General features: G+C 36.4%; 3 protein-coding genes and 1 long non-coding RNA gene across 4 annotated transcripts; 3 read left to right on the forward strand and 1 right to left on the reverse strand.

Annotated features, from left to right (window-relative positions):
- Positions 1-10,704: 10,704 nt before the first annotated feature.
- On the forward strand, positions 10,705-12,990 carry LOC113328567 (L-type lectin-domain containing receptor kinase IX.1-like). The gene has a single exon (XM_026575647.1). It carries the CDS (start codon positions 10,725-10,727, stop codon positions 12,840-12,842), a length of 2,118 nt encoding a protein of 705 aa, XP_026431432.1. The 5' UTR covers positions 10,705-10,724; the 3' UTR covers positions 12,843-12,990.
- A 9,795-nt stretch (positions 12,991-22,785) lies between these two features.
- Positions 22,786-24,033, forward strand: LOC113328526 (protein FAR1-RELATED SEQUENCE 5-like). Its single transcript, XM_026575608.1, has one exon. The coding sequence runs from the start codon at positions 22,786-22,788 to the stop codon at positions 24,031-24,033; it is 1,248 nt and encodes a 415-aa protein (XP_026431393.1).
- An 18,937-nt stretch (positions 24,034-42,970) lies between these two features.
- Positions 42,971-43,813, forward strand: LOC113328527 (mannose/glucose-specific lectin-like). Its single transcript, XM_026575609.1, has one exon. It carries the CDS (start codon positions 42,971-42,973, stop codon positions 43,811-43,813), a length of 843 nt encoding a protein of 280 aa, XP_026431394.1.
- Positions 43,814-46,022: 2,209 nt separating this feature from the next.
- LOC113328498 lies at positions 46,023-48,361 on the reverse strand. The gene is made up of 4 exons (XR_003349445.1): positions 48,212-48,361; positions 47,071-47,480; positions 46,925-46,969; positions 46,023-46,784 (listed from the first exon to the last, which is right to left on the reverse strand). It is a non-coding gene; the product is annotated as an uncharacterized LOC113328498 (long non-coding RNA).
- Between the last annotated feature and the right edge of the window lie 7,750 nt (positions 48,362-56,111).

The raw sequence follows: 56,111 nt of genomic DNA on the forward strand, positions 1-56,111 counted from the left end.
GAATTAATCTGAAGCCAAAAGCAGATGATGATGAAGAGGATGAAACAAACACTTGGGGAATAAATAGAATCTTAATAGATCCCGGATGTTCTGTTGACATTCTATTTTATCCTACATAAAAAACCATGGGTGGCATGGATGATGAATTGATTCCGTCAACATATAAAATTTATGTCTTTAATGGAACTGCGAACAAACCAAAAGGTGAAGTGACTATGAGGATTCTTCTTCAAAATATGCCAACAGAAATTGTATTCTGTGTTGTGGATGTTGAATCTCCCTATAACGCTCTAATTGGAAGACCATGGCTGCACAATATCTTGGGTGTGGCCTCAACATTTCATCAGTGCATAAAGTTTCCTTTACCCTAGAGTGTTGGTATTATAAGAGGAGATACAATTGAAAGTAGAAACTGTCAAGAAATTGACATAGACAAGTGTGAAGAAAGAGAGAATAAGCGAAGAAATTGGAAAAAGAATGCTGCAGAAAGTCAAAGAGTTGAGAGGTTAATGGTGGACGCAATATATAATGTTGGACAAACAAATGAACAAAATGTTGAAGCAGGATTTTACATGGATAATGATACTAAGCAAACCAGAAATACTATTTCTAAAGAAGTAGAAATAATACAAAGGCATAAATTGTGTTTCCAAGATAGCAAAGAAGTGTGCGATAGTCATCGCACAGAGGAGGCTGAAAGGGTTATGAGAAATAATATTCTGAGAAGCATCTGCGAGATTAAGGAGATACAAAAACTGAAGGGGATGAATGAATAATATGAGGAATGGATATGTCTAAGCTTTGGGTAGTGTGAATTTTATCCGACATCATCAACTCTACTTAACCCTCTACTAATGATCCTTGCAAACTTTGTATTTGCTATACTATAAGCAAACTTTGGTGTGAATTGTATAAATTCAAAAAATTGAAAATTGAATGATGAATTCTAGTTTCCTAAAATGATACCATATCAAGAAGAGAAAAATTAGAATCTTTATAATAAGACCTTAACAAAAGGCGACAGAAGTGATAATCTTTATCTAGATAGACTAGGAATCCGGATGTGGCGTGCAACCTAGTTCTCATACATGCAAGAGGCAAAAAAGTAAGACCTATCGCACGTCATAGTCGGATAAACCTAGAATGCATGACTCAAGGGAAAGCAACACCAACCTTGGAGATTTGGGGTGAGAACAAACGAAAATGCCCATCCGGGAGAGGTACCTTAAATTTTCAGTCTAAGATAGTAATCTTAGATTGAGAGACTAAGGTGAGAAAGTCTCTCCTAAGGAGTGCAAAAACTCGATCAGGGCGCCGGGGTACACGGTTGAGTCAAGAGTGCCCGGGGCGTCTGGAGCGTACTTTTCCACTCTTGACAAGTCTTGACTATGATGCACTCGGTACGAAGATACCCCGCTTAGGGTGAAGTCTCGCAACCGTAAACCTCATCGGTGTTGGGACGTGAGACTGCAAAATCAACTTATTACTGAATTAACCAGGTGGGAAGAGCCATATCCTTAACCCGGTAGAGGTAAGCTTCCTTGAAGGGGCTATCAGGGGGAAGATAAGGACGGAACCCTCCATTAGGGAGCTGAATTGTGTCAAAAGACGTAAATGTCATGAGACTTTTTGCTCAATGGAGTATTAAGACTTATCATATTTATGCGAAAAATCTGAAGAGGAAGTAGTACAAGATAAAGATAAGATGAGATCAATGGGTCGATACACTAAAATGTAAAGACATCCTGCGATCTCATCGCACAGAATTGAGGCAAGATAAGACCTTTACATAGGAAGGAAAAATAAGACCTTATGAAAAATATAAAATTTTACACTAATTTTGTTTTGCGGGAATTTACAGGGAAAAAGAATACTGCGAAAGTATTCGCACCAAATAAATGAAGAACAATAAAATAGACTTAATCATGCTAAGTCTATCAAGATGTAACAATTAATAGAGGCAAGAATGGGAATGCAAAGGGAATGTTATTTGCCCCAGTTGATAGACTTATATACATGTGAAAGAATGATATTTTGGATGCGAATGAAAACAAAGGGAATATATATTAAAGAAGTGAAAGATAAGGCTCAAAGAGTGCATATTTTTAAGGTTACATGAAAATATTCAGGAGGCAAAGAATTTACAAGTGAAAATGATCAATTTTCATTTTTCTTCATCTCGCTCAACCTCAGAACCACTTATTTCTTCTTCAGATTCTTCATCTTCTCCCTCACTGTCTGAAATATCAGAAATATGTTCATTATCAGGGATATCTGGAAATCTATACTTTGAAAGAGGGATGTTATTCTCAACGCAGACTTTCTTTACAGCAGCTTCGCGAGCACGATTAGCATCATTGTTATTGTTTGAAACCATGATGATGAAATTCTTCTTCAATTGCTGATACTTAGAGTTGCGAGCAGATAAATCTTTTCTTCAGAAGCTAAGCGAGTTTCTAATTCTTCGATCTTCAGAGGATAATTCTTCTCTTCTTCAGAAGCTAAGCGAGTTTCTAATTCTTCAATCTTCTGAAGATAATTCTTCTCCTTATCTGCGACACATGAATAAGCAGGTTAGGATATATATATATATATAAAGGATTATATGCAGAAGTAGGCCTGGTCTGGACCCTCACTTTCATTTCTAGGCCACTTTTTTTATTTCTTGCAAAACTAGGAAAGTTAAACGGATTCCATCCACTTTAACCATCTCGGTCAATTTATCGCGTTGAGTTGTCAATATCTCGCCAAAATATCATATAGGGAGATCTCATACATGTGGTAAGATTATTGAAATGTACTTCACACGTGTGTGTCAGTCACACTAGATAAGATGTCCACGTGTTGCTATCTGAGAGCCTAATCTACAAATCTCGGTAATTTCGAACGACTATGATTTCCGATATCTAACCTTCTCCGAATCGAGACTGAAGCAGCTCACCAGACAAAAATCAATAGAGTTAGAGATGAAAGGCATCACTGAAACTCCAAGAAGATCAAAATCAGCAAATTCTGTACCAACCACAAAAACAAACTGAAAATAATCCAAAACCTTACTATCAAAATCCACTTTGAGAGCAAAAATTCCAGTTAGTGTATAAGGGTTTCCATTTCTATCGATAATCACAGCAGGAAATCCATCAGATTTTCATTTGGTATTCGTACTAATTCAATCAAGGATGGGAGTGAGGTTGCAATGGAGCGATTTGAGGAGAAGGGTGAAGTGAATTCTCAGAATAAGATTAATTAGGATGGGAATGTGGTTGTTGGTAATGAAATAATTAGAAGTTGGCAAGAACAATTTGTTGTTGAGGTTGATAATGGGGACTAAATGGTACAGAGTATGAGTGTTTAAAGGTGTAGGAAATATGGGTTTGTTTTGAATTCGTGAGTAATTACAGACAAGGAGATGAGACAGGGGTTAGAAGAACACACTCAATTCATCTTTGCATACGGCAAGTCGTGCACTCAACATGGTTGAGGAAATGTCTGGGTGCTAGTTGAAGTTATTATTACTGTAAATAAGGGATTAAAAGTGGATGTAATGTAATGATCTTGCTGCAAGATTTTGTAGGGGTATATGAATTGCAGTGGAGGAACTGGTGATTGATATTTGCTAGAAATGGGGAAGATGCAAGCGCAATTGTTTTGATCAATAAAAGATGCAACCGCAATGGCTATGAATTCATAGTAATTCAAATAGTCTGGTCACTTCTCCCTGCCTTTTCTTTTGTAAGTTTTGATCAAATAATAGTCATTCTACCACATTTCTCTTGCCCAATTTTGGATTTGATTAAATGGTGGGCATACGGCTAATCTGCAGATGTGACCGAAGACGAGAATTGGTTGGTCTAGACATAGACGGTGGATAGGAAGTGTTGATGACAGTGGTCTCTCTACTATCAGTTTGGTGTTGGTTGTGGCCATCATAAGCTTAGTCGTTAATGCATGGAGACGAAAGCAAGCTTTGGTCCTAACTGTTAGTAGTCAAGAAGTGAAATTGCAGGTGTTGGCTCGAGCAGAAAGTATTGTTGGGAAATATATGGACTAAATGGAAAGTGAAGTTGGTCATGCTGTTGGCTGGTTTGATTTTGCTGCGAGAAGGTACTTGGTTGATGTTGAGAAGAATCAGGTCTTTCCGTAACTGATTGAATTGCAGTGGTGATGTATGTGTGGCTGAGATGGAGAATGACTTGGCAGCAAACATTTACTTTAGATGCTGGTTCTGTTTGGAGGAGGGATTGTATACAGATTGAACTGTGAGAAGAGACATGGGGTTCCTGTGTATGCGATATTTGGGTCTCATGGTGTTTGAAACTGGTTGTTGATGCTATTTGGTGTGAACATGGAATATTGGTTATTTGGTTGAGATGTAACAACTGGTGGAGATGGTTCTCAAAGGTACGGTAAGGTGGTGTTGTTACTGCTTCATGGGTTCAAGGATTTGTATTGTAGGCTTAAAAGATGGTTGCAGTGGAACTATGGGATTTTTATTTGGCAGAAAAGGGTGAAACTGGTGTTGATGAAGGAATATAGGCTTGCAGTTTCTTTGTTGCACAAGTATGGCTGGAAGAAGATCTGTTTCCATTTGAAACAAAGATGGTTGAAATGGTTTGGTTAGATGTATGTCTAGGATACAGGGCTGGTACAGCAGGTGTTTTTGTTGAAGCTGGTTTGCAGTGGAGATTATGTTATTGTTGAAGCTGGTTTGCAGGTGTTTTTGTGGCTGTGGCAGAGTGCAGTTGGCAATGGCTGTGAAAGAAGTACAGTTAATAGCATGACAAGGAGTTGGTGCTGCTAAAGTTGGCAGCTTTGTGCGATTAACTGGTGGTAATGAGAGGGCTCTCAACAATCAGGTGGAGAGCAGGAGCAGTTGGTGGCAGCTGAGCTGCAAATGGTTTATGGATATCTAAAATGGCAGCTCAGCTTAGTTGAATTTCTGGTGTAAATCTGAAATTGAGTTTTACATGGATTGATTTTGAATTGAAGGAGATTGCGCCAACTAATGGAACTGTGAATGGTGATATGTACAAATTTTTCCCGTGACATGATTCCCACGTAATCAGTCCACATGGCATATCCGAGCCCACGTAAGCAATCCACATGGCATATCCGAGCCCACGTGTACAGTTTTCATGTTGATTTAACTGAGTTAAATCAATTATATAACATTAAATCAGTGATACAAAGGACTTTTAGGTCTTTTTAGTTACACCTAACGGTGCTAACTTTCCATCCATCACTTTTGGTCAAAACTTGCCTAGTCTAGCAATAAATAAAAAAAGTGGCCTAGATTTGAAAAGCACCAAAAACACAGGCCTATTTTTGTAAAAAGCCCAAAAAAAATGTGTATATATTATCCCAAAGAAAAGACAAGTATTAAAAGAGCAATATTTGACCTTCATAATTGGAAACAATGTCTTTAACCAATGCGGAATGTTCATCTTGAAGACTCACATTAATAACTAAATTCTCTCTAGCATCATTCAGAACCCTAACATCCCAACTAAATTCGGCTTCGCTTTCTATGAGAAGCTGGGAGCGGATTAAATTTCTTTCTTCGACAAGGATGTTCTTTTCGCTCAAAGCTAAGTCACGTTCTTTTTGAACCTCAACAATGGATTTTTGGAATTTTTCTAGTGCTTTCGCACCCTTAAGAGCAATCTCATCTTTCTCATCAATAATCTTATTTTTCTTTGTTTCAAAAACTTGAATTTGTTCTTGGCTCTCATGAAAACGACGTTTAAAATTATTAAATGTAGTCAATAAAGATCTATGGCTTTTTCTAAGAGAAGCATATTTCAATCCTTGGTTGGGATAATTATTTAAAGAAGAATTAAGGTGTTCTAAAAGGCTTTCACCATCAGGAAGATTGGCAGCCTCATCCGAAAGGTTATACAGGTCTGCGAATATAACAAAATAAGAAATGTGAATTATCGCGTAAGAAGAACAAGGGAAATAAAGGCTACATACCAATGAGTTCATCATTTCTTTGTCGGGCTCTGCGAATCAAGTGGGAATTGGTTAAATTCTCAGCTTTAAGTTTAGTATTTTCTTTCTCAAGTTTAGTAAGTCTCATTTGATAGTCTGAGGAGATTACATAAGATAAACGGGATCCCTGCGAGAATGAAATAAAGTGTTACGATTAGGAATAAAGCAAGGTTAAAGAAAAGGCAAAAAGGCGAAGTTGCAAATATTACCAAAGAACTGATTGTGTATTGGAGGTTCGGATTTATCGCAGAGGCAGATCCACGAAGAGATAAATCATCTAAAGTAGGAGCATCGCATACTTTAGAAACCATTCTAAAAGCTCGATTTAATTCTTCATTATCAACAACAGTCAGAAGATCTCCCGCGAACAGATTGGACAGCTCTTTCAAAGAAGAAGGAATTGATGAATTATCAGAAACAAGAGTATCATCCTCATTAGATTCCGAACTTGAGGAAGAATCATATCTTTTACGCTTCCTAGAAACTTCATCCATTGAAGACATCCTTTTTGATGAAAATTTAGACGTAGGCATTTTATAAATATTCTTGCCTTTAATTGAGGTCTTATCACCTAAAAACTTCACCTACACGAATAACAAAATAAGAAACAGAGGCAACAGTATTATTAAAATCAAAAAGGGTGTTTCTTACTTCCTTATTCTGCGAGGCTGATACGTTATGTGAAATCTTATTCCTCTTAGCAGCCTGCAAAAAATGGGATTATTATGCGAGATTGAGAACATTAGAAGTAAATTGGAAGGAAATTATGAGAGACAGAAAAGATTTATGCGAAGCCCCATACCACTTTCTTTGACTCAGCTTCGGAAAGAACAAACTTCCAAGGTTCGTAAGAAGAAAACTTCTCAGGAAGGGGAATATTAGAGCCATCTTCAGCTATACCAGAAACATAAGGACCTTCTAAAATGGCAGGGCAATTAAGCCATCTTGAGTCATTAGATCTGCAAGCAGAACTGTTAGATTTGTCATTCCAATCAACATCTCGCATGATCTTACTATCTTCAGCAATACCGTCTTTTCTTCTTAACCGAACGACCCATTTAGTAAAATTACTCTTCATAATTACAACATAATAATTGTTGAAGAAGTTATCAAGAGTGTATTCGGTAGGATCGATAACCTTATCACGATGCGATTCTTTTCTCACTTCATAAGTGTAAGAAGTCCCTAAACCAGCTGCGCGACGAGAATATTCATATGTTATTCTGATCGCATCACCACTTAGTTGGAATATTCCCCGTGCGAATCGAGCATCAACAAGAATTTCATAGAATAGGGGTATTTCTGGGTTAAAAATAGGAATTGGAAGAATGGAAAGTTGTCCCAATGAAATAATAACTCTTTGATTGTTCCATTGATCGGAATTGATCAAATCAAGATTAATCTTGGATGAAAAATCATACGATGGAGGAAGAGAAGGTGAGTAACCTCTCGAATGAAAAATCATACGATGGGAATGGAGATGGGTAAAAAGAAAATGGTTTGATGAAATAAAATTAGCTTTGATAAGAGAAAACAGTAGCAAAGAAGATGAAGCAAAAAAAAAAAAAAAAAAAAGAAGGAAGGAAGAAGAAGACGAATGAAGATATATAAAGAACGAGTAGTCCCATTTTTCGAGATTTCATTAATGCGAGGAATAAATGGATAAAAAAAGGAGGTTAAAAAAACGTGTCAAATAAGAAGTGGTTAATGTTGCACGCATAATTAAGGAAAACTGGAATTCCGGAGGAATGTCGGCAAGGTAGAATACGAAAAGATATACACATGCGATATAATATGATGGAAATTTCTTATATCGCTCACTTCACAATGCAAGCGAAATGAGAATAAGAAAAATGTAGGAGTGGAATATTGCATATATCAATAAGTATGCGAAGTAAGGATTATCTAATGTAAGCGAGGATTATCGCACATGGCAAGATTGAAGTGACGTATTAGATGATGTCAGCAAAATCACGGGTAAAGTGTGATGTTCTATGCGAGGTATCGTTTGTGCGAGAGTGAGTGATTGTAAATGAGCGATTGAATCACACAATGATTCCGAAAATAGTGGGTCTCTTAACTGTCATCCACTATGAGGAATCACTATATAAAGGAAGGAAGTCATCACGAAAAGAGAAAGATCTTTTAGTGAGTGTTAGACAAGAAACTAGGAGAGAGAAAGTTATTTGGAGAGCAAGTAAAGTCATTGTAAGATCATTGTAAAATCAATATATCCAATTATAATCTTTGAAAGTTAATACAAGATTCATTATGATTACTTGATTTGTGGTTTAGATAAATTGGGGTGTGGTAGTAGGTTTTCCTGCAACTACAACTACCACCAAATCAATCTCTTTTAACTACCCAAATTTCACAACAAATGATAAACACATAAATTTCCAAGGAGATGCAACCAGGAACAGTAGCTTCATCGAACTCACCAGCGATTTAGCCAGTATAAGAAAACGCCAATAAGCTGGCCGTGTCACTTATTCAGAAGCTATACAACTTTGGGATAAAACCACAAATAAAGTTTATAAGAAATTGACTGAATGTTTGGCCACCAGCTGGGCAACGATCCCTTTTGAAAGACTAATCCAAGTCTATGGAAAAGGAAATTGCCTATTTTTGCATTCTTGTCATGGCTGGCTCTGTAGTATATCAATTTATTGAAAAAGTCTATATGTCATCTCCAAGTTCACCCATAGTCGAGAAATCTATGGGTGGCGAAGCCATATCCATGAGTTGTGCATTTATTAATATATATTTTTTATTTTTTCGAGTTACCGCAGTTGACACAACATGACCTGGAGTTAAAGTATGTACCCACCAACAAAAAAAAAAGAAACCATATTAACGTCAAGCACATATGACGACCATTATCCCAATTGTATACTAGAATATCTGCTTGAATGAGTTCCCTACCTTCATGAGAAAGGAAACCCACTGCGACCACATTCTCACGAGAATTCCTGCTCAGAAACACATATCTGCAAGTGCATTACGGACAAGGTCATGACGAAAATTAAGACTGAAATCATGTGTACAGCGTAAGGTGTGATCTCCACCGATGTCCATCTCTTCATGGCAACTACCGTAGAAGCTACCTTCTTCCGATAGAAGATACCAAGCCTGTAGCAAAGAACCGAGCGGAAATATCGAGCCCCATTCTTTTGGCTAAGCCCATCTAGGGGGACAACTTGCAAATAGTTTTGAGGGTGTTGAATTTTATTGTTATTGTTATTTAAATATTATAATTTTTCTCTTTTATTATTACTATTGGATAAGGAGTATTTTTATAAGAAACTAGTTGGAAGCCTAGCAATAAGCTAAGCTCGACCAGCTTACTATTACATTAGTTGAATAGGTTGTTGTGTTACTTTACCAGCAAGTTACATGTAACTAAGGGAGCTTAAGCGGATAAGCGGAAAAATTATGTCGCAAGAGGGGCAAGCTAACTCTGCCTTCTATTTTAAATTCTGCAATATTGCGTCATCGGGGACTCAAACTTGAAACCTCATGAACTGTATCAAACCTTTAAGAAACGGAGATAACAAGCTGGACTAGTTACCCATTTTTATTCCTCAAAAAAACAAAACAAAACAAAGAGTCTCAACTCAAGACGATAACAAGCTGGACTAGTTACCCATTTTTATTCCTCAAAAAAAGCAAAACAAAACAAAGAGTCTCGACTCAAGACGATATTTTTCAGAATTATGCTATGAGTATTAATTGTTCAAATAAAAGGAAGGTATTCAGTGGCGGATCCAATGTGCAACAATGGTGCGCAGTTGCGACCCCTCTTTATTGGGCTTCCAAGCCCAAACTTTTCTACAAGGCTAATTTTGCTTCCTTGCTACCCATTGAAATTTTGCTTCTCCATAGCTTAGTTTCTAGCTTTGCCGCTGAAAGTATTACCAAGTAACTTTTAGTTTTTGGTCAGTATTGAGGGTCAATGCATTCTTCTGAAAGCATTTGTACTCCCTTTTCTCCTTTTCATACACCATAACTTTACTATGGGATCCCCTGTCTGTGTAGATCTTAGTGGTAGTAGCAAATATTAAAAAAAAAAAAAAAAAAAAAAAAAAAAAAAGAATTTAAAGACTATGGGCGGAACACATAATTAATTACGGACTCTCATCTATTTTTTGGTAGTTGACAAGGACGCCAGTGATTAGCTGGAACAGCTTATTGGCTATATACTTTGACTTATAGCACAACCTTCCAAATTTCATCCACTAAAGTCAAGTCTCGCGCATATAGTTTCCTTTTTAAACTCTTTAATCTTTTACTTCTTCAAGACTTAAAAGCAATTCACATCATTTTTTCTGATCTTTCCAGAAAGCAAACGTACTAAATTTCCACAATATTGCCCGTCTGCGATAAATCATGGGGCCCTTCATGAGTCTTAATGCTCATATAGGACCTGACGTGAACTAAAATAATGGGAGTAGCTGAGCTCGAGTCACTTAATGCTATTAGTCGCACTGTATTGCATAACTACGCAAATGAATATGTATTTCCAAACCATCAAATTTGACATTCATTTATGTGTATCTTCATAAGATACGACTTTACGGTGAAAAACTCATTCATTTTTTATTTGATTTATTTTTCTTAGAACAAACCGAACACGTTTTTTGTTCACTGGAGCTCAACTTACTCATAGTCTCCCCCCGTACTATAAATCTTTTACATACTAAAACAGTCAAAGACATTTATTCATAACCAAAATGGGTTTCCACTCCAAATCATCAACAAATTTTCATCTTCATTCTTCAATCTTCATATTTCAAATCATCACAGTAATATTACTTCTTCCTACTCCTACAAATTCAATCTCCTTTAACTATCCGGATTTCGCAACAAATGATCCTCGCATAAATTTCCAAGGAGATGCAACTAGGAACAGTAGCTTCATCGAACTCACCAGCGATTCAGCCGGCGCAAGAAAACGCCAATGGGCTGGCCGTGCCACTTACTCAGAAGCTATACAACTTTGGGATAAAACCACAGGAAGGCAGACAGACTTTGATACGCACTTCTCATTCATCATGGATGATGGGAAAAATGAGACTGAAGCTGGTGATGGTTTAACTTTTTTTCTTGCACCTTTCGGGTCTGTACTTCCTCCGGTTTCTTGGGGTGGCGCTCTTGGCTTGTTGACTCGGAACATATCTCAAAAGAATTTGGCAACCAATCAAATTGTTGCTGTTGAGTTTGATAGTTATGAAGACGAGTGGGATCCAAGTTCGGATCATGTTGGTATTAATGTTAACTCGGTAGTATCTGAAGCTACGGCGTTGTTAGCAAAGGGTACTATAAAGAATGGAAGAAAAGCTAATGCTTGGGTAAGTTATAAATCTGCTACCAAAAACTTGAGTGTGCATCTAACTTACGCTGACAATCCTGTTTTCAGCGGACGCTCTACTTTGTATCATGTTGTTGATCTAAGCAAGGTTCTACCGGAGCGGATTACTGTTGGATTTTCAGCAGCCGTAAACTGGTATTCTGAACTTCATCGAGTCCTTTCCTGGCAGTTCAATTCTACTTTGGAATTGACAGAGGTTAGAAAAGATAATAAAACTGGTGAACGAGAAACTGATATTATTAAAGGGAAAGGTAATAATATAACTGCATTGGTGGTCGGTCTTGGTGTTGCTGGCCTGGGTGTTTTAGGATGTGGGTTCGGTTTTTCTTTGTTTATTTGGTGTAAGAAGAGGCGCAGCTCAAGGAAATTTTCAGATGATGCAGCAAATTCCGATGTGTCAATGGACGATGCATTTGAGAAAGGAACAGGACCGAAGAGGTTCTCATATAGCGAACTGGCTAATGCAACAAATAACTTCGACGAAGGAGGAAAACTTGGACAGGGAGGATTTGGTGGAGTTTACAAAGGTTTCTTGAGTGATAAAAGCTTGGATTTCGCCGTCAAGAGGATCTCTAGCGAGTCAAAACAAGGTAAAAAGGAATACCAATCGGAAGTAAAGATCATTAGCCAGTTACGGCATAGAAATCTGGTTCAGCTAATAGGCTGGTGCCATGAAAGAAATGAATTACTTCTTGTATACGAGTTCATGCCATACAGGAGCCTCGATAAGCATTTATTCAAAGGGGAAAATGTTCTCACTTGGGAAGTCAGGTACAATATTGCTCTTGGTTTAGCTTCTGCATTATTATATCTACACGAAGCATGGGAACAATGTGTAGTTCATAGAGATATCAAATCAAGTAATATAATGCTGGATTCAAAATTTAATGCTAAACTCGGCGATTTTGGTTTAGCAAGGTTTGTTGATCATGAGGTAGGTTCTCAAACAACGGTCTTAGCAGGTACCATGGGGTACTTAGCGCCTGAGAGTGTTGCTACGGGTAAATCAAGTAAAGAATCAGATGTTTATGCTTTCGGAATCGTTGCACTTGAGCTTGCTTGTGGGAGAAAGCCGATCGATGCATCCAAGGAACTCTTGCTAGAGTGGGTTTGGAAACTTTATGGCTGCGGAAAGGTCATTGAAGCAGCCGATGATAGATTATGCAAGAATTTCGATGAACAACAAATGGAACAATTGTTGGTTTTGGGGTTATGCTGTGCTCATCCTAATCATACTAATAGACCTTCCATTAGGAAAGCGTTTAGTATTCTTAATTTCGAATCTCATTTACCGGTTCTTCCATCGAAGTTGCCTACTCCAGAGTTTTATGCATCCCCAGTTCATATGTGTAGGATTGATTCGCAAACAGATGGTAGCCAGGGTACTTGCAGTTGCTGCTCCAACACCAATTTGTCTCAGATCACAATGTCTTCTTCTGGTTCAGCTTCAAAATCTCTCCTAAATTCCGGTGAAATCTGATTCGTGATAAGCTCATTTGGTCCTGGATTTAGTGTGTTTGATTGATACTACATTTTTACTTTTTTCTTTCTTTGTTTTTGTATTTTTAAGAAAGTTATTTTGTGTTAATGAGCTGATTACTTATATGTAAGAGTTCTGTGCTTTTTTACTTTCCAGTCTTTCAGTAAACGTATTTCCAGCTCGATTGACACAAAACAAGTGTTCTATTGAACAGTTACAAAAAACAGGACCCTTCTGTTAATACCACTTTGTATTTACAAATGCACTATGCGAAAGAATCAAAGAACACTACTTTTCTTAGCCTCAGGTACACTACTGCACAAAGTCACTACTAGTCGCTTTCTTGCAATCCTCAACGCGTGGACTTGATGGATTTCTTCTCTCACCGAATAACGTCTATGCACTTAGGCCATGAACAGGGTTCTTTGTTGCATGTATACTGACATATTGGCTACTGTACCTGCACCTACACCTATAATAAGGGAAGTTGTTTGGCTGTAATAAGCTTTGTCATATTTGGCATGTGTGTTACATACTTGGGGAGGTCCAATTCATGCCGAATAGTGTATACGGCATAAGTAAATGGCCGATTGCAGATGACAACCGTACTGCACTAAATATGAACGGGTGAAGCAATAATTAATTTCTGAGTTGGGATCTACGACTTGGAGGACCGAATCTGCTTTTACTTAGGTCTTCGAGAGTGGTTGCAACTACTCTTGGAAATAAAAGCAAGATTAATGCTATTTTTCATCTGGTTCTTATTTAAAAACATTACTAGGCCTTGAATCTCCGAGTGAGATTTTCGGTTTCTGTCGATATCCGAGAGAGTCTCTTAATCTTGGCAAGGTAAGATTGTACCGAGAAACTTACTAGGATGGTCGAGGTTTTACTTAGATGCCGTCAAGATCTGGCTTAGATAAGATTTTAAAATTAAGATTTGGTAATAAAGTGTGTATAGTGTATGTTAAACTTACATATGTAAACTGTGGATGTGTATGGTATTAAGTTTATCAGACTATTGATAAACTTGAACATGTACATACACGTACATATTGTCGTAACTAGGTTTCCTAGTCTTCTGTTGTAACTATTATACCTATTCTTTAGCTAGTTACGTTTTCCTTTCTCTATTCTTTAGCTGTAGCTATTTATTTGCTATGTATCTCTATCTGTATTTCACTGTAACCGTATAAATATCACTTAATGAAAACAGACTCAACACAGTTGTGTGAGCAATCCATATACTTCTGTCATTAAAACCTTTATGGTATAGAGCTAGGTTATTTTTTCTCTGCAACCTAACCGTCAACATGACTCTCGAAGATGATCAAACAAACTCTTCCAGTGTTGAAAAAGACACTGTCTTATCTCCTAATAGCCCATACTATGTGCATCTATCCAATAATCCCACTTCTGTTATTTATTCTCCTCTTCTCACAAGTGAAAACTATTGCACCTGGGGTCGAGGGATGATGAAGGCTCTAAGTGCGAAAGGAAAATTGGGTTATATCGATGGAACTATAGAGAAGCCCAAAAACAAAATTAATTTACCTCACTGGATCCGCTGCGATGATCTGGTGGGTAGTTGGGTTTCAAATTCAGTGGATCCAGAGATCCGACCAAGTACCCAGAATTTTCCTTCTGCACGAGAACAATGGCTTGAAATCAAGTCAAGGTTTTCTCATCAAAATGCTTCCAAACTGTATGCAATCAAACAGTCCATTGCAACCCTGAAACAAGATCACTTGAGCGTTGCAATGTATTTTACCAAACTCAAATCACTATGGGATCAGATGGATGCCTTCCGACCTATTGAGCCTTGCATCTGTGGCGCAGGGAAGAATTATGTGGACCGTCACAATCAAGACTGATCGATGGAGTTCTTACAAGGATTGCACGATCGTTTTTCTGCTCTGCGTAGCCAAATACTTCTCATGGAGCCAATGTCGTCCCCTGCTAAGATCTATAATCATGTCAGGCAGGAAGAATCACATGAAGGTATTAACTCCTCTTCTATTACTCATGTTGAATCTGCAACTCTTAAGGTTTCTCGTAATGATCCACGAAACAATACTGGTAACAACAAACGGCAGAGACCCTTTTGTGATCATTGTAATAAACATGGTCATACTAAGACGACCTGTTGGAAGCTGAATGGATATCCTAAGGATTTGTCCAAACCGAGAGATTCAGCACACTTTCCTGTTGCTGCAATGACTGCTCCTGCTGCATCTGCTTCATCTACTCCTGCTGCACCAACTATCAGTGCTGCACAATATGCACGCCTGCTCTCCCTCCTTGATCCAAATCATGTTGGTTCTGCTGCCATTCCATCAGCCAACTTTGCAGGTATTTCTCTATCTGTCTCTCATCATGTATGGATCGTAGACAGTGGTGCTACACACCACATCTGCTCTTCCCTTCCTTATTTTACTTCTTACTCTTTGGTTTCAACACCAATTAGTGTGCAATTACCAGATGGAACTCATACCTCTGTGACTCATATTAGACATGTTAATCTTTCTCATAACCTTAAATTACTCGATGTCTTGTATATACCGAGTTTTAAGTTCAATTTGATCTCTGTCAGTCAACTGACCTCTACAACAAATTGTTGTATCAAATTCTCACAAAACTCATGTGTGTTCCAGGACCTTCACACGAACAAGGTGATTGGATGAGTAAGCAAGTTTCTGGTCTCTACCACTTTACTTTTCATCCAGTTGCTTTATCATTAACTGCGAATAAACCGGTGGATACATGGCACCGTCGTCTAGGCCATCCAAGTGTGGATTGTTTTCGTTTTCTGGCAAGCAAGTTTTCTTTTATTAGTTCTCAGTCAAGTCAGGCATGTGATGTATATCCTAGGGCGAAACAAACTCGTCTTTAGTTTAATAAAAGTGTTTCTTTTACATCTCGTCATTTTCAATTAATTCATGCTGACATTTGGGGACCTTTTGCAACTGAATCTTTCACTGGCGCTAGATATTTTCTTACAATTGTAGATGATTATACTAGATGCACCTGAGTATATCTCATGAAAGTAAAATCTGAAACTTTGAAATTTATCAAATATTTTTTTTAATTTTGTTATTACTCAATTTGGTCTTCCATATCCAGCATTTCTTCTGGTAATCACACATTTCTTATTCCCCAATTACAGACTTTTCGTTCTGATAATGGGTCCGAATTCAAGTCTAAAGAACTACAATTGGTGTTCCAAGAAAATGGTATCTTGCACCAAACTAGTTGTGTTTATACCCCACAACAAAATGGTGTTGTGGAAAGAAAACATCGCCATCTTTTAAATGTTGCTAGATCTCTTAGATTTCAATCTAATCTACTTCTCCGGTTTTGGGGAGAGTGTGTTCTCACTGCAGCTTATTTGATCAACAAGCTCCCAACTCTAGTTCTTTATCATAAAACGCCATATGAGAAATTACTCAATGCTCCACCAGATTATACACATCCGCGTGTCTTCGGATGTTTATGTTTTGCAAGAAATGTAAAGGTCTCACATAAGTTCGACCAACGTGCCAAGCCTGGTATATTTGTTGGCTATCCTCATGGTCAAAAGGGATACAAGGTTTTTGACCTAGAAACAAAGACTATTTATACTTCCCCTGATGTAGTCTTTCATGAAAATAATTTTCCTTTCACTGATTCACCTAATACTATATCTGCACCAACACCTGTGTATCAATCAGAGAATGATTATTTTGACTCTATTTTTTCTACAGAACCCGGTTTCAATCCAAGTACTATGGATTCAATTTCACAATCAATTTGTGAACCTTCTGACACTGCAGAATCTCCAGTTTCTCCAGACTCTTCCGCTGCTCCATCCTCTGTTATCCACGACAGTATACATCATCATGTTCTTCCATTGGATTCTCTCCAGACTACCACTGATCCCGTGGTTCCATCTGCGATTCATTCTCCAGATCAGTCTCTGACACATACTCGTGACTCCAACTCTAATCTGCAATCATCATCTGTTGCAGAACCGGTCACTCAGCAAGCTATTCCAGCACCAGCTTCTCGTCCTTCTCGTGAGCGCAATCCACCTGTCTACTTAGGGGACTATCATTGTTCAGTTGTTAACTGTAAGTATTCTTCTTCTGTCTATCCTCTGAAAGATTATTTATCCTTTGATAAATTCACCCCATCTCATAAGGCTTTTTTGTCTGCTATTCTCCTTAATGAGGAGCCTAGAACTTTCTCTCGGGCTGTTAAATGCCCAAAGTGGCGCGCAACAATGGAAAAGGAAATTTTGGCTTTAGAAGCCAACAACACTTGGATACTGGTGGATTTACCACCTGACAAGACTGCCATTGGTTGTAAATGGGCTTTCAAAATAAAGCTTAATCCTGATGGTTCTATAGAACGTTACAAGGTTCGTCTTTTTTCCAAAGGATACACGCAACAAGAGGGTATCGATTTCTATGATACTTTTGCTCCAGTTGCCAAGCTGGTTACTTTATGTGTTTTGTTGTCTGTTGCAGCTATCAAATGTTGGTCTCTACATCAATTAGACGTCAACAATGCTTTTCTCTAGGGAGATCTCGATGAGGATATCTATATGAATCTGCCTCCCGGTATGGCTCGAAAAGGTGAGTTTAAAGTTCTCAAACTTAAGAAATCTCTTTATGGCTTAAAACAAGCATCTCGCCAATGGTTTTCCAAACTTTCATCAGCTTTGCTAGCTGAGGGTTTTCAAAAATCTCTATGTGATAATTCTCTATTCACATATCATCAAGGAACAACTTCAATATTTGTTCTTGTCTATTTCGATGACATAATTATCACCGGAACAGATGATAACTTCATTAAATCCCTGAAGTTACGTCTTGCTTCTTATTTTTCTATAAAAGATCTTGGTCGATTGCAATATTTTTTAGGAATTGAGGTTTCTCTTTCACCTAAAGGTATTTTTCTCTGTCAAAGAAAATGTGTCTTAGATATTCTTCAGGACTCTGGCCTCACAGGGGCTCGTGTTTCGTCTTTTCCGATGGAACCAAATCTCAAGTTACTACCTACTGATGGTAAGGTTTTAACTGATCCAAGTCAATATCGATGTCTCATTGGGCGTCTTTTATATCTTACCGTTACTCGTCCAGATATTACTTACTCGGTTAATTATTTAAGTCAATTCATGCAAAAATCCCACACAGCTCATCTTGATGCTGCTCATCGGGTTTTACGTTACCTTAAAGGCACAATTGGCCATGGTATTTTTCTATCTTCATCTAGTTCGCTATCTTGTCACTACAGGTGACAGTCATATTTCTTGGAAATCCAAGAAACAACCTACCGTGACTCGTTCTTCCGCTGAAGCAGAATATAGAGTTTTAGCTAATCTCACTGCCGAACTACAATAGTTGTGGTATCTCTTTAGTGACATGCGCATTTCATGTCCTCTTCCTATCTAGATTTCTTGTGATAGTCAAGCTGCAATTCATATTGCTCAGAATCCGGGTTTTCATGAACAGACTAAACATATTGAAATAGATTGTTATTTCGTTCGAGAGAAGTTACTCAGTGGGTTGATTTTACCACAACATCTTCAGTCTTCCAATCAACTTGCTGATGTTTTTATAAAGCCACTAGGAGCTCCACAGTTTGGCCGTCTGGTTAGCAAGTTGGGCGTTCGTTCTGGATCTACCGCTCCAACTTGGGGGTATTAAGTTTATCAGACAATTGATAAACTTGAACATGTACATACACGTACATATTGTTGTAACTAGTTAGTATTATACCTATTCTTTAGCTAGTTAGTTTTTCCTTTCTCTATTCTTTAGCTGTAGCTATTTATTTGCTATGTATCTCTATCTGTATTTCACTGCAACCGTATAAATATCACTTAATGAAAACAGACTCAACACAGTTGTGTGAGCAATCCATATACTTCTGTCATTAAAACCTTTATATGGTGCTTGTCACGTAGTATAAAATTTGGAAACAAGATTTCGTGATTTCACCGACGATCTCCTAGAAACAAAACAGCGATGATACACACACCCAAGCAATCTCCCGTGATCTGCACCGCGAAGAGATCTAAGGGCTATTAGGGCAGCCCCGCTGGAGAATTGCAGGGAGTGGGATTAAGGGTGGGATCCAGAAGTTTTTTTCCTCTCATACGGTGTCCGTGTCCCGTTACACCAATCATTTCTGGAAACAAAATTGTTTTGTTGTCTTAACACATGAGATCAAGTTATACGTGTGTACAAGACACCGATCTTTTGACCTAAGTGCCTCTAAAAACGTTTCTCGTACATATGATTCGTATTTTTAAAATCTATTTCTAGAATCCAGATGGTATAACACTTTCAAAGATTTTTAAGTAATTTGCATCGACTTTCTTTTTAGGTTTTTATAGTAACACACATCTTAAGTTGTCTTCCTAGTAATGCTCTCCTACACAACAAATTCATTGGTCCGTCAAGATTCTTAATGCTCTCAAACAGTTTCAACTTGAACTAACATAATGGAGAGTAGGTCGAGTCAGTTATAGTTGGACTTCCATGACTGCAAAACTTACAATAGGAAAGCCTAAAGTGAGAAGTGGACTTATGCCAATGCGTAGTAGTAGGTGCATTTTTCGTTCATACTACCTTGTTCACGTCATTTTATTTAGTACTATAAAGTTGGAGAACATCACCACCTAAGTCAGTTTGGAAATCCAAAGTTGATATGCCACTTCCTTAAATCATGTTCACTTTCTCTAACCTCCCCTCTCAAGAAAAATCATAAATTAAGATTCATCAGTCCCACTATGCCTGACCTTAATCTTTTTTTAACCGATATCAAACTCGTTATAGTTGACTCAATAATACAACCATCTGAACAGGTTCATATTCCGACAAGACAATCTCTTATACACTTACCAAACGCGGTTTGTGACCCTTCTTGAAATAAAATAGTAGTAATCAACTTAATCTTCAGTCTTTATGCAAACTATAAATCTTTTACGCACTCCGAATACATTCATTCCTAACCAAAATGGGTTTCTACTGCAACTAATTAACACATTCTCGTCTTCATTCTTCAATCTTCTTCTTCTTTCAAATCATTACATTAATCTTAAGTTTTTCTAGGACTACTAGTTCAACCTCCTTTAATTTCACAGACTTCCAACCAAATGATCCTCGCATAAATTTCCAAGGAGAATCAACCAGGAGAAGCGGCTTTATTGAATTCAACAGCCGTCGCATAATTGCTGGACGTGCTGTTTACTCAGAAGCTATACAACTTTGGGATGCAACCACTGGAAGGCAGACAGACTTTGATACACACTTCTCATTCATCATTGATGGGCGTAATCAGACCATTTCTGGTGATGGTTTCACTTTTTTCCTTGCACCTTTCGGGTCTAAACTTCCACCAGATTCTTGGGGTGGAGCTCTTGGCTTATTGACTCGGAACATATCCGAAAAGAATTTGGAGACAAGTCACATTGTTGCGGTTGAGTTCGACCGTTACGAAAACTCGTTTGATCCAAGTTCAGATCATGTTGGCATCAATGTTAACTCGGTAGTATCTGAGGCTACATTGCCATTAGTAAATGGTACGATACGGGATGGAAGAAAAGCTAATTCTTGGGTAACTTATAATTCGACAACTAAAAATCTAAGTGTTTATCTTACTTATGATGAAAATCCTGTTTTCATTTCAAGGTTCTACCGGAGCGAATTACTGTTGGATTTTCTGCGGCCACAGGCCAGTTCAGTGAAATTCATAAAGTCCTTTCCTGGCAATTCAATTCCACTTTAGAGTTCATCGAGGTAAGAAAAGATAATAAAACGGGAATACTAATCAAAACATACCAACATAAATTAGGGAAAATTAGGGGGAGACCCAAAAAAAATAATATTCACATTGTACCCATAATTAATTTTGGGTACCGTGATACCCATAATTATTTTCGTGACACTCATAATTATATGAAATTATTGAAAATGTCTGCATGATGGATTATGCATCCGTATAACGGGTTATGCATCAGGGGTATAATTGATAATACAACTTGGATATAACATGTCTAAAAATCCGCGCCTTGGAATTTTATAAATTTTATATCGTTGGAAATATTTTTAAGAGAGCTACGCAACGAGTACAAACAAGAATATCAAATTTTTGTTTTTCACGAAAAAATCGGAGGTGATCATAATTTTAGGCAAAATTTTCGAAAACTTGATACATAACTATTATGCAGCCACCGAAAAAGATGTATAACACATTCTGCAGACGCATAACGAATTATGCAACCATTTTCTTCACTGCATAACAAATTATGCATTTGGATAACAAAGTTATGCATCTATAACAAGTTATGTAACCATTGTTTTGGTTGATTTTAGTGCGTACGTTAAAAAATTGATGCATAATGCAGTATGCATCCATATTTACGGATGCATATATCAGGTTATGCATCTATTTTCTCGATGCATAAAAGATTGTGCAACAATTTTCTCGATGCATAATGCAATATGCAGTCATATTTTCGGATGCATAATCTGTTATGCATCCATTTTCACGACTGCATAACATGTTATGTAGATATTATTGTAGGTGCATGACAAGTTATGCATCCTTATTTTTTGTTGGTTTCAATACTAAGAAAAAAGTAGTTGTATAACGTGTTATGCAACCGTTTTCTGGACTGTACTATGCGGGAAAAAAAGCTGCAGAACGTGTTATGCAACCAATTTCGAGAATACATAATAAGTTATGCAACAAATTTTATAGATGCATAACCTGTTATGCATCACTACTCACACCTCCATTTTCTTTTAAATGCACGTCACATGCACACGAAACCCATTTGCACTTCCGTCTCCCCGCTGCGGCATCCTTTTAGCTCCATTTTCTTTTAAATGCATAACCCATTGAAACCAACATCAACACCACCATTCCTAACTCACTTCACTGATCCATTCATCAATCCATTTTTTCATAGCTCAATCATCACAACAACCACCATTCCAAATGCACGACTTTATAACATGTTATACTGTCATAACAGCATCTCCATACATTATCTCGGCCACAGCTGGTTGCACCTCCATGTTGTTGAAAACACAAACACCAGATCCCATTTAATCACATATAACACCATCTAGTAGAGAGCTGCTGCCATGAACATCTACAAGAGTTGCTTCTGTAATCCCCATCTTTCTTATCAATTTTAAGGACACCAATCAACACGATAATCATCATCTCCATTAACAGAAACCATTCTATTTATTTCTCCTACCTAATCTTCTAAATTCAAATTCCAGCAACCAAGGCACAGAACCACGAAGTCCTCACTATCACAAGAAAAGCTACCAATAAACTCAATCTTGGATTACAGATAAAACCCCCAAATGGATCACAACAAACTTATATAGTTCGCGGTCACAGCCACCACAAGAAACCATGACTACAATACTAGTTTACTACAGCTATTCTGCGACTCCAATAATCACTCAAAACATCACTGCTTGCCTTCAATCGACCAACGCAAATTGAATCCAAACCCAACAGTCTGTTGCTCCTTCATTTAATTTCAAAACCCACAAAATTCAATTGATGTTGTTGTTGTAATCTTCAACTTTAGTTCATACCAAATCAAAAATAAGTTGTCTCGTCTTCATTCTCATCTCCCCGCTTCTCTCATTAACTGAACTTGAGTTCGATCCGACACCAAACCAAATCATCACCAGCTGCTGATTAACCCAACAACACCAATTCAGCCTTTCACCATTACCAATTGCAATTTTCTTCACAAGTCCAAACCCATCAATTACTAAAGCATCACCAGTTATACCAGATCCGACAGCAGCTTCTTTATTTTCTGGGCTGATGTTAAATCGACTATGTTAAATCGACTATGAACTATTTTTATTTTGGCGATGTAGTTTGTTTTGATCCTACCTATAGTACAAACAGGTACGACATGCCATTTGTTCCGATTGTGGGAGTCAATCATCATTATCAAACTGTATTGTTTGGTGGTGCTTTGCTTTATTCTGAAAGCGAGGAATCATTTGAATGGGTAATAAAAACATGGATGAGAGCGATGTACGGTAAAACACCAAAAGTTATTATTACAGATCAAGAATCGGCTATTGGAGGTGCTATTGCACGTGTTCTGCCAGGTACGCGACATAGATTTTGTTTATGGCATATATGTAGAAATGCTATGAAAAATTTGTCTAATGTGAACAAAGAATTCGTTAAGGAATTCAACACCTGCTTATATGGATATGAAACGGTTGAACAATTTGAGCTAGGTTGTGTCACAATGCTTAAAAATCATAATTTGGAAATAAAAAAATGGTTATCAACATTATACAACAAATGTGAACACTGGGCATTAGTTTATACGCGTGATGTATTTTGTGCAGATACGTATACAACACAGCGAAGTGAGAGTATTAACTCTTATTTTGATGGATTTTTGAGAAGAGATATGTCATTGTGTGAATTTGTTCGACATTATCTAAGAACGGTAGTAGCAAGAAGAGAGGCAAAAAATAATATGGATTATGACACAATATATATATGCCCAGTTCTGAGATTTTGTATGTGTATTGAAAAAGATGCAGCTTTAGTGTACACAAAGACAGTTTTTACTAAATTCCAAAAACAATTAACTGAATGTTTTTCTTATTCTCATGAAAGAGTGGGGAATAGTGGAACAATATTCACTTATCATGTATTTATAATTGGATTTGCGCATAAATTCCGAACAGTGATTTTCGACTCTTTTACTAAAGGTGGTCAGAGCAGTTGTCTACAATACGAGTTTGTTGGTTATTTATGCAGGCACATCTTAAAGGTTTCCATAGTTGAGAATGTTCAAAATCTTCCAACTCAACATTTTTTGAAACGGTGGACCAAATATGCTAAATTTGGACCAGTGGTGTTTGACCAAAGTGAAGAAATCGTAGTTGATTGTCAGGATATGATTACAGTTAGATATAGTAAACTCTGTCAAGATGCGATCAATATTGCAGTTAAAGGTTCGACATCAACTACACTATATAATGTGGCAGTACAAGTTTTACAGAAAGCTTTACAGGAAATTGAGGAAACTATAAAATCCACTCAACAAGTAATTCAAGATGGACAATCTGATGTTACACGGTATTGGAATATTACAAGACATCCAGAAACTGTAGAAAACCAGCCAGATTTGTGAAGTTCATTGAAAGAACCTCCAATTGTAAAGCGTAAAGGCAAACCTGGTAGAAGGAATTCATGGGTTTACAAACTTAATAGGGATCGGAAGGACAAGGAAAAAAAGAGAAAAACAAGACCAAAAGATTCAACAAGGTACTTTAATAAATTAAGTTATTAAACTTAGTAATCAATATGTAATGTAACTCATTTTTTGTGTATGCAGGTTGCCGGCATAAACATCAGTTGAATTGGATGCCAACTCTCAAGACAAACAACTGAAAAAAGCAAAAAAATCAGTTGGATTAGATAATGCTAACTCTCAAGATAAGAAACCCAAGAAAAGAAAAATATGTATGTGCATTAGTTCAATCGTTTGTTATAGTCTACCAATACCAATCTCTATTTATTCTTATACCTACTAATTTATAGTTATACATATTTCAGGGTCAAACATGAGAAGTTTCATCGAAATAAGTTGTCATCAACCTGAAACTATAAGTATTGGGTATATTCTTGTATATTTGCATATATTCACTTACTTGTCTTAAGAAGATATTCACCTCTTTTAGAATATCTTTAGAATATTGTTGTAACCCTAACTCCTTTATATAGGAGTCTTTATTATCAATGAAAACACAATTGAATCATCTTTCTCGTTTTGTTCTTTAAGTTATCTCGTCTTGTCTTAGGTTATAGAAACCTTCATGGTATCGTGAGTCCGGTAACAATGTCTAGTATTTTAACTTCAACTTCCTCTTCACCAAACAACCAGTCCTCTATATATACTCTCGCTTCTAATGATGGACCAGGAACTATCATCACACATGTAGTTCTCAAAGGATCAAACTATGAAGAATGGGCTAAAGGGTTTCGTATTTCTTTGGGTGCGAAACGCAAGCTGGGTTTCATTAACGGTAAACTCTCGAAACCTTCTGATGATTCTTCCGACCTGGATGACTGGTGGACTATAAACTACATGATCGTTGCCTGGATTTTTAACACCATTGATCCAGTTCTTCGCTCCTCAATTTCTTATCGTGACACCGCCTTTGATTTATGGGAAGATATCAGTCTTCGTTTTTCTCTTGGGAATGGAATAAAAAATTTTCAGCTTAAATCTGATGTCGCCGGTTGCAAACAAAAAGATGGAGAGTCTATCCAAGACTATTATGGGAGGTTGAAGAAACTCTGGGATGACATCAATGACTTTGATGCCTTACCTTCGTGTAAGTGCTTCGGTTGTACCTGTGATCTTAATCTCACCCTACGTACTCGACGTAACAATGATCAGGTACGCGAATTTTTAATGGGTCTTATACCCTATTATGCTAATGTTCGTTCTAGTATTTTGGGCACCGAACCACTTCCGTCTCTGCACACTGTGTATTCTCGTCTCATTCAAGAGGAAGAGGTTCGATCTTATACTCAGCCGAAGGAGGATATCGTTTCTCCAATGGCTTTTCTTGCTCACGGCAATAAGCCACAAGGATCCAAATCAGGAGCTGTCAAAACTCCGTTGAAGTGCACCTATTGTGGTCATAATGGACATCTTGAGGATCGATGTTGGGAGAAGCATGGGTATCCAGATGGTCGCCAGCCCAGACGTCCACCTGCTGCTTATCTCAAAACCGAGTCACCAGTTCAACGTACTCAACCAGCAGCTAAGGCAAACGCTGTCGTTGGTGAGATGCCAACTACAAATCATGTTCGTCTCTCTGGTAAGCGTGGTGAAATCTGGATTGTTGACACAGGAGCCTCCAATCATGTTTGTTGTGATGACACTGTGTTTGCATCTTGTGATACTATTAGTCCTCTTCAGGTTGGCCTTCCTAATGGTGTCAGCATACAAGCAACCAAAATTGGCATTGTGCAGTTAAATGATTTTCTTATATTGCACAATGTGCTGTTTGTTCCTCAATTCACATGCAATCTTCTCTCAGTTTCTCAATTGTTATCTTCATCCCTTGCTACTCATGCACAGAAGAATAATATAAGTGTTCAATTCACTAACTCTGAATGTGTTATACAGGACCATACTTTGAGGACGAGGATTGGTATGGGTAAGCTCATGGATGGGCTGTATTGCTTGATGGGGAAACCAGCTCGTGTCAACGTTGTGTTAGAGAAGACTGCAACAGAATTATGGCACAAACGGCTTGGTCATCCGTCTATCCAAGCCTTGAAGTTTCTACCTCAGATTGGTTGTGTTGATAGTCAGTTAGATTTTCATGCTTGCGATATCTGTCATAGAGCCAAGCAAACTCGTACTTCGTTTCCATTGAGTAATAGTAGGGCAGTTGATTTATTTGAGTTAATTCATTGCGACGTTTGGGGGCCTTATCATCCAAATCGTGCTTGTAACTCAAGATATTTTTTAACCATTGTTGATGATTTTTCTAGATGTGTTTGGGTGTATTTGATGAAAACCAAAGATGAGGTACCTACCTTGTTAACAAACTTCTTCGCACTAGTTGAAAGACAGTTTACTAGAAAGGTTAAGACTTTACGTAGTGATAATGGAACTGAGTTCAAAGGTCTCGTTTCTTATTTTCGAAAAAAATGGCATTATTCATCAAACCTCTGTCGTTAAGACACCACAGCAAAATGCTAGGGTGGAAAGAAAGCATCGTCACATTCTCGATGATGCTCGTGCGCTACGTTTTCAAGCATCCTTACCAATCGACTTTTGGGGAGAATGTGTTCTTACTGCTTCCTACTTAATTAATCGAAACCCTTCTCGTGTTCTTCACTTCAAGACGCCTTATGATCTTCTTTATGGTTCGGCTCCATCTATTCACTCTCTCAGGGTTTTTGGATGTCTCTGTTATGCAAAAAACCTCACTCCTGGTGATAAATTTGACAGTCGCAGTCGTCGTTGCATATTTCTCGGCTATCCATTTGGAAAGAAGGCCTGGCATCTATTTGATCTTGACACAGGTCATTACTTTCAGTCTCGAGACGTACATTTTATTGAAGATACTTTCCCGTTGGCATACAATGATGAGCTTCTGAAACTGCACTCACTGTATTCTGATGCGGTCAGTGATTCAGTTACTAGAACTTTGTCTGACGATCATTTTGCAGCTGACTCCAATAATGCACATGTATCTGGTGGTTCTTCTTCCGCTGCCACTCTCTCGCCTGTTGACTCTGCACCTCCACAGACTAGTTCTCATAGTCCGTCAGTCTTCTTGGATGATGTATAGCACACACCACATACTGCTGAGAATGATGCACATATTGATTCAGCACCTGCTTCCTCTTCTGTTGTGCCTGCTTCTGGTACAGAAGTTGTTACTTCTTCTATTACGGAAAATACGGATAGTCGAGATCATCGTGATAAAGTTGCAGACGAGGAACTTGGCCGGGGTAAACGTACAAAATTTGAGAACGTTAGGCACAAGGATTTGTCCAATGGAAGGGTGTTTCAAAAAAATCTAACACGACCTTGGTTTCCCCTGCAGCTTCACCTATACCAGTCAAGTCCTCAGGTACTCCCTATCCTATAACTCATTTTGTGAATTGTGATGCATTTTCTACTGCACATCGTTTTTTTGTTGCAGCCATTTCAAATGATGTTGAACCAAAATCATTTAAAGAGGCAATGGCTGATCCACGATGGCGTCAGGCAATGCAGGATGAAATTGCTGCACTTATTTCCAATGGTACATGGACAATTGAAGATTTACCTGCCAACAAGTCTGCAATTGGTTGCATGTGGGTCTTTCGCATTAAGCGAAAATCTGATGGCTCCGTTGAGCGTTATAAAGCCAGATTAGTTGTTTTTGGAAATCATCAACATGAAGGAATTAATTTCACTGAAACTTTTGCTCCCACAGTAAAGATGGTAATTGTACGAACTCTTCTTGCGGTTGCTGGAATAAACAACTGGGAGTTAGTTCAGATGGATGTGCACAATGCTTTTCTTCATGGGGATTTAAATGAAGAAGTCTATATGCGACTTCCTCCTGGTTTTAGTAAGGGTTTATCTGGCAAAGTTTGTAGACTTCGTAAGTCATTGTATGGTCTACGTCAGGCTCCACGGTGTTGGTATGCTAAGCTAGCCGCTGCTTTGCGTACATATGGGTTTTCTACCAGTGCTTCTGATCACTCGTTATTTCTTTATCGTCATGGGAATATTATCATGTATATTCTTGTATATGTGGACGATCTTGTTATTGCTGGTAACAACACAGCTGCTATTCGAAAATTTCAGGAATATCTAGGCAGATGTTTTCACATGAAGAATTTGGGAAAATTAAAATACTTTCTAGGCATTGAGGTAGCTAGAAGTTCCAAAGGAATTTTCCTTTGTCAGCGCAAATATGCTCTAGATATTTTGACAGAAACAGGTCTTCTTGGTTCAAAACCAGCTAATACTCCCATGGAAGAAAATCATAGGCTAGCTCTTGCCTCAGACCAACCTATGACTGATCCTGCTCGTTACAGAAGGTTGGTAGGGAAACTAATTTATCTTAATCTTACACGGCCAGATCTGTGTTATTCTGTTCATATTCTTTCCCAGTTTTTACAACATCCAACTCAATCACATTGGGATGCTGCACTTCGAGTTGTGCGTTATTTGAAATCTAGCCCGGGGCAAGGTATTTTACTTCGTGTTGATTCCAAGTTAGTTCTTGATGCTTATTGTGATGCAGATTGGGCTAGCTGTCCACTTAGTCGACGTTCACTCACGTCACACTTTATCTTTCTTGGGGGTTCTCCTATATCTTGGAAAACGAAGAAACAAACCACAGTTTCTCGTTCTTCAGCCGAAGAAGAATATCGTGCTTTGGCTTCCACAACTTGTGAAATCATTTGGTTAAAAGGGTTATTACGGAATTTTGGTATAGGACATACAAAACCAGTCTCGATTCATTGTGATAGTCAAGCAGCGTTACATATTGCTAATAATCCTGTCTTTCATGAACGAACAAAGCATATCGAGATTGACTGTCACTTTGTGCGTGACGAAATACTTCGAGGTACTATTCGTCCATCCCATATTCATACTACCTCTCAACTAGCTGATATTCTGACTAAAGCCTTGGGACGTCAGCAGTTTCAAACTCTTCTTCTCAAGATGGGCATTTCGACTCTTCATGCTCCAACTTGAGGGGGGGTATTGGGTATATTCTTGTATATTTGCATATATTCACTTACTTGTCTTAAGAAGATATTCACCTCTTTTAGAATATTGTTGTAACCCTAACTCCTTTATATAGGAGTCTTTGTTATCAATGAAAACACAATTGAATCATCTTTCTCGTTTTGTTCTTTAAGTTATCTCGTCTTTTCTTAGGTTATAGAAACCTTCAATAAGGTGTGTGTTTTTCGTCGTCTAATAATGATCTGGAAGGTTCTCCTCTTTATGTTAGCTAAAAAAGTTCCATAAGTAAAAATGACGGCAGGTTCTCCTCTTTGCATAGTGATATATGCTAACTCTAATCTCTGTTTTATACCCATACAGTTCCATAAGTAAAAATGCTGACATAAGAAACCAATCGAGTCATGAATGAAATCAATCTTAATATTGATCTTATTGGTCATTGTTGGGTAATATTACTTTCGTATATTTAGTTTAATGATGGTATAATTATATTCCTCCCCTATAATGACTAATCAATATGTTTTTTTTTTTTTTGGTTTCAGGATTTACATATTTGAATGCTTGCTATTGGTATCATCAAGAAGGACCCATTGCAGAAACAACAAAATGGTGTTGCAGGAGTTTTCTTTAGATTTTGTAACTATAAACGCTATGCAGTTCATGTATTTTGGATGGTTTGTATTGGATTAGTGGGATTGGTCAGTAGTGTCGTAGCTAGAAATTTGACAGCCGGGCAAATCCATCATCAAAACGAACATAAACTTAAATGGTGGCAAATTTTGTTAAAAGCTATGGCCACCATTTTGTTGGTCGGTCTTGTACCCTCTCTTTTACTGTTTCTGTTGTTATAATAGATGATCATCTGCAAAGACGTGGTCCTAGACCTTATACATGCTATTGTTGTTCCTATCTAGATAATTGGTTTTCTAATACTAGAATTTGCAACTTTTTTTATTTTTTTTTGAAAGATTACGATTTAACAACCTAAGTGATAAATTGTTGTTAAATGTCTTCACATCTAATTTTGTTATTGTTGTTTCTGCGTGCTACCATCTCTATAACAAAAATATCCTCTGTAGCAGGAAATGCATACCCAATTTCAAGTCCACTTATCTTTATTTCTCTAGGCTTTCTCAACTGAAAAACAACAAAAAGGGAAGTACATTGTATGTCATCTTTTAGCGTAAAACTACAGAGGCGTACCCAAAACTTCACCAAACACTAGATACTGAATTTAAAGTATTTTATAAAAAATGAAACAAAGTTTAAGGACCTAATGCTAATTTGTTGATTTTGTAGGTGTATAAAATTAAAAAGAAAAAATACAATCAATCCTAATGGTTTGAGGAAACATCCAACGGCTGATAGGCTGATACCTTATTTAAATCTTCCGCGGAGTCGTGCAAGATAAAACTGCTCTTATCCTAAAGAGAAAATTAGGCGCAGGCCCAAAAAAAATAATATTCTCACTGTCATGTCCACAATTAATTTTATGTACCGTGACACCCATAATTATTTCCATGACACCCATAATTATATAAAATTATTAAATATGTCTGCATGATGGATTATGCATCCGCATGACGGGTTATGCATCAGGGGTATAATTGGCAGCGCAATTTGGATATAACATATCTAAAAATCCGCGCCTTGGAATTTTACAAATCTTATATCGTTGGAAATCATTTTAAAAGAGCTACGCAACGAGTACAAACAAGAATATCAAATTTTTGTTTTTCACGAAAAAATTGGAGGTGATCATCATTTTAGGCAAAATTTCGAAAACTGACTACATAACCATTATGCAGCCACCAAAAAAGATGCATAACACATTCTGGAGACGCATAACAAATTATGCAACCATTTTCTCGACTGCATAACAAATTATGCATCTATAACGAATTATGCAACCATTTTCTCGACTGCATAACAAAAACGATGCATAACACATTATGCAGACACAACAAAAGATGCATAAGACGTTATGCAACCATGTTTTGGTTCATGCATCAATTAATTTATGCATAACATGTTATGCATCCATTCCTTCGACGCATAAAAGATTATGCATCAACTTTTTTAATTCAGTGCTTACAAAAAATATGGTTGTATAATGCTTTATGCATCCGTTTTCTCGACTGCATAACATGTTATGCATATATTATTGTAGGTGCATGACAAGTTATCCAGCCTTTTTTTTTGTTGGTTTCAATACTAACAAAAAAGTAGTTGTATAATGTGTTATGCCACCATTCTCTGGACTGCATAACAAGCTATGCAGCTATTATTGTAGGTACATGACAAGTTATGCGGTCTTTTCCTTTTTTGTTGGTTTCAATACTAACAAAAATAATGTTGCATAACGTGTTATACAACCATTTTCGGGACTTCATAACAAGTTATGCAACAAATTTTGTAGATGCATAACAGGTTATGCAACCGTTTTTATAGCTGCATAACAGATCGTTCAACCATTATGACCAAACACCAACACCAATATGACCAATAAATCCGTAGCTTACAATGGGCAACAATCATTTACATGAAGTTCTCTAGGTGGGAAAAAGAACAGCTCTAAATAATAAAATATGGGCACATCCTATTGCATTGAAGATGTTAATCATCCAGAATAGACACCTAACTGAATCAGCCACTTGTCAAATTTATCCAAGGGAGAGCAGAACCACACGAATACATGGCAAGTGGTTGATGCAAGTGAAGTAGGATACCTGAATTTAATTACCAGATTCACTGAATAAAAAAATATCATAGTCAATTACCTACATTCCTACAATTGGGAATTATATGATTATTTGGAGCTTAATTGCAAGTAGGGTATTTTAGCTAAAAGGGAGGCAAAAAAATAGAAAGGAAGCAAAATTCATACTTTATCACACAGTAGTAAGTCCATATGGAATGTGCAAGCCAAAGTCCAATGATCACGGCTGAATTGGCTGCAAAGACAATGCTAGCAACAACAGAACAAACCAATGCAGCTGTAAAATTAAGAACAAGAGTATCATAATGAGAAAAACAATCAAGTCTATGCATAGTGCTGCGATATTGCGGATGCTTGGGTCTTGTTACCCGCAACAAGGTTGTTATAATAAGGCTACTTAAAATGCTCAAAGATGTAAGAAAAAGAGAAGGCAGAAGGGAATAAGCTTTTTAGTTTGATCGTACAAATTACCTTTGATAAGACCGAGAACAAAGAACAATAGGAAGACAGGCCCGAAGGATATAAACTTTCATAGCTTCACTTCATCTTTATTATCTTTTTTCGATAGAAGTTAACGAACAGATCATCGGACGATGACGAATAACAAAGGGATGAGATCAAGAAAATTTCAACATTAACCATTACATTCCGTACCACAATCAAGCCACCAGATCCATGGTAACCCATCAACAAACCCAACCAATTCGAAATCACAACAACAATTACTAAAACCCATTTCGAACCAAACCCTAGAAACATCACCATTCAATTCCATCTCGTCCATTATTTTCTCTGCAAACCCTAGTTTTCGATCTTTGAATTGAGCTCAGCTTCACGATCTCTGTCTAACCCATAAAAAAAATACCAGTATACACAACATGTTCCCTTCTTCTTATCGAAATTCATCTTCATCCATTCACCACCGTCTTCACAATCCCATCACCAGTATACTCAATCAAGCCACCAAATCCATGGTAACCCATCAACAAATCGGGGATAAAACTGAGAGTGAAGAGGGATGAATTAATAATGGGTGGAGTTAGCAGTTAGAGATGGAAATGGGAGTTGCATAATTTCAGAAAATATGGATTTGGGACTAATTTTTCCCCCAAAAATGGGTGCGCGCTGTACTTTTGTGACAGTGGATTTCTCAGTGGAAAAAAATTGAAAAATGGGTCTCGTAGTAGTTTTCACTATCCTAAATGATTTCATGGGTACCAAATACAAAACGATAATTTGCTATATCTGCATACTTTAATAAAAATAAAAATAAGGGAAAATTATGCTAAGGCTCAACCAATGGATAACCCATAATATGAGGATCTTAATTAAAATAAGTTTAAATCTAGGCCCCGAGTTATTAAAAGACATCCATGCCCTTTTACATATTGTCAAGCCCCAAATTAAATAAAATTTAAATTTAAGCCCAAAATTATTAAATTTAGGCCCAAAATTATTAAAGTACAATGTGAATGTGTAAACAGAAGTTACACATGCATATGACATGTGTATCCAGAAGTTACACATTCATATGGCCTGTGTAATTAGAAGTTACACATTAAAAAAATAGACATAAAAAGAATGCATACAAAAAAGGCATGTATTACTTTAATACACATTTACAATAATTTCTTAGCATGTGTAACTAGAAGTTACACATGCATCTGTTTAGTGTAATTGAGAGTTACATATGCATCTATCTAGTGTAACCGAGAGTTACACATGCATTTGGCTTGTGTATTCAACGTCAACTCCAATTCCAGCGAGAAAAATACCACAAATAAGCCATTAACTTTTATGAAGTTATCAGAAACCTGAAATATAACAACAAATAAACATGAACTAGTGTCAAAAGAAAAATTCGAAAGAATATTGTTCAATATTTAGGAGAACAACAAAAAATAGTCCATAAGAATGCTTAATGTCGATAACAATGAACAGACATATGAACCAATGGCAACACAAAAATGCAAACAAATATTGTTCAATATTTAGGAGAAAAACAAATATTGTTTAATGTCCATAACAATGAACTAGAAGTTACACATGCATCTTGTTAGTGTAACTAGCAGTTACACGGGAAATGACTAGTGTAGTTGAGAGTTACACATTCAAAGTTCCATACCATATGAATCTAAAAGAAAATTTTCAGGCTGAAAAAATCCATGAGTACGTATACCAAATAAATTCACTAGCAACACAACATAAGCAACAAAAAATGGTCTAAACTCCAAACAGTGAAACTGAGGGGAAATTGGTGGAACCTTCAAATCTTGGTGACTACAAAAATAGATGTGTATGCAATAGTTACACATGTATATGGCATGTGTATGCAATAGTAACACATGCATATTGCATGTGTAATCAGCAGTTACACATCCATAAAGTTTGTGTATGTCGCAGTTACACATGCATATCAGAGCAAAAGAAGTCGAATCTGTATATCAGAGCAAAAGAAGAAAGTGCCTTAGTCTTATGGAAAATAAAAACCAGTCATATCACATAGATTTTTCAGATTTACAACAATCTCAAATAATGAAGAAAATTGCTCTTGGCCCTGATTGGTGCTTCAAAACTAAATAATGGGAAGATTTGAAAGGGAAAGAGGGAAGGGCTTACGCCATCATAAGTAAACTCGACACGTCTTTCATTCTCCCAAGATGTGATTTTAGATGCCAGGGCCTCAACCATTGCTGCTCCCCCATTGCCTCAACCATTGCTGCTCCAATCAGAACGTGTATCTAGTAGTTACACATCTAACTAACTAGTAATTCAATTAGAACGTGTATCTATAAGTTACACATCTAATTAGCATGTGTAACTCTTAGTTACACATCCATTTAGCTTGTGTACCTAGAAGTTACACATCTAATTAGCATGTGTAACTAATAGTTACACATCCAAAAAAAGTCAGATAACTTACAAAAGAAGACAGTAACCAACCTGATTAAACTCTGGCAAGTCCCCAGCTTCTAGAGCAAAACCCCTTAAGGAAGAAATAGAGATTAGGAGAGCACAGTCACTGGAAGCAAAACTCAGGGATGTCAAAAACATTTGTTGCAATATTTTCAACATATAGAGGCACAAATGACGAAGCTTCAGTTGTATTTATTGCTTTGTATCCAATGCTTTTGCAGTCATACCATACTAAGCAAATTGCAGCAAATAGGTTGTTTATGGTAAATGGTATATAAAATAATTTAGGCATGAATCCAGTATACTTACTGCTTATTGTAGCATGATAAGAAGTAGTAAGGAGACAAGGTAAAATGAATTTGTGTATACAGATGGTGCTAAGTTTCACAGAAGAAGAGTAAGCTTTTTTTGTTCACCTTGTAAGGCATCCAACACAGTTGCTGCCTGTACAGGATTGATAAAATCAACAAAACACAGGGCAAGTGGATCTCCTCCAGACTGCAACAAACAAAATTAGCCTAAGACCACGAGTAAAAAAATAAAAACTTAACTATGTACAAGGAGACTGGATTCACTTACATGACGAGACTCCTTGCTCACAAGTCTCACTTATTTAAAACCTACAAAAGGACGAAAGATATTTGCAAGCCCAAATGAAGGTCTAACAACTGATGACAAGATGAAAAAAAGCGTAACAAAGAAATACATGAAGATATAGTCTGCAAATAAAAGGATACGAGACACTTCGCGTCGTGTACAAAATGCAGGCAACCCTTCCACAAATAAAGTGTTAGATGCATCTGGAGGAAGGGGAATCTCTTGTTTGATGCTTGGAAGTCCCATATACCTGCTCTTAGGAGGAACCATGCCTGGATCAAAGCTCCGAGGACCAAGCATACGTGGATCATCCATCTGATTACCAAGTATTCCTCCACCACCTAAAGATCTACCAGATTCTCCACCACTAAACCACAGATCTTGCTGAATGAAAATTCAAAACCATACAACTAAGTACCATACGGAATATCCAGAAAACATTCTTTTGTAACGTAATGTGATTTACTTACTCCTCCACTCCGCAAGTAACGATCATAAGCTGAGCCAATGGACTCAGTATCATTTTAGAGTACCTAGTTTATGTAACTTCATCAAGCATATAATACCGCATAAACAAGTATTTCTAATCTAAACAGCAAATCCAAACTAAAAACATAACGAAGTAAACAAACCTTGTACTTAGCCACTTCCTCACTGACTTCCTTCAAATCTCCCTTAGTGAAGATCAATCCAACATTTCCCTACATACCCAATCAACAAATCAAAACTAAATCTCAAAAATCACTATTAAACATACTAATCAATCAAAAAGATACTTACAACAAGGAGAGGAATGAGGTTAAGGAAAACCTGGTTTCCAGTCTTTTCAGCATGAAGTATAACAGAACGCTTCATCATAGTGTTCTTTCCCATCAATACAACAGAATCACCACGTAGACCTTTAGGGATACCCTGTAACTGTTTGGATCCAACTTGCTTAATAGTTCACCAAGCATTCAACATAGTATTCATAGATATAAGTGCTTAGTAATCTATATCAAACGGCAGGCACACACACCACAAAATCTATATTCTTAGCTGATAAACACAATAACACGGTATAATTTCTAGTTTAACCAACACCAATATCAGATTAAACCTACTAATAATCTGAACTGAGAATCATTTCAAAGATTCGCAATACCAAAAAGTTGAAATTAAACCTAAAATTAGATCGAAATTTAGATAAACTTACTTCCGACTCTGAATAGTATGACTCATGTAATCAAATAATTGAACCACAGATCCCTTACGAATATCGTCATTGAACAGTTTCTTATTCAACTGAGTTTCTAACACAGCATAATGAGTCGAATCTGAGTCAGAAACAAGTAATCAAAGCCGATCTTGTGATATTACCAGTAGATTTTATATCTAAATACTTGAACTAGAGGTTTTAAGTTTGTATCGCCTCAAAGAATAGATGAAATCGCATTATGAGTTCATTTAACAAACATTTTCAAATTGAAATGTAAACAACAACAAATAACAACATCAACAATAACAAACAAAATCGTGCGTGGATTCAATTTACTTATTTCTTCACCACTCATACTACCTACAGATCCAGCACCACCACCAGCTCAAAAATCCTTCTCTAAATCCTTCACCTCAACTAAATTCCTACCACCATTTCATGTAATCTATCATGTATAAATGAAAATCAAAAACTAAAATTGAATAAAATTCAAATCAAATCTATGGGTAATAGAGAGGATGATTCACTGATATCGAATCTCAAATCAGTTATTAGATCGAAGATAGAAATAGAGGTATACAACGATTTTGACGATGAACAGATCGGAAATTTTTGTTCAATTTTTTTTCGAAAATTCTACATCAAAACAACCAGAGTAAGTAGATGATTGTGAATCTAAGCTCTGATGTCGATTCAGATAAGTCGATTGAAAAGCATCTGAAGATTTAGGTTTTGAAATACTTTTCTGAAATTTAAATCCAAAATAAATCAATTAAAATCTCTAAACCGAAGCATCATCACAAAGAAAAGAGGATACTTACCTGTATAATTAGCTTGTTGATGAATATGAGTTGAATATGGAGATTAGTTGATTGAAATCTTCTCTCGGATTCGTTTATTTTACTGCAAAATCATATAATAAAACTAGAAGAAACGTTGAATTAAACGTCATCAGCGGATATCGATGGAGCGAGAATCGTTTTCTTGCTCTTTGCAATCATTTTCTTTCGGCATGATCAAAAAACCCTAATTTTCTTCAGAGCAGAGACGAGAGAGAAGTGGGAGAAAGTGAAAATGAAAATGAATCTGGAAATGAAACCTATAGCCTATTTCATTAGGTATATATAGTAAAGGGCATTTTTGGTATTACGAATTTCTCCCAACCCCTAAACTTTATTACCAAGCCCTGAAATCTAAAGTTTTGGGCCTAGAAATATTAAAAAAGAACGGTTTTTTGGGGACCATGGTTTTTTTGGGGAGACCATGGTCTTATTAGGCCACTTTCCCTATAGTTATAAGGGGTGTCCTAAAATGTGGAAATGACTAACCTATCCTTAACCTAACTTAATTTAAAACTAACCTAATAATCACATATATATAAATAACCACCACCTCCTCCCACCGCCGCCGCTACCACTACCGACCATCACCTACCATCTTCGACCACCACCACCACCACCTCTCTCTCTATATATACATATATACCATCAAAATATGTATATATATATATATATCGTTTTTGGTTGAAAAAAAATGAGAAGTAATCACCAAAATGAGATGAAAATGGAAGTTGTAGAGAGAAGTTCGGTTAGGAATTATGTGAAAACTTTGTCGAACTAACCGAACTCAACTTTAATGGAGGTTGTTCTTTTCCATAGAAAAGTTCGGTTTCGTCGCAAAAAGTTTGTTACGTCGCAAAAAGTTCGGTTTCGTCGCAAAAAATGCCCCCAAACCGAACTCGAGTTCGGTTACGTCGCGAAAATGTCCCAACCGAACTTTGAGTTCGGTTACGTCGCAAAAAATTCAATTACGTCGCAAAAAAAAAGTTCGGTTATGTCGCAAAAAAATTCAATTACGTCGCAAAAAAAGTTTGGTTTCGTCGCAAAAAAATGTCCCAACCGAACTTTGAGTTCGGTTGCGTCGCAAAAAGTTCGGTTAAGTCGCAAAAAAGTTCGGTTTTGTCGCGAAAAAATGTCTCAACCGACCTTTGGGTTCGGTTACGTCGCAAAAAATGTCCCAACCGAACTACATTTGCAGAAACAAAAACTCCATTAAAGCTTTGGTTCGGTTGCCTGTGATTTTGGATTTATTAACCGAACTACATTTGCAGAAAGTTCGGTTACATGTTCTTCATATAATATAACCGAACTTTATTGACTTGGTTGAAATTTTTTGTTACAATTTTGATTTTGACGATATTTCAGGCCATTTATAACAACATTCACTAAGTTACAAGCATATTTCGGTACCGAGAGAATGTTTTTTCTCCATATTTACCCATCTCAAAATAATTTTTTTCTCCATCTTCTTCTTCTTCTTCTATTACTTTGGTCACTCAATAATTCTATTTCTTTTAAATACAATGATCTATTAATTTAACCTTAATCAATGATTAATCACATTAACTAATCATTATACAAAAATAATCAGGAGGATAATTTTGGTATTAATATAAATATTTAGATAAGGGGTGACCTAGATTTACTTTTAATGCCTTACCCAAAATAAAATAATGGTCTCCCAAAAAAAAGGTTGGTCACCAAAAAATCGTTCTTAAAAAATGAAAGTATGAAATTAACAGAGGAGGATCCATTTAGTGGGGCTTCTATACATTGAACTTGTATAACAGGAGGTTTTAGTATTTTTCACTAAAAATAAAATAGGGAAAATGAGAATATGTCCTAGTTTCACTAATCGGTTTGCGATCTATCCCATGACGACAAATATTAAGAAATATATCCTACCCGTTAGAAATTCACGTTAAATAGTCAAGATGCAACTCGTGTGGTTTTCACGTGTTACCAAAACACTATTAAGCCCTCTTCATTATAAGGACTTTCTGATCTAATTTTCCCAATCACTGCCTCTCTATTTTTCCACTCCAAAATTTCTGAAAGTTCTTACCAATCTCTCTCTAAAACCACTTCAGTCTAGGATTACAAGAGATATGGGTAATGGTGGATGGTTCTGGTGGATTTTTAAGTAAACAAAAAAGATGTAGGATGCTATTAATTCATGATGCTACGAGGAAAATTGTCACTGATATTGATGTTGTTTGTGACTTGCAAAGACATAACAACTCTTTATGGATTCGGGATTTAGGATTTTCCTAGTTAGTTTGTACAGGGAGTTGAAACTAGGGTATTTAGTTTTGTCACTTCTATTGAATATCTAATATTCATTGATTGGGAATATTCATAATAACGAAATTAACGTTTTTGTAATTTATATGTTTGTAACTTGCAGTTAATGATAATTACTTATCAAATCCGTTTAGAGGTACTCATTGACTCCGTAGAACTTTAAATGTATGAGTTTGATTACATTAATTTGAATCTTTAGAGATTTAGGATTAAATTAAGGTTCACATCAGTAAGGGTAATGATAATTATCAGTAAGGGTAATGATAATACTATTTGGATTCTTATCATCTCGGACGTGAAGATGGAATCCTGTCTTACTTTAGGATGCATACAGAGCTTTCAAGCTGCTGCCATGGCTACAGGTTGAAGAAAATGGAGATGAATTGATATGGGTGAATATGTAAATTCATTATGCCTTGATATCTCATTAGGAGATATTTTGACCAGTCAACCCACGAGTTTGACTATTTAACAGTTGATTCTAACGGGTGGAACATATTTCTTAATATTTACCGTCATGGGATAGATCCCCAAACGAATTAGTGAAAGTGGGATACATTCTCAAATTTCCCAATAAAATACCCCAGAGCTTTTGGATCGGGGACTGTTAGTTGTTAATGCCTCGATCCAAGAGCGAATGTCTCGTCACATCATTGAAAATATCAAGTCAACAACCATGACAAGTAAAATATGTCGAGTTGTGACCCTTTTTCTGTCAGATACATGTGTATTTGCTAGCTACTTGGCAATGACATGGTCCCATTTTCAGATTTCAAATTATTTATAATCGTCGGTTATGATGTCAAGTGAAGCCGCCTCAATATATTCTTAATAAATTCAATTTTTGCGGTCAGGAAAGTTCAACGGAAAGTGACTGCAGCGACTTGACCATTAAGATAATGAGTAATGATTAAAGTTGGTGGGGATCTGCCTGGTCTTCTTCTGCTCTCATTTTTAAATAGAAGCATCTTCATTAGAGCTGGCAAACGGGCGGGCCGGAGCTGGTTTGTGACCAACTCGCGGGTTACGAGTTAATACAAACCTAAGCTTGCGGGTTGAAATTCTTCACGGATGGTCATTTCTCCAACCCGCGCCCGTCATAGGTAAAGCTTGCGGGTTCACGGGAGCTCACCGGTTAGCTTGTTTTTGTTGAGTCAACTCGCCAGAAATCGATTTTTGGGCTGTTTCCGGCCACATTCAGGCCATCTAAAGCTCCTTCCCAACCTAAGTACTTAATTTAACATTCATCATTTCATCTAATTCATTTGATATTTGGATTCAAAAACTCAAAATTACAAAACTAAACTACTTTTGCATTTAAAGGATTAAAGGAATACAAATACTAGTCATTAGTAGTTTAATACTTTAGTTACAGTACTTCATCAGTTCATGATGATATTTTCAACAAAGAAAAAAATCCTCCGAGACTGTAGCAATACCGTTGTTTGTAATTTGTATCACCATGTGCGACAATAAAGATATTAATAACCACTTCCTGCACAAAATATATATTGTGTGGTTAATCAAAAAAAGTGTTAACTGTCCAAAAAAAACATCTCCAATCTCTTTTCTATGCAATATTTGGAGACACTGGTAAGTGATAAATAACTGTCTGTCCAAAAAACATTCTCATATTCCATGTCTATTTTTGAGTTGCTCCAACTATTCAATATGAATCTGTAATTTCAAGAAAAAATAAACCAAAAAAGGAAAAGATTCGAGTCAAAAACATGAAATTTGCATAATTACTCCGCTTTATATTGAAGAAGTACGCATACTAATTAGACGCATAAGAACTTACTTCCTCCACATCCTCCACTGCCCCATCCTCCACTGCATCAGGTTCAAATCCTAATACATCTTCTTCAATAATCCCATTGTTCTCATCCATATCTTCTTTTCCTACATGGATAAAAACAACAAATGTTATATTAAAAAAAATATTACTGATTTGCTTACCAATTCCATATTCCCAATCACGAGTTGTTATCAACGCCTCCGCATTTTCAGGTAATAAGGAACTGCGAAATCGATCAATTACCCTTCCTCCAAACTATATAGACATATTCAGGCATTTTCCGTTCTGTTTATAGACATATTTTCTCTTAAACTATCAATATACCCTTTATTTTTAATAATCATAAAATCATTTTTAATATCAAAATATTAAATAATATCATCATATATAAGAAAAAAACTTACTCAATATCTTTGTATTAATTGTCATTCCTTTTTTACATAAAAACATTTATGTATAATTATAAAATTACTAATAAAATTTCACTTATTTCTTAAATTGTGATTCCATAATAAAAGAAATATAAATTTGCTTTTATTTTTTTAAAATATTTTCTAAAATAATAATACTATCAAATTTAAGCTAATAATTTAGTTTTGGTAATAATGTAACATTAAATATGATAGTCAAGGACTAGTCATGATATTTTATAGGATTTTCTTAATATTTTGACAAAATCAAAGCGGACTCTTATTTTAGGACGGAGGGAGTAGTATTTTTGACATTCATTACATTTTATTGATTTGTTATTTTTTGTCTTGTCTTGAACGAAAATTGTTGTTGGCAATTTATAGCAATTTCTTGACTTTAGTAATTTACAAAATTCTATGGACAGATTTTCACCACTGAATCTATTAGACTGATAATTCCCATCGAAGTTGGTCCCCTGGAGTAGTCTGGACTCTTGAACTAAGTTGTAAGCTCTTGCATAAGCCTCCATCTTTGACCTAAAGGCCCATGAAAATGTTCAAAATAGCATATACCTTGATCGCACACATGATCTAGACTTCACTAAAGCAATCTCCATCAATTTGTCTGACCTTTTTAAACAGCACACATCTTAAGTTTTCCAGTATCGGCTCCTCCTCTGCCAAAAATTCTTGGGTCTATCAGTCACTCAAGATTCTTAATATTCAAACAGGGCCTACTAGAACTAACAAGATATGGAGAGTATAACTCGAATTACTTTTCTAATGGGCATCCCTTACTGCATAACTTGAATGATTACTAATCAAAAGAATGGGGCTGCTTATATTTGATTTGTATTCATCCTTTGATTTTTCGTCGATATAAGAAATTTATAAAGAGAAATTAAGAGAAACAGAACAAGAAAGGCTTGTTTAGTTTTTGGGACCATGAAAACTCAACTTATTCGGGATTTTCAGACTTCATGCATATCATATAAATCTATTACTTACTTATTTTTATCAATAAAAGAAATCTATCAGATACTCAAGAAACTTCATTCCTAACCAATGGGTTTCTATGGAAAATCCTCAACAAATTCTCATCTTCATTCTTCAAACTTCTTCTTTCATATCATCACGATAGTACTATTAGTTCTTTCCATTCCTTCAAACTCAATTTCCTTCAACTTCCCAAATTTACAACGAAATGATCCTCGAATAAGTTTCCAAGGAGATTCAATGAGGAACAGTAGCATCATTGAACTCACCAGGACCGATGCTAATCTTTTAACTAATCTCAATGGTAGTGTTGGCCGTGCCATTTACTCAGAAGCTATACAACTTTGGGATGCAACAACTGGAAGGCTGACAGACTTTGATACACACTTCTCATTCATCATTGATGGGCATAATGAGACTACTGCTGCCGATGGTTTAGCTTTTTTTCTTGCACCTTTTGGGTCTATGCTTCCTTCAGATTCGTGGGGTGGAGCTCTCGGCTTATTGACTAGGAATGTAGCTGAACAGAACTTGGCGACAAATCAAGTTGTTGCGGTCGAGTTTGATAGTTTTAAAAACGAATGGGATCCAAGTTCAGATCATATCGGTATCAATGTTAATTCGGTAGTATCTGTGGCTACCAAGTCACTGCCAAATGGTAGTATAAGGGATGGAAGAAAAGCTAATGCTTGGGTAAGTTATAATTCTGCTACAAAAAACTTGAGTGTTCTTCTAAGTTACGGTGATAATTCAATTTTCGATGGGAGTACTTCTAGTTTGTCAAATGTTGTTGATCTAAGCAAGGTTCTACCGGAGCAGATTACAGTTGGATTTTCAGCAGCCACCGGCGTCTTTTTTGAAGATCATAAAGTCCTTTCCTGGCAATTCAATTCCACTTTAGAGTCAATCTGATTGCCATCTGATTTGTGCATCGAAGTGGTTTTGTATAATAAGTGTTGTAAGTTAAAATTTGGTTATATTCAACTGTATGCTTCAGTTAAAATGTGTATTGTAAGAGTCATGAGGAAACTCTGAAAATTAAAATAAGAAGGAGATGAAACTAGTGAGGTTATCTCATTTGTGCCATTCTCCTGATCTATATCATCCTATTAGAGCCCTTAGTCTTAGTCAAACCTTTAGACAAAAATAACTTGGTGCTTTTTTTTTAACTGGGTTATTAATGCTTTTGTTTAGATGTGAATTTACCAAAAATTCGGTTACCTCAAAAGTTAAATATGACAAGGTCTAAATAAGACCATTGATTATGTAAGGTTTTTAACGCCACGATTAGGAATTCATTATCTTCTGGTTTTAGCTATGGGGGTAATTACGGCCAGCAATACCATACCACCTAGCCGTAGACTGGTACAAGAGTGCAAGTAAGGAAAAACAAAAAATCGAAGGGTAATTTAGACATTTATTATGTACTTGTAGAGGTGTAAAACGTGCTGGCACAGCATAACAGGTAGATTCCTCCTCAAGATGACTAAACCCTGTTACTGTATCAAGAAATAAAGCACTTCCTGACCTAGCATAATCTAATCGAGTAGCTGACCAACTAACGAAGTTTTCTCCATCATAACTAGCCGAACCAGTTTCTAATCAATAAAGGGACCAAACACCTGATCTAGCTTCACGTTCTCCACCAATTAATTCAAACCTAGTTACTAGCTCAGCCGATGAAGCAGATTCTGCCTAGTCTGACCTACTATCACCAGCCCTTTCACGATAACTAGCTGCTGACTAACCTGACATAGTACTTTCTTCTTTATTATCATCGGCTTGTGTTCAACTGTGGTTAGGTTAGGATCTCACAAGCTAGAAGAACCCGAAATTGAGCCTGACCTAGTTATCGTATATGCATGTAAGCCCATTTAGTGGCGAACCCATCGTGCTACGTGGCGTGCTAGAAATTAAGCGGTTATGCCATGTTCGAGGGCGTGTTGTGATGTGCCTGACACATTTTACATTTGTCAAACTAAATATTCCCAACTTATTTAGATATTATATATGTTCTTATTCGGATAATTCGACATAACGAAGATAGAATGTCAAAAAATGATTAAAATAAACACTCTTTTGTGAAATATACCCAATATATATTACATTGTAAAACATTATACAGTGCTTTATACATGATATGACATGTTTTTTTAATATGTTGTGTCGTGTTGTGCCACGTACTTATCTATGCCACTTGTTGTGCTGTGCCGATTAGCCTGGTCCAGCACAACACATTAAGCTAACATACTGGGATGGGCTGTGCTCGTGCTAGCATAAACCCAATTTACACCGCTATATACTAGAACACTCTTTGTTAATATCCTAGACAATGTTATCGCATAGGAGCCGTCCAAGGATTTTCTTTATTTTTAATTGGAAGAGAGATTTTATTAGAAGAAACGACATACAACAAAATTACGATCTACCAAAGGTAGAGAAAACGAAAATGAAAATGAAACGAAGTCACATAAAGATTGCATCATAATTGTTGAGGGCTAAACTTGAAAAGTTCAAATGCACTCTCCTACCAACAGCAATAGCCCAAGCTAAAATGGAAGATTTCACCTCAATACCCAAATCAAGATCCGTCTTGAACTATAGTTCTTCTAAAAGTTTATACTGTTGCGTTCATTTAACAAAGTAGAAACCACTGCAGCATGAATAAGACTCCAAATGAAGTCCCCCGCGTCTGAGAAGTGTTTATGATACCAATTGTGAATTAAGATTGTCATATTCGAAGGCCATACTCGAGACCAACATGTGCTAGGAAATACCATTGACCAAACCTTATGTGAGAATTTACATTGCAGGAAAAGGTGTTCTTGTATTTCTGTGTCATTGTCGCACAGAATGCATGAGTTGTAGATCATAATCCCCTTCCTATGCAAATTATCAGTAGTGTTAATTCTGTCATGCCCTTCAAGGATCTAAACAACCGTTAAAGGGGTTGTGTGGTATGGTCCGTCCCTGCCCTATTTTCACATGCACTGATGGTAAAATAATCCATTGAAGATGGGAATAACAAGTCGTAGTCTCTATCACAACCAGTCTTCCAGTTCATACATTAATTGGAAATAGTAGAACGTATAACATAGATCATTTAGAATAGAACGTACAACATATATCATCTAATCCAATAACTGATCTACACACTTCATGCCATCCTTTGATAGCTCTAACAAAACTTATCGTCATGGACTTAAATGCGATGTCAGTCTTACAATAAGAGAAACTAGCAATTGAATCCTTGTTGGAGTCACACACCATCTTACAAAACTGGGAAACAAGTTTGTAGCTCTCTTCATAGCTCCCATATTTAGCCTTCATTACTAAGTTCCTGGCCTTCCATGTAGTATGATAAGTAATGTCAACTAGATGAGAAGCCTTGAAATCCTCTTGAATCTGTCTTGGTCTTGGAATCACTAATCTAGAGCTATTTTTCAACTTTTCTTGTACAACTTCAGCTACTGATTGAGGGTCAGTATACCTTTTCATCATCTTGTCTAGTACAATCATCCCCTTGCAAGTATGAGTTAAGGTAACACCCTAACCTTAAATGTAGATTTATTTTTAAGTTTGGAAGCAAAAACAAACCAGTTACATTCAACATCTCCTCTATGGTTACACTTATTTCCACACCAAACCCTAATCCCGTCACTCTTTTCAGCTTTAAACTCACATTCATTCAACACATAAAAAAGCTTTAGATGTATTTGGAATGCATTTTTATCAGGAAACTCGATACCTACAATCATTTGTTATGGATTCAATGGTTGAACAAGGTTTGAATCATCAAACAGCTCAGCAGGTTCATCCTCAAACTCAGGATTATCAGCTTGGAATTTCTTATAATACTCAGATTCTTTTTTAAACACCTTGCCTGAATAAGTACAAGCCAAAATGATTAGTTCTACACCATCATCACTTACATAAACAAGTACAAGCCATAAAAAAACAAATAAATTAATGTTCTACAACCATAAAAAAACAAGAACATTAAAATGAAATTACACATTGTACCTTGGTCATTTAGTTATACACCATCCTCATCTGAGTCATCATTATCTACACAACTCCAAAGTGTTAGACCAAAAGTAAGTGTTACAACAACTCATATTGATGAATAAGTACAAAAACAGTAAATAAATGGTGCAGGTTATGAGAACCTTCATCTATATTTTAATCTCCAACATGTACAGCATCACTTGCATCTTCATTGTCTTCATCACTAAGCTGCTGCAGCTTCAGGATCTTCTACAGGATCGCATTCATCCACATCTTTGTTATCAAGATGAATTACAGTCTTATCATTTTCTTTCATATTATTTAACCAATATTCTTTATCAAAATCATCATCAACTTCAACTGGTGTACTACTTGATATTTTTCTCAAGTTATCACCAACAACACTTTTTTGAGTAGGTTCTGAACCGCCCTGCCCAAACAACTTCCTAGCACTAGAACCACCAACAATTTTGTTCTTCTCACCTCCAAATCTTGGGCTTATTCTCACTTCAGGTGACTTTGATACTGTTTTCTTAGGTGTGACCTCCTTGTCCCAATCTGGATTATGAACCTTGACATACAACTCAATAAAACCATTGTCATTTACTACAACATTCTCCCAAAACCAAAAAAAAAAAAAACGCATGATCACTCTTTAGTGTCCATGGAAGTCCATGTCCTGATGTCCATAATAAAACAACATCATTAATATATATTCCAAACATAACTTCATGTGAACCATTTTCTCTAATATCCTCAGACTCATCTTATCTCTTTCTAACTGTTTGAAAACAAGCTTAATCTTACTCTCAATGCAATAAAAACTTATATCTCTAATCTTGTTTTGTTTTTACAGTAAAATACAGAAATACAAATATATTACAAACCACTTATAATACATACCCAATGCAGAACAAATCTATCGATGTTAAACAATTATTCACCTTTTTATGGGGATTATTATTATTATTTCTTTAATTTTATGAAATTATAAAATTTGATTATTTTTTATTTATTTATTTTTGCAGAAATACAGAAACCGATTATTCAAATACATCATGCTTTTCCAGATGCGGATTCACAGAAAAAATAAAATGAAAAAACAAAAAAAGATGATGGGTAATGAAGATTCTTCAAGGAAAAAACAAAAAAAAGTATGCAAAAGTTAGATTTCACAAAAATAAAATTAGGGTTTCACTTTATGTTGACTGAAAAACCATCGAAATCCTTTGATTTCATCATGCAAGTACAGATCCAACAAAATCAAAAGTTAGGGTTTCAAATCTTGTTACATGGACATACCTTTCTCCTTTATAGTTGACGTCATGGACGAGATATCTTCGTTCATCTTCAATTGATTCACATCATTAAGTACAACCAACTATCCTATTTGATTCAATCGATACAATCAAATCGCCAATTTTTCCCCTTTTCAGAAACAAAACAGAAGAGAAGAAGATGAGTGTCGTCTGGAATTTTTTTTTTTTTACTCTCTCACTCGATTTAGGTTTAGTGGGGTGGGTTTATGGTAATTTGACCCCCGATATTCACTTGGTAAATGACTTTTAACTCATCTAGTGGGCCCAAGACGTGAAAGTAAACTATAAGGTAAGTTTAACAAATTTTTAAAAAAGGGGGGAGGTTTTTAATGACTATTCAAAGAGCGGGGTACTTAATCAAAATTCCCTAATCTTGATTAGTGACTAATATTAATAATTACTTATTAGGGATAATTAATTTATAAAACTTTGTGTTGATTAATAGTAAAAAAATTAGGTGTTCTTTTGGAGAAGAAGAAGAGAAGTGAAGAAAAAACTTGTATTTTATTTCAAGTAAACAAAATGGATAAGCAGAGAAAACTGTCATCTAGAAAAGCTAGAAACAACAATAATGATTCAGAACTGGATGATTATTAGATTATGAGAATGATTTTACCCAAACTCGAACTCATAATGATGATTTTATGAGCCAAATCATGAACATGAATGCATCGATGAGGAACCCAATGCTAACAATGCACAAATATACTTCTCGATTATGTTTAATTTCATTTTTGTAGGTTGAAATCAACAAGGAAATGATTATTTTCATCCAAGTTCGGAGAAGTAGAGATAGGTTTAGCTTGAAATTAACAGCCGAACCTAATTGGTATGATACAGATGATGAACAGACCGGCTTACTCGAAACACAATAGTTATTGGCCGAACTTATATTTTGTAACTTACTACCTATTTACTAGTTAAATTTTCGGCTAATGAGAAATTTTCATTATAAGACGAAACCTTTGTTGGGAGTTTTAAAAAATCCGAAGTTAAACAAGGTTTGGTTTTTAATGTAAGTATCGTATCGGCTGAACCATATATCCTTCCAAGTTTGGCTCATATTCAAAAAATCGTATCAGCCGAACAAGTTACTGATTTTCCAGAGAAAACTTCATATACATTTAGGGGTTCGTCTTTTTATTACGTTTGTTTTTTATTATGCGAACTTTGTTAAGATGAATCAACCAAAAGAAATTAAAATTACTATAAAAGTATTAAGAAAGTGAAGTCTACTAATAGAGAATACCAAGGTCCAAAATCAACTCATTAAAATCAAGGAGATCTTATATTCATATTCAAGAGAATGGATAAGAAGACGATGCAAAAAGAATGAGGTTATTCCGACATCGTACGAAGAACTTATGGTCAAAACAAGCTCGAATGACTTGAGTCTACGAAGAGAAATTCGGCTAATAACTCATAACCAAGAGTCAGCCGAACCTGGAGCCTACAAATCAAGATTTTCGAAGTGTTTATAGGAAGATGTTCAGCTTGAAAGTGATCGCCGAACCTGACAACCACCTGAGGTAAATTTTACTTCTCAGGTTACATCGGGAAAGGTTGGAAAGGTAATAGCCGAACCTGACACTATTTCGGGACATATTTAGAGTAAAAAATGACTTCTCCCTCAAGGAAATATGGTCACGGAAGGATTATAAATCCTAACTTCGATATCTCTGTATAAGAAGATATCCAACGCCCTAAGAAGATATCTTTTAATCTTTATCATCTCTTTACACCACATTTTGTTATTCATATTATCTTCCACCCATATCATAAAGAAGACATCCAAAAACATAACGATACACATCAATTTTGAAAATAAAAATCAAGTTAGAGGTTCGACTTATAAACCAAATAATGAACTAGCCGAACCATTTTAAGTTATAAGCTCGGATATAAACAAACTATATCGAATCAGCCAAACATGTCTTATTAATAGAACCTGGAGAAATGATATCTTCTTAGGATGGTAATTGATATGAACTTATAAGCCGAACTTTTCATAAGTACTTTTGCAAACTTTCTGTTATATCTATGTGATTTGGTGGGTCACTAACATCGAATTGTTATTGCTGCTAGGATGAAATAGTGTGATTGAGTTACAAAAAAAAAAAAAAAGACTGACCAATTGACCAAACGGAATAAATTTGACACTTGGATAAAGCAATATGTGTATGTTATCCCTGTCTCCGTCGCCTAAGCAAGCGTGGAGTGCAGGATCCAAGGGTACTATCATGTAATCTGCTGACAAGAAACATACGCTTGGATCCACAAGATCCAATCATGATGTCATTGAAAATAATAATAATAACAATAATAATAATAATAATAATAATAATAATAATAATAAATGGTTATGGTGCAATAAAATCGACTCCTGGTTCCCTTGTATTTGCCAGTGAGTCAATCTAGATTTAAGATTATTGAATGCTGGTTCCCTTGTATATGGCAGCTGTATTGATATCAGAATTCAGACCAGTAGCTCAATCCGATAGGATTCATAGGTTCATCATTGGCAGCGACCTTCAGACAGATATGGGAAACACCGATCACTTAGTCAACATTGCAACCATCTATATCTATTTCCATCTTCTTTATCTATTCATATGTGATTGTGGTTTGTTAGCTTCCGATATTGTGGCTTGTTCGACTTTCTTAACAGAGCTTAATTTATATATATTAATTTGGATTCATAAAAAGGTACCTCCTCTTGCAACCATTTTGGATTCATTCATAGATTTGTCACATGTAGATGGAGTTGAAAATATAGGTTTTGTGGGTATATCTCTAGTAAACCCTCACGAGACTATAACTCGTCCACTAGGGACACTTAGGGGTTCAAAGACCTGTTTTTCATGCTAAGAGTAACCATATCCTCGACGACACAGAGTTGTTGTATGTTAGTTTTGTTTTGTTTGCTCGAGGACTAGCAAAGATGAAGTGTGGGGAATTCAATAGGCGTCTAAAACAACTAATTCTAGTATCGGTTTCTCACTCTTTTATTAGCTATTTCTTTTATAAATTTGTATATTACTCTTGGTTTTTGTATTTTTAGGTGCAATGATGTGGTTTGGCGAAAAGGAAGGAGAATAGATGCTCAAGGCATTGCTTGGCCACATTAGGAGCTGATGGACTCAGAGCATGACATAAACAAGCCTCTTTACTGATCAAGGCTTAGGGTACCTCTGTGTGGCAGCCCACATCAGGATACATGGTGCCAACATCAACAAATACACCACCAGATTTGCGCGTGTTGGTGGAGTGAACTACAAAGAAATGAAGTCAGGTTTCTTTGGAAAGCAATTTCAATTCACAAGCACAGAACAAGACCCAGGGATGCCGTTGTTTCCAGTAGCTATCAACTGAGTCAGCCGGACCAAGCACTGAGAACAAGGAGATCAAAGCTGTTAGTCTGGGGGAATTTTGGCAAGGGTTGAGAGTCTGTAGTGGTGACAGTTTGGTGGAGATTCAAGACTGAACCAAGGGGATCTGAAATTACTGAAACGATGGGTTATCTGTGGTTATTCAATCCATGGTTAATGCTCATCTGCCAAGAAATTTAGGTCAGGCTAGGACAGGGATTTCGAATCTGTAGAAGAAAATGAAGACTACTCGATTTTGGGGAGTTTGGTTTTGTTTTGAATTCGTTATTGCTGCAAAGAGAAGCCAGTGAAGAACACAAGCTTTCTGCCGTGAAAACAAGCCACTGCTGTAGATTTTTGGGAATGAATGGATCAAGTGATTCAGAATTCTTATATTGAGTCTTCAATGAATGTATGGGATTGTGTTTAATGTGAATTATATGCAGGGAAGGAGATGATTTGTGATCTTCAAATACAGCAAAAGCTTTGTCCATCATTAGTCAGCAGAATACACAGCAAGTGTTCGATTAAATGCCTGAGAGGGAGACGAGTCTTGGCTTTGTGTTTGAATCAAGTATGCATAGAAGAGCAAAGAAAGATGGGTATGTCTGGAATTCAAGTTAACAGCGATGAGCTTTGCCGAGAAGAACCAACTTGTGTGGTGACTGATTAACGTGTTCGACAAAAAGTTTGAACCATTGCCAAGTTGAGTTTCACCAGGATGGCCATGGGTTTGAGGGTCATGTACTGCAGATTATGGGAGGACTTTGAAGCCAAAGGGACTCGGGTGCAGTGCAGCAGCTGGAGCTGAATAACTGGTGCGCAGAAGACTCAGAAATTGGAGCTTAAGGCTCTGAGTTTAATGTGTTGCAGTGATGGAGCTGTTGGAGTTACAAGATGGCTGAGCTATGGGGAACTGAATTGCAGGGAACGGCAAGAGAAATTGATGTGTATCGAGGCTTTGTTGGCTGTTTGGAGGGATTAGAACTCGGTTTCGCAAGCAATGGTTTGGCGACTACTGGCGAAGTAATGGAAGAATCGGGTGAGCTTCAGGTGCTGGGTATTATGGAATGGATATTTGTGAAATGAAATTTCTAGTGCATAGCTGAGCTTGAGAAGAAAAGGTGATGTTGTGTATACCGGAATTACAGGAAAGTTGGTTTGGCTGCTGCTGAGAAATTAGTCAAGAGTATGGAGATGGAAATGCAGCTGCGACTGAGAGCTGAGTTGTCGAGGCAGTAGCATAACTACGTAGATGAATTGCAGTTGGTAAGTTAGTGATGAGCATTTGAAGCCTTGATTGGAACAGACAGTGCAAGGGGCTGAAATTGGTGATCTTGGTGTTGAGATAAGTTGCATCTAGAAACTCAAAACAAGAGCAGTTGAACCAAGAAGCTGAAATGGAGTTGGTTGAAGTAACTTGTCAGTTGCACAAGAGTGACAAGCTAAGTGAGGTAATTGCACTATGGGCCTGTTTTGAATGGGCTTATGAGGCCTGAGTTGGGCCAGACCATTGGATGGCGGGATTTGGAGGTTTGGTTTTTCATTGAGAAACATATAAAAGAGAAAAGTCTCTGAGTATCGAGGGGGATCTGATCTTCTTCTTCTACTTTTAGTCCTAGGGTTAGAAACATGAGTTTTCTTTTTTTTTCTTGTGATGAACCTCCTTAACATGAGTACCTAGATTTTATTATTGGTTAAGGAATAAGTTGGATTTTCAAATATGGGTTTTCATTCAATAAATTAGTTTTGTCTCCATGTTTTGTCGATTATGATTCGCTAGAAATATCGCCATGTATGATTGATTGTTAGTTTTGTAAAGTTGCAAATTGGTAGAACTCGTAATCATATCTATTGCTAGTTTAGGGTTTATTATACGTAATCGTGATACACCTTGAATACAAGTAGCATAATTGTGATTATTGCTTGCAGTGATACATCCTAGTAGTCACAAGTGGATCATAACCTTTGTTAAAACAGATTAGTGCTTTTACACGTTCGTTTGCATTGATTAGTCTTATTTAATAGAACTTAGTGTTTTTAGGGAGTTAAACTTAATTGTGCTTTTACACTTTAGGTTGCTTTCTAGGAAGAATTTACTTTCGCATCTTTTAATGTGTTTGTTGATGACAAGAGGAAATTAGCGGGATATTCTTGCGATCAAGGTATCCTAGGACTTTTGATAAAAATCGAGATTAAATATCAATTCTAGTTATTGTTACGAATTCATGTTTGTGAATGAAAACTAATCCTTGACCAATATCTTCATCTTATTGATTTGCTTGTTTATTTCATTATTTGCTTTTAGTTTGTTTTCCTTTACATAAAAATAAGAAATCCCCCCTTGTTTATATAGGAAACCGAAACAACTTGGCAACCTAGATCCTCTTTGTGGGAACGATTCTTTCTTACCCTTGCTATATTATATGTTTTAAGTTGTGAGAAAGTAATATTATTTTTGACGCATACGACAGCGATCAATAGGTAACTGCGCTACCATTAGAAATCCCTTATAGAGTCACCATAGATGGAAAAACAATTATGTATTCCCAGATATTTTCATGTATTCCCTAAAACAGGGTTCAGCAGTAACAATCCCTGTAACAAAAGGATAGTTAAGACATAAAAATATCTCCAGGAATGGCTCGACCTAGAATATCTTTTATTCAAACGCTGAAAATGAGAAAATCCGTATAACAAGATTTACTCCCGGTTCAACGTACAGTACTTTAATATATGCTGCCCCACGCTGTAATTAAATGGTTAATGGATGACCACTAATTAGGTTGCGCGGTCCGGTCTTCCCCCACCCTATTCACGCTGGCACTGACGGTTAAGCACGCTTTGATACTTTTTAAAAATACATTTGTATTATATATACGAGACAATCTTTATCGCACACATCTGTTTTATTATGCAATGCATGAAAGAAGAAATGCTAGAGAGAATCATTCTACTGTAATACTGTAACGTGTTATGTCATGACTGGTCACACGTGTACTATAGTGATTGGTCATTTCCTTATGCTTAGCTGTCTCCCAGATGGTCTATATCTGTATTGTTTTTATATACTGCGTATGTATGTCCCTGTTGCGTTAATCAATCTATTCTGATTTCCTACGTGGTATCAGAGCCAAATTGATCGTAAAAAATCTACAAATCCTAAACTCAACTTCAACCACCATCAATAGTGAGAAAAACATTGAATTCAGTGAATTCATATACAAATACAAACAAAAATACAAACACCACCTCAATCAACACAAATCAACAAAACCAATCTTCGTCTTCGATGACAAATCAATCGTCATTTCCACCATTTCAACAATCTCAATCTTCACTAGTTCCTCCCAAGCCCAACCTATACAAGAACCACCACCACCACCACAGTATCAACATCCTAATTTCTATAATTGTAGGATCAGAATTTCGCAATGACAATGTTTCAGCGAAGTTATCAATGACACAACATAACAACGTCGCATAACAGTTTCATGATATAATAAATGACGTCATCTAAGGTCACGAGAAAGATGTGATAGTCTTGCGAAGATTAGAGAGTTTGCGAAATTAACATCTGTAAGGTTGCGAGAATGTCGCAAACCATATCCGAAAGTAAAGGACAGATTAGATGTCATCCACTATGTATTTCCTTATAAATAGTCATTCGAGTTGTAAAGAAAGGAATAGATCTTTTTTGAGTAAGAAACAAGTAAATAGGAGAGAGAAAGTTCAGAGCAGAGATCATTCTTGAATTCTTTATCTTTCTTGTAAGAACATTCAAAAATTAATCAATAAAATTAAGAATATAAACCTAAAATGGAGTTGCTCAACAATGAAATCATATGAGGGGTGTAGTGTAGGATTTCCTGCAACTACATAATGGCGCTAGAAACAGGGAGGAGTTGAAGATTATTCTAGAAAAAAGCTAAAGATTGATATTGAGATTTGTGAAAATTTAAAGTGATTGATTAAGAATTTTTCATAATTTCTTGCAATACTGTTAGCATTGAAGAAATGTCTAGAAGAAGAAATACATCCGAACAGCCGACTACTGTTAGAAGAAGCAAAAGAATTGCTGGAAGAGAAAAACGTGAAATGGGAGAATCTACTAGAATGAGAAATAGTATAGAAAATCAAATTCAACCGACAATTCAACAAACACTAGTTCAAGAGAGGAATACAGATTATGACAGGGTGACCATACACACTTGGTGATCAAATTCAGCAGAAGAAATAGAAGAAGAGCAACAAAACATAAATCATAGACAGGAAGAGAGAAATCAAGAAGCAGATGAAGGAATAATTCATGGAGGTGAGGAAATTGGAGGATTAAAAACATTGAGACGAAGAATACATGAAGAAAGAAGAGCTGAGGCAGAAGAACGTGCAAATTTAACAAGGCAAAATCACGAATTAAGGATGGAGAATATAAGACTACAGAATAGAAGATCGAGAAGTATTACAAAATCATATTCAAGATCGACTAGAAGAGAAATGAGGCGAAATTCACCC

This window comes from Papaver somniferum, unplaced genomic scaffold (genome assembly GCF_003573695.1).
Source record: "Papaver somniferum cultivar HN1 unplaced genomic scaffold, ASM357369v1 unplaced-scaffold_11, whole genome shotgun sequence".
NCBI classification, from domain to species: domain Eukaryota; kingdom Viridiplantae; phylum Streptophyta; class Magnoliopsida; order Ranunculales; family Papaveraceae; genus Papaver; species Papaver somniferum.

Bases quoted from the DNA above. Each gene is read 5' to 3' on its own strand.
- LOC113328567 (XM_026575647.1), top strand. From the start codon at position 10,725: ATGGGTTTCCACTCCAAATCATCAACAAATTTTCATCTTCATTCTTCA.
- LOC113328527 (XM_026575609.1), top strand. From the start codon at position 42,971: ATGGGTTTCTATGGAAAATCCTCAACAAATTCTCATCTTCATTCTTCA.
- LOC113328526 (XM_026575608.1), top strand. From the start codon at position 22,786: ATGCCATTTGTTCCGATTGTGGGAGTCAATCATCATTATCAAACTGTA.